Genomic DNA, 62,939 nt, shown 5'->3' with positions numbered 1-62,939 from the left:
ATGATAATGGGGTACTAATATAGAAAACAGTTCGCAATATAAAATCCAATGACAATCCTAGTCATGCAAGACAGGAGACAAATAATGCAAAGTGGTAGACCGTGCACCATAAAGTGCAATGAAAGTCAAGAAGAGCAAGTCAATAGGGTATAAATCGGCATATTAACCCACTCAGTAAAAGTATTTTGAGTGGATCAATGTATGCTACAGAGCATCCACATGAGTCTAACAGTCAAATGTACCTTGAATAGTGATGTTTAGGGGGGTGCGCCCGCCCCGACCTCAACAGGCCTCTGATGGCCACAGAGGGCCCGCCCTTTGCCCGGGCTTCGCTCGGCGTCCCGCGAGACGGGGTCTCTGGCGACTTTATGCGCCTCCTGACGCTCGAATTCCGTCACTGGTAGCGTGCCGCCGCAGAGGCTGCCGGGATTAGCAGTCCCGGGGCGGCAGCGCCAATGGCGATGGTGTGGCTGTGCTCCGACGCACTTATCCCGCTCAAAGTGACTCTTGGCGGTGGACTCGGCAAGCAGAGCCTCCCCTGGCAGCAGTTCTGGTGAGTTCCCCCCGCTCACCGGGTCTCTGGCGTCTTTATGCGCCTCCTGGCGCTCGCATTCCGTCACTGGTAGCGTGCCGCCGCAGAGGCTGCCGGGATTAGCAGTCCCGGGGCGGCAGCGCCAATGGCGATGGTGTGGCTGTGCTCCGACGCACTTATCCCGCTCAAAGTGACTCTTGGCGGTGGACTCGGCAAGCAGAGCCTCCCCTGGCAGCAGTTCTGGTGAGTTCCCCCCGCTCACCGGGTCTCTGGCGTCTTTATGCGCCTCCTGGCGCTCGAATTCCGTCACTGGTAGCGTGCCGCCGCAGAGGCTGCCGGGATTAGCAGTCCCGGGGCGGCAGCGCCAATGGCGATGGTGTGGCTGTGCTCCGACGCACTTATCCCGCTCAAAGTGACTCTTGGCGGTGGACTCGGCAAGCAGAGCCTCCCCTGGCAGCAGTTCTGGTGAGTTCCCCCCGCTCACCGGGTCTCTGGCGTCTTTATGCGCCTCCTGGCGCACGAATTCCGTCACTGGTAGCGCGCCGCCGCAGAGGCTGCCGGGATTAGCAGTCCCGGGGCGGCAGCGCCAATGGCGATGGTGTGGCTGTGCTCCGACGCACTTATCCCGCTCAAAGTGACTCTTGGCGGTGGACTCGGCAAGCAGAGCCTCCCCTGGCAGCAGTTCTGGTGAGTTCCCCCCGCTCACCGGGTCTCTGGCGTCTTTATGCGCCTCCTGGCGCACGAATTCCGTCACTGGTAGCGCGCCGCCGCAGAGGCTGCCGGGATTAGCAGTCCCGGGGCGGCAGCGCCAATGGCGATGGTGTGGCTGTGCTCCGACTCACTTATCCCGCTCAAAGTTCTGGTGAGTTCCTGATGTAAAAAGTACAAAATAATGAAGTAATACTATAAAAAAGTGCTGCATTACCTCGCATAATTTGCTTTCTCTCGCTGCATAATTTACTAAACCCTGCTGTATAATTTGGCCCTTCCCTGACTCATAATTCCAGTGGCCCTGCTTATAAGTACACTAAAACCATGATATTTTCCAAGCATTCTGAAAACTTGGCCACAATGTTTTGTATCTTAGACATGCGTAGGGTAACTAGAGTTGACACTTTTTCAAGAGAAAAGTACTGGCCCAGCCTTGCCAAGTGCCACGCAGATCACATTCGAATAACGCCTTTGCAGTAATTTTCCCACATTACCGCAATGCTTGACTTATTGCCAGAGCTGCCTGCTTAGAGCTGGGGAGCCAGTGGTCAATCTCAGCGTCGGCTCAACATCCTGTGATTGTGGGCAAATCACTTAATCTCCCGGTGCCTACCAAAAAATGATTGTGTCCTTGTGTAATGTAACTGGTGCTTGTGTCAAGCACTCCAATACCTTCAGTTTGAGTTCGCACTATATAAACTACCAAAAAAAAAGTGTGATAAAACCGTGTAGTTCCAGTTTCTCCCTTTGTTAGGCGGACACATAAAAGCTGAGCATGTTTTTCGAAGGCCACAAGATGGTGATAGTGTTCAAGGGAGGAATAGGAATCTCAATATATCATGACGTGGAAATATCCTGATTTCATAGAAACTCATTTGCAAGCAAAATGAACTTCAGAGATACAAAGACCGAAACACAAACTCCCCCCCCCCACCCTAATTAATGTAAAAAAGCACCCCCCTGCTCGAACCATAGTATCAAACAGCTGTGGATGCCCAGCCACAAAACGATTATTTATGTACATGCCAAAAACTGGGTCCGTCTATACAACAGTAAAAGAGAGGCCTGTTGCAGAACAGTACAGGGAGGAGAGATCCCTGCTGGGGCCCCTTTCACATCCTGTAGTCGGCCTCGGGTCCCACGTGGCAGAGAGTCTGGACAGACTCTGTAAATTGTTCATGATCTGATCATAATCATGCCATTAATTTGATTGGTTGGCAGCCAGGGAGACGCAGGCTGGCTAAGGCAGGGAATCTCTATTTCATTTTTTTCTCTACATCCCGCCAACAGGTGTTTAACCTAAGCTGTGGGCTGTGCCATGCTACTACTAAGTGTACTAACATTATACTGTTAGCGAGAAAGTGTCACGCATAGTCGTTGCATGTCACTCATAATTTCACTTAATTTATGAAAATGTCACACATAAGTAATATTAAAACTTGCCAGCTATGCTGGCCATGTGTTGTTCCTGCAAGAATCTGCAAAGTACTTGCCGTGAAACTACATAGTAATGTAAACAAAATCGTATGTATTAATTTGTAACATTACTTTTCTGTCTTTCATTACATTAAATATTAATCATGGATCATTAACGCAGCTTCGGAACACATTTTAAAGTGCTTTCAATTACTTTTTTTGCTTTTTGAAGTACATAAAGGTAAGACTAAAAATACCAGCTTCGGGTGAATTTGCTTATTTTTGTACCGGCCGAGACATTAAAATGCTGGTGGTGGCGGTAGAAAACTGGCCTGATGGTGACCCGACGGTAACAACAATTTGATTATTTTTGTACCAGAATTATTTCATGTCATGTAGAAAGGTTTATTAGGGGGCGTTGGGACTTAGCAGTCTTGAATTAACGTGAAGTCTTGCCTTGACCACAAACTCCCAGTGCAGCCCATGGTGGTATTACTGGCTCACTCAGGGAGGTATGAATGAACTACAAATCCCGTCAGGCAGAGGGATAATGGCGTCTCTGGGTCGCGATGACGCGAACTACATCTCCCAGCGAGCTGCGTGATAATGGCGACTCCGATCGTGAACTACGACTCCCAGAGGAGAGAGGGACATCAGCATCTGCGTCCCTAGCAACGAGAAGTGCACTCGGAGATGGGCCACCGGGGCTGCACCGAAGGCTGAGCCGTGAGCTGCGCATCCCGCACGGTTCGTCTCTCCGTCCTACTCGCCAGTCGTCGTCCCCCACATTCACTCACCACGCCACATATTTGAGCCTTTCACCCAGACTGTAATCTACTAAAACCAAAATCCATTTCCACCGCCGAGCATCTTCTGGCTCGGGCTCCCCCGCCAGGATCAATCAGCTCCAGTCGCCATGGGCCAGGACTACTATGCCGTCCTGGAAATCACAAGAAGTGCCACCGACTGCGCGATAAAGAAGGCGTGAGTACCCCTCCACCTATTGCCTTATTATTTTTATGTCATTTAGGTGTGTGTGGCGCCCCGTAGAGCAGCGCCGAAGCTCTTTACGTAGTCTTAAATTGCGCACGTAGACTTTTGACATGTGACTATAGGTATTGCGGTGGACAGTCTATTATTGGTAGACAAGAACTAGCCCAATTTCAGAGTCTGTGGCATCAGATCACGAACGAGTTAAATTCTAGATTTGAAATATATACCAAATATATAATGCTCTGGAATTGGCGTGAGAGGGCTGATCTCAACTTTAATAGGAATATACAACTAGGACATTTAGTTCAAGAAACGGTGCAACGCGAATAGGGACTACAAATAAGTAAACAACTTCAGATACTGCTAAAGCAATGACAAGCTGCTCAAGGCTGTCAGATTACTGTAGGCAAACGCTTCAGTGCCTCACACAGGGACGGGAAGTGCTATATACATGTTGCATTACGCTACAATACTCGTGTGGTGTGAGAGGCGTTGTCTAAGAGCTATTCCATGGGGGTCGTGCCTCAAAAGAAAAGCGCAGTTCGCTGTCTCCACTTTATTTTTTAATTTCAATACTTTTATTGAGGTATTTACAAAGTACAGTTTACAGGTAAAGAGTCACGGTCCCCCAGGGGGGAAAGGCAGTTGTCAAAAATATTTATGTGCCGGTGGGGTTACATACGGCTTTTGTAGCATGCGTATTACAGTCGTATGTCGTATGCAGCGCTGTCCGTGGTACGCGGATGCTTCCTGGGAGGGTGAAAGGAAAGGTAAGAAGGGGAGAGAGGAGAGAGTGGGAGATGGAGGAAGGAATGCTAGTGCATCACTGTCTCCATAAGACTCACACACAAACTAACAGACATCGAGCTCTACAACTTCCTCAAGATAAAGGTGGCAATAACAAGAGCAGAACTCAACAAAGCTACTCTCGATAATACAATATGCAGCGAACCTAAACAAAATAGGTCACCAAACCTCACACCTCTACAAACTGCTAAGCCCAGGGAAAACCAACCTAAACAACAAAGCCCTAGAATACTGGAAATGTATCACCGGCGAGCATCTCACAGAAAAAAAAAAAAATAGGGACATCAGCTACACACAAGAAAGTCACCACCACCCTAGCCCAAACCAAATTCTGGCTCCTGCACAGGACATACTGGACCCCGGCCAAATTAGCCGTCAACATGGCCCCCTGGTACAGACACGGCATCTCCATCGCCATCCAGTTGGGAGACCAAGACACACACATCACCTTCGTCTCTGTCTCCACTTTAGAGTTGCCACCTTCACCCATGGCCATGTCTCCAGGCTTGAGCTGTTATTTGACAACGCATTACATCCTAAGTAAATTATAAATGTAATACAAATGTGTCTGGGGTTGTTAATCTTGGTTTGATACTAGTGCACCAGTTTAACTCACAGATCTGAAAGGGAATTTATTTGGAACATACAGCACCAAACTGGCAACAATGGGTCTGATTCTCAAAGGTACTTTCTTGCGTAAGTTCAATTTTACCAATAAATTGTATTGTATTGTAATTGCATTTATATAGCGCTTACTACCCCTGATGAGGCGTCAAACCGCTTTTTCAGCGAGTAGCACGCTACTCCGGGACCCATAGAGGATTAGTGTTGAATTAGTATAGTGAAACATGCAAGTACATTTTAAGTGGTGGATAGGTTAGTCAGTTATTTGGATTTGGAATGATAGCAGAAGGATAGAGGAGGAAAAATGTTTATATTTATTTAGCGCTCGTTACCCCTGATGGGGTGTTGACGCATGCTATTCAGGAAGCCCATAAAGGATAAGTGGTGAAATATGAAGTAATTTCAGTGGTGGATATTAGTCATCTATTTGGAGTGAGAAGGATAGCGGAGGGATAAAAGGGAAGAAAGGTTTGTATTCATATAGCACTTGTTACTCCTGATGGGTGTTGAAGCGCTTTTCTGGTGTGTAGCACGCTACTCCAGAACCCATAAAGGATTAGTGTTAAAAATTAGTATAGTAAAATATGAAGTCATTTGAGTAGTGGATATTAGTCAGTTATTTGTGTAGAGAAGGGTAGGTGGCGGGATAGAAGAGGGAAAGAGGTTTGTATTTATATAGCGCCTGCTACCCCGATGGGGTTTTGAAGCGCAAGTAGCACGCTACTCTGGAACCCATCAGGATTATTGTTGAGTTAGTATGGTGAAACATGAAAGTTATTTTAGTGGTGGATATGTTATTCTGTCAGTTATTTGGATTGAGAAGGGTAGGGGAGGGGTAGAAAAGAGGGAAGAGTTTAGAAATGTCTGTTTTAGGGGACCGGTATAGTAAAAGAGGTGTCAGATGATGCAAGGAGGGGTAGAGTAGTAGAGAGTCTAGAAAGGGTTATTTTGGGGATCATAGTAGTGGTATGGGGTTTGGGATAAATGAGAGAGTGGATGTAGAGGATATATTGATAGATGTATAGGCTGAGAAATAGGGTAGTGCATTTGAAATGCTAAATTAGAAGAAAGTGATAAATATATAGATCCATAAGAACATTGAAAGTATATAGATGCATAAAGGAGGTATGTATATTGGGCAGCATTTCTGGCCCTGGCCAGTCTCGAACAGGCTCAAACAGGCAATTGCCCTTATCCTCTCCGCCCTTAACAGGCTCAAACAGGCAACTGGCCTTGTCCTCTCTGCCCTTAACAGGCTCAAACAGGCAACTGCTCTTGTCGTCTCAACGCCCGGGCTGAGACGCCCTAACCCCGGCCTTTTATAGCCCTAGTAATCGTGTGACCCCTTCAGCTAATGTGAACCCTAGCCCTAACACTATCCAATCACAACACTAGCCCTGAAATCTAGAACCAATAGGAGACCAGGACATTACAGCCAATCTTAGCCCTAGTCCAAGCACCCCATCAGTTCAAAAACCCTGATCTCTACGTCCAATAGAGGCCTTAGCCCTACCAGTAGTCCCAAACCAAATAACCAATGGCACAGGAAGCCCTAGTCCATACTTTCAATTGAAAGCCTAACCCTACTCTTAGTCTCACAACTAGTCCAGCAACCAATCACACCAGAAGCCCTAATCGCTACTTCCAATTTAAGGTCTAACCCTAGCCCTAGTCCCACCCTATTCCCAACAACCAATAACATAGGAAGCCCTAGTCCCTACTCCCAATAGAAATCATAACCCTAGTCCCAACCCTACATTGATTGAATCACAGACCCAGAAACCAATCAGAGCCCTCAAATACCCAACCAATGAGGACACTAACCCTAATCCAATAGAAACACCAGATACAACCACCAATCAGTCTACACATGTACAACCACTAGCAGACCATATAAGGTCGTAGCCACCTCAGACATGTTTTGCTGGCCAGGGAGTTAAAAGCTGTTTTTCCTGTTCATAGCCTCCTCGGAGACAGACAGGCTCAATCCACACTTTGGACTTCTGCAGGTAAAGGCCAGTCTAACTTGAAATCTAACAATACTGTTTGAATAAAACTTTACTCCCTCTCCTGGCCAATAAACAAAGTGCACAGTCCCTAGTGCACACAGTTTAAACAGCTCACAGAAGAACCCTCTGATGTAGAATATCCCTGTTGCTGGGGAGGGGGGGCAGGAGGGCTGGATTCACTGGCATGTGAACACAAAGTGGTGGCTGGGGTTGCACTGTTTTAACATACAGGTCTTAGCACAGAGCAAAGGAGAAATTTGGAGGGAAAACTGAACTGTCACCACGAATGAGAGGGATAAACTGCAGGATGTATGACGTGACAACGCATACTGTTACCACGCATACCTTTACAACGCGGTATTTACAACGAATACTGTTACAACGCATAGCGCTTAGAGGTGCTGGATAGTGGTAAGTATAATTTTATATTCCAACTCCAGTCCCCGTGGACACTAGGGAAGGTGTTGGATATAAAATTATACTTATTCCCTATCCTAGAGCGCCCCCCAGCGCAATGCGTTGTAATGGTATGCATGGTAATGCCTGCGTTCTAATGGTAGTGCGTTGTAAAACTTCCGTTGTAAACGTTGTATACCAAACTGCAGAGTTTGGACTGAAAATCCCCCAATTCAACACATTAAATGGAAGCAATCATGGCCAGGGAAAACCAGAAGTGTAAAACACAAAACAACCAAACAGGTGATAAAATATGCCAGTGGTTCCCAAACTTTTTTGACCCATGGCTCCCTTGACCTAATTGGCAGTTGGCCGTGGCTCCCCACCATTTTTTTACCGGTGGGCGGGTGGGTGAGATGTAAGTCCAACTTCATGAGTACTTCCTGTTGTCTTCCTTAAATTAATTGGGATGCAATGAAGGTATTATAATCCTATTTATATCAAAATAAAAAGATAACAGTTGTTTGATAAAAACGGCGTCTGCACTGATGGCGACACCGCGTTGAGGAGGATATCACGTAGAACCTAGAGAGCAACAGATCTCTCCTTGAAAAACAATTGTGACAAGGAAACCACTTTTGAATCTGCCGATCGTCTCAAAATACACCAAGATACGGGTAACATCACAAGACAACTCAGATTGTGTCTGTTCGGTCCTGAAGAGAATCCCCCAAACCCTTGGGATTCGAAACGCGTCGACCACCCCTGGAGTTTTTGATTCATTTCCTCTTTTGCGACCAACCCATTTCACAAAATGCTTGAATCATAACAATGTTGGATGGTCGTTTTTTGTAATAAGATTTGTACTAGCTCACCTCTCCATTTAGTGGAACAGTCCTACCTGTTATATTCAGAGCAGGACTCTTTTATAGGCCCCTCATAGGAAGTGATGATACCGTGAAAGAGAAAAGGTTCCCTCTTGTCCCTTTATATTTGTTTGTCTGTCGTCAAATTGTTGTCTATGAGTGATATATGTTATGTGTACCACCGTTTGAATTTTACCCTTGGCATTCGTGCCTTTGTGTCCAACTGTTAGTCTAAATACCCTTCAGTTATCCTCCTGGATTAGATTGATATGTATCAGATGTGATTTACATATTCTTGCTTTTATGAACCCCCAAAAAAAGTGTGATCTTGAAAGTTTCTCGTAAAAAACTAAAAGTAAAAGAAGAAAAAATTCCAAAAATAAATGAATTTACTTTTCAAACTAATTGACTGAAAGAGTGGTCCTTGGGCTGAGCGATAGTGAGTTCAACCCTTGTTTAAACGTTTAAACTATTGCACAGTATTGGCATCTCTCTTTGTTTCTTCCCTTGACCTAATTGGCAGTTGGCCGTGGCTCCCCACCATTTTTTTACCGGTGGGTGAGATGTAAGCCCAACTTCATGAGTACTTCCTGTTACCTTCATTGCATCCCAATTAATTAAAGGAAGACATTATAATCCTATTTATATCAAAATAAAAAGATAACAGTTGTTTGATAAAAACTCGTTAAGTGAGAAACGATACAATGAGGAAGACGAAAGCACATTCCCTTGGAGGAATCTCTGGCTGACATTTGGATCAGAAGACCAAAACAGAACTGAAAGAGTTCATTACAGCAAAAGAACCAAGCAGTTGGCAGTTCTAGAAAGGTACCTTTGCAGCCCGAAATACATGTCAGCAGGGAATATGCTGCTATGAGAAACTGTGTTCATGTAGCTTAATAAAGAACATGACTTTTATAAATTCTTTAAAATAAAAGTGTCTTAAAGTGTGTCACTGACGCAAATAACTTTTTGGGGTGCTCTTTCAGGTCTGTTTTGGATGCTTATTAACATAATGATAATAATGATAAGCCTATCATGCCAGCACCACAGACAAATTTAGCCTTTGTGTTTTGAGTTGGGTGGCAATGAGCAGCAACCTGGAAGTAGTTTTGCCTGGGTTTAGCAGAACTGATGGACGGTCCAGGGAATACATGGTTTGGCAGTTCGGTCTGGACTGTTCCCATGAGGCTCAGTGTCAAGACTGAATTGCATATGGCCATGTCTGAACTGGGGTGGCGAGGGGACAAAATAACGATGGATTAAACCTATATCTGTGACTGGGGTGAATGTTTTGCCAATGTGCAACATTCCGTCCATCACTTGGCGTGTTTTTCTTTAGAAGAACAGACACCACTTTGTTGTTTCAAAGTATTGCTTGAGGTTTCGTTTGAAAGGAAGTCTGTTTCTAAACGTATAATCATAGCCTAGGTCCTGCTCCTGCTTAGAAAGACAGTGTCGGTTTTAACTCATGTAAATTGGGTAAAATATGTACAGAGTAGACTATCTTGGGAATTCAATTACAGCATAAGGATTGTATACTCAATTATAGCATAAGGATTGTATGCTCAAATACAGCATAAGGATTGCATGCTCAATTACAGCATAAGGATTACATGCTCAATTACAGCATAAGGATTGTATGCTCAATTACAGCATAAGGATTCCATGCTCAATTACAGCATAAGGATTGTATGCTCAATTACAGCATAAGGATTCCATGCTCAATTACAGCATAAGGATTGTATGCTCAAATCGATGTATGCTCAATTGGAGCATAAGGATTGCATCCTCAATTACAGCATAAGGATTGCATGCTCAATTACAGCATAATGAGTGTATACTCAATTACAGCATAAGGACCGTATGCCTAATTGCAGCATAAGGCTTGTATACATTAAAACAGTGTAAATATCCTAGCTTTCATTTTCAAGGTAGTTGGATAATAGAGCCCTAAGAGTCACAACTCTGATATCCTTCAATTTCTGCTTTCCATGGTACCTACTAAAGGTGTAAGAAGTTGTAATATTTTTTGTGTAAACATCACGCAATATGATCCAAAACAATAAACATGATGCAAAGGTTCCAAAGTCCTCCTGGAGCAGAGCTTTGTTGGGACCAAAATGTCCCCTGCATGGTAGCACAGATGTGCGCCTGCTCTGAGTGATGCCATCTGTAGATTATCTGGTATCCAGACATTTTCACCCCAGCACACATGGTGATATAGCCATAGCCTTGTAGCCAACATTGAGATTCATGGCTTGGCTTAGAGGTCTGGAAGGGTGCCCCAAGTGCTCTCTCTGGTCACCATGGAACTACCATCCAAGTACTGGGACATATACATTAAGGGGTGGTGGCATTGTCCCATTTTTCTGATAGATAATACTAAAATAAAACAAAATCCAGTTCAGATATTAATGCGGTGCCTACAGGCCCAATTTGAATAAACTTCTGCTTGAATGTAATGCCCAGACCTTCTGTGGGTATGTCCGATGTGTTTGTCATTTGTGCTGGGTTTATAATTACTGGTAATAGGACCCCACAGTTATTATGAGCATGTGGTTGCAGAGGTCAGTGGGACCCATTTTGGATGCCGCTGGTAAGACACAGCACAAGATGGTGCTTGTGGTACAGTTCCTCAGATGGTGATATTGTACCGCTCGCGTTCTAGAGAAGAAGAGAGTAGCCGCAGATATCGTAGTGTGGGACGATAGAGACTTACTTCAGAAATGCAGCAGTTACCTTATTTTAATTTGTTTACTGTCCAGAACCACATTTTGTGTTATTTGGTTATTTTGAAATCTTCTTGTGACAAGTTGCTAGCCCACAGGAATGTCAAGCTTCAAGACTAGGAGAACAATGTACTAGGGACAGTTCACAAACCAGGATGTGCAAATTACACAACAACTAGTTTGCTAACTAACCTTTATATTGCAATGTGTACAATGTAATAATAATTTGCATTGCAAATTGAATATATTCATAGAGTGTCGCAAACCTTCTGCCTCATGAATATTAATGAGTCCGACTACAGGGATTGAGGCTTGTGAGGATCTGCGTCCATTTTCCCTGATGGTAGCATTTTTTTAAATTAGCCTGTGTCCCTTAAAGAGATGGGTGTTGCTTAGTTAAAAATATATTGACATGCTGAGAAGACATCCGCAAGCGCCTGCAGTGGATCCTGGTCCACAATCCGATCCCCTCGGATCACCAGGCATGATTCTTTCTTTGAAATGTTTTTATTGAAATTATATTATAAAAAACAGTAATAAACATAAAAAGGAGGGGAGAAAGAGAGAAGGCAAATCAAATAAGTTCAATCGATCGCTGCATCGCTATCCAGAATTTACATTTCTTCTGTGTCTGGTCAATTTGACAATACCACATTCCCCACTGTTGGTAAGTAATAAGCATACTGTATGTGGTCTAAAACTTTTAAACCATATGGGTAAATTGATCGGTTTCATACAGGAGCTATATTCTGATCTATAAAGACAAAAAGGCCCCTAGAGCAGGGGAGAGGAAAGGAAGGAGGAAGGAATGGGAACACGCTTCGATGGGAGTGTTTGTAGCTCTATACCAAGCCGGTTGAGTGTCCTCTTTTCTAGCCCCAGAGTTCTTCCACACTTGAGGGGAGGAGGGCATCCTCAAAGAGGTGTAAGGCCCGAAGTTTTGGCGGATGGAAGCAGGTATACTCTAGTTTAGGAAAGTAGTCTATCAATGGCTGCTTGTAAACTTGTTTTTACAGGGGCTATCGGAGCTGTGAGAAGTTCCATTGCCATAGTGTGCCACAACCGGTGAACCATAAAACTACTGCAGGAGTATTTGCCCTCTTCCAATGCACCGCTATTATCTGTTTGGCTGCGCTGAGCATGTGTGATGTTATACACCAGTCTGTTTGTGTCATGGCAAGAAGAGTCATAGGTTTAAGACCCAAAATGGTTACAGTTGGGGTCTCAGGTATAGGGTAGCCAATCACTTTTTTAATATGGCTAAGGATTTCCTTCCAACAGGTGGAAAACACCTGACAAAGCCATCAAATGTTGAGGAAATCCCCAATTGCACTCTTGCAACGTCAGAAAATGGGTGCGGTGTTAGGAAACATTTTGTGGAGGTTTTGAGGAGTGTAATACCATTGTGTCTTGACCTTGTAATAAGTCTCTCTCTGGGACATGCTTTTCAAGACTTTCAGTATGTCCCGCCAAAGCTGTTCCCATTGCTTAGGGTTGATTTCATCTGTATTAGTGGATTGCCAATGCAACTGGTAGGTATGGGGTGTGACCTGGGAGTAGTGTTGGAGTACTTGGTATGTAAGGGATATCACTCCTCTAGATCCATCATATGAGCGGACTAATGACTCAAATGGTGTGAAAGGTCGAGTTGCCCCTTGGATAGTAGAAGGTGTCTGTAGCAAGTCCCTGAGTCGAAGATATTGCCATCTTGCGACTACCAGTAGGTGGAATTCCTGTCTGCACTGCTCAATAGTCTTGAAGAGATCTTTTATTATCCAGCACTCGCCCTCTGCCCATGCTGAAAAACGCAAAAAGAACTATTGCTGGACAGAATACAGAACAATGTCATACATTCACCCCAGTACATAGATCTGGGACTAAATCCATAGTTTTTTTGCTCACCATGCCATTCCAGTTTGAACCCAGCCATATGCAAATCAGTCTTGACCCTGCGCCCAATGGGAACAGTCCAGCCTGAACTGCCAAGCCAGGTCCTCCCTGGACTGGAAACAAGCATCCTCGGACCAGTTTCGGGGTTTCACCCCTCTTCAGCCACGATAGCTTGATTCCAGTGGCATGGAGACACGGTCCTCACGTCTGAGCATACCCATCCCACTTGGGGTGACAAATGCAAAAAGAACTATTGATGGACAGAATGCAGAACAATGTCATACATTCACCCCAGTACAGAGATCTGGGCCTAAATCCATTGTTTTTTTGCTCACAATGCCATTCCAGTTTGGACCAAGCCATATGGAAATCAGTCTTGACCCTGCGCCCAATGGGAACAGTCCAGCCCGAAATGCCAGCCAGGTCCTCCCTGGACTGGAAACAAGCATCCTAGGACCGGTTGTGGGGTTTCACCGCTCTTCAGCCAGGTTAGCTTGATTCCAGTGGCATGGAGAGCACGGGACTCACGTCTGAGCATACCCGTCCCACTCTGGGTGACAAATGCAAAAAGAACTGTTGATGGACAGAATGCAGAACAATGTCATACATTCACCCCAGTACAGAGATCTGGGCCTAAATCCATCTTTTTTTTGCTCACCATGCCATTCCAGTTTGGACCCAGCCATATGCAAATCAGTCTTGACTCTGCGCCCAATGGGAATAGTCCAGCCCGAACTGCCAGGCCAGGTCCTCCATGGACTGGAAACAAGCCAGGATAGCTTACCAGTGGCATGGAGAGCACGGGACTCACGTCTGAGCATACCCATCCCTCTCGGGTGACAAATGCAAAAAGAACTATTGATGGACAGAATGCAGAACAATGTCATACATTCACTCCAGTACAGAGATCAGGGCCTAAATCCATAGTTTTTTGGCTCACCATGCCATTCCAGTTTGGACCCAACCATATGCAAATCAGTCTTGACCCTGCTCCCAATGGGAACAGTCCAGCCGAACTGCCAGGCCAGGTCCTCCCTTGACTGGAAACAAGCATCCTAGGACCGGTTTCGGGGTTTCAGCCCTCTTCAGTCAGTATAGCTTGATTCCAGTGGCATGGCGAGCACGGGACTCAGGTCTGAGCTATTAATGGACAGAATTCAGAACAATGTCATACATTCACCCCAGTACAGAAAAGGAATGGGGCTGCAGTGCTGGTGGGAAGTTTGGATTACGTGCAATAGGAGTATTAGGGGAAGGGAAAGAAGTTGAGTCCTTTAGAAGGAGCAATTTTATCCCCAATTTCCAACACCATTTTTGTAGGTGTTGCGAAATATGTGCTGCGTGGCCAGGCCCCTCTTGGAAGCCACGAAGATCCCACAGGGGTCTGCATGCTACAGCTCTGTCCATATCGAACCATATTTTCTCACTTTCTCACACCACCCATTCTGATATATAGCGTAGGTGTGATTCCCAATAATATTCCAGCAGATTGGGACATGCTAACCCTCCCCTATCGCACGGAAGCATAAGTAATTTATTAGAGAATCGTGGTCTTCCCCCTCCCCAAATGAAGGTGGTGAGTTCACGTTGTAAATGCATAATTTGGGTTGTGGTATTGATATGGATAGTGTTTGAAATAAATATAATATTTTTGGCTGTACCGACATCTTAACTGCATTAAGACGCCCCGGCCATGATATCTGCAAGAACTTCCATGTTCTCAAATCTTCCATGACAGCTTTTTTGTAGTCTTGCCAGTTTGTCCATGTGTGCACTGTGGAAGTTAGGTTGAGCCCAAGGTATCTGATTGAGTGTTTAGCCCATTGATTCGGGACCAGGGATTGAAGTGCCAGGATCTCTGTTGCGGTAATTGTAAGGTTTAGGGCCCAAGATTTAGTATGATTAATTTTAAGGCCTGATGCTATTTCAAAGGTTCATAGTAGAGTGTGGAGGGCTGGAAGTGAGGTGTGTGGTTTCGATAGGGTAATGAGAAGATCATCAGCAAATAGCGCTATTTTGTACTCCACTCCTCCAAGAGTGATGTCTCTGATAGCATCCGACTGGCGTATTGCTATGGCAAAAGGCTACACCAAGAGCACAAAAAGCTAGGTGGACAGTGGGCCCACTGCCTAGTACCCCTATGTATGTGAATGGGGTTTGTGAGTTGGCCATTGACTCTAACTTGAGTTTGGGGAGAAGTATATGGTGCCATTACCTTAGAGATCTTTATAGGTCCCAATCCTATTTTCTGTAATACTACCTTCAAGAATTCCCAGCCCATTCAATCAAATGCCTTCTTCCGAGGCTAGTGACAACAGGCAGGCAGGGATGTCCCAGTGATGCACCTTTTCTACCAGGTGTGCTATCCGTCGCACATTGTCAGCGCCCTGGCAATGCCGAATAAAGCCAACTTGGTCAGGCTCGATGAGCCCCGGCATATGTGGCTCCAAAGGTTTAGCTTGGATTTTAGTCTATATCTTTATATCTGTATTAAGAAGTGCAATAGGACGATACGAGGAGCATAATCTAACGTCTTTACCTGGCTTAGGAAGGAGTGCTATTTCGGCCATGGCCATAGACGCTGATGGACTGGTAGTATCCGTGAATGAATTGAAAAGGCAAAGCAAGTGGTCTTGTACTTGTAGGATAAAAGTGCGGTAAAAATAAATCGGTAGGCCATCAGTGCCCGGAATTTTTCCTAGTGGTAGGTCTTTCAGTGCATGAGTCACTTCGTCCGGTGCGAAGGGCTCCTCGAGGAGCTGTGCAGGTTGCCCGTCTATTGGAGTCTACTTGCAGTCATCCAGCACTGCATGTATCTAGTGTGGGTGGGGGTTCTCATGTGTGTAGAGAGGAGTGTAATAATCATGGAAGGCTGCTACTTTAGCTGTTTCAGTTGTGGCCCATTTGTCGTCCGCCATTTTAATTTTTGCAAGGTGTGCCTTCGCTGTCCTCTTCCGTAGTCAGCATGCTAATACTGTTCCCACCTTGTCCCTCCATCATACTACTTCTGCTTCAATGTCATTAATGCTCGCTCTGCCTTGTTGATTCTGTGTGCTCTTAACTGGCCCCGAAGCATGGCCAAGCGTTGTTTATTAATGGATAGGGGCGTCTCTTGATGTAGTTTCTCAAGGGTCTTAATGTCCTTAGACAGTTTGTCTTCAATCAGGTGAGCTGCTTGAGTGCGCGCTATCGCTATCGATGTTATTAGACCCCTGATGGTGGCTTTAAAAGTATCCCATACGACTGGGAATGGGGTTTCCCGGGAGGTCATTAGTTGCAAAGTATGTCATAATTGCTTCTCTAATTTTGGCGGGGGAGGCGCCAGTGGGGTGTGCGTCATGTGGAATGTGTGTGGTTTTTGCAACAACAGTTCCAGATGTGCATGGTCTGAGATTTAAATATCAGACATAGATGCCAACAGTACAATCAACATGTAAACTTCACACACACATCACTTCCATTCAATACACAGTGGGTCAAAATATACAGTTGCCAGAAAGATTATTTCCAATTAAGTTGTACAAAAAATATTTCCCAAAGGATTTTATTAAATTGGTTGATATCAAAAGCAATTATATAATTAAAAAACCTTTTCATAACACATAAACACGTTAAAAACAAGCAGCATAAAATTATACAAAATCAATCCATGTAGCTGGAACAGCAATGCATTAATTTTTCATCAATAACGAAAAATATATGACAAAACATTTCACAATAAATTTCATAGGAACATATTAAATAAATGTAGGCCAAAGAGCGACGCGTTTCGGAGGATTAACACTTCTTCAGGCTTGCTTATAGACGAGTTCCAATAATCAGGGTTATATGCAGGTCAAAAACCTCACATAGGAAGTATCAGATTCTTCTTGATGCTAAAGCGCATGGACCACTTGTGACGCAGGGATTATGATGATAACACAGTTTGAATTATTGCATTTGGTATTATTTGTGGCAATAAATAGTATAGCCGGGATTCAAAAACCTCCTGCTCGATATGCCGCATTCATGAAAGGATTTTCATGAATGCGGCATATCGAGCAGGAATACCAATATAAATACAAACAAAAAAGGAGAACAAAAGATTTGTGAACTATATCAATAACAATAACAAACAAGAAAACATTTTTTAACTGTGTCTGTGGGAGGACTGAGAAACCTGTTGGGACACTTTTAGACATATAAACTGTCATGGAAATGCAATAATGCAAACTGTGTTCTCATCATAATCCCTGCGTCACAAGTGGTCCAAGCGATTTAGCATCAAGAAGAATCTGCGTACAACTTAATTGAAAATAATCTATCTGGCAACTGTATAGTTTGACTCACTTTGTATTGAATGGAAGTGATGTGTGTGTGAAGTTTACATGTTGATTGTATAGTTTGTATGCAATAAGAGGAAAAAAACCCCAAAGGGAATTATTTCTAGGCTTTAATGTCTTGTGCGGTGTCCTGTCCTTTTGATGTGTTGGACCCCTCTCTTTATATTTGAGATATATGCCAACAGTACATTTCGCGTAAAGAAGCTCAATGCCATCTCAAGAGGCTGTATCAGGAGCATAATACAGTCACGTATCCCAGCACGACATGTCTATCATTCTGATAGCGCTTGAGAAGGGGTGGGCGACTTGTCATAGTCCATGGAGCGGCGATGTTGGATAATATCTTGCTTGAACTGGGAGGAGGATTGCCCCCTGTTTCTAGTCCTTTGTCGCTGTCTGAGTGCTTTGGTCCACTGCAGCCATAAAGGTTCTCTGTCTGGTGGTGTTGAAAGAGAGGAGCTGGCTAATGTGGAGGGTACTGAGAGTTGTAGCAGTTGTTTGGCCATCTGAAGAGAGTGCAACACCCGTCTTTTTGCCTCCCATGTGAAAATAAACGTAAAAAGATGTCCCCATTGGTATTGGATGCCCAGTTTGAGAAGCATATCAGTGACTGGTTTAAAGACTCTGCGACGCCAGAGCGTAGTTGGTGTGATATCCTGAAAGAGTTGAATAGTAAATCCCTTGTATGTCAATTCAGTTTTATTCGGGCTGCTTTTAATATTGCCTCTTTCTCTGTACAGAAATGGACCCTAGTTAGTATATCGGGGACTAGTTCCGAGCGTCCAGGGGGCGCAGCCACTCAGTATGCCCTATCAAGCGCTGGTGGGGAGGCATCCTTGTCTACTCCGATCTCATGAAGGAGCTCCTTTACAAATGTCATTATATCCAAACCCTCTGCACCTTTGGGTACGCCTCTAAGGCAGAGATTGTTGCGCCTAGTTCTATTCTCTAAATCCTCCTGCTTTATGTGAAGTTCAGTGTTTTGTTCCTCGAGGAGAGCTAGTCATTGCCAAAGGTGTTCCTGGTCTTCCATGAAGTGTCTATTGTTTTTTCAAGATCGTCCACCCTCTCTCCAATTTGTGTTATGTCTTTTTTGAGTTCCTTAATGCATGATTTAAATTCAGTTTTAAGAGAACTAATTTCTGATTTGATCTTGTGCAAGAAGATGGTCATAAAGGCTTGGGTAAAAGGTCAGCAGATGTTTCTGATGAGGACGCCATGGTCACGGTAGCCGAAGGACCAGATTTGTTCCACAGGGATACTACAGGATTATCTTTCAGATTTGCTGCGGCATCTTTCCCTGTCTTGGAGTGTGGCATGTCAGTAATGCTCCCACTATGTACCCGGGTCAAGAAGACAGAACAGGAGATTCAGGGTGCTCAACGGCCCAATGTGGGATCATTTGCAGTGGGGCAGGCAGTTCAGTTAGGACAGGAGTTGAGTGTCCTTGTGTTAAAAGTGTCTCTGTGAGGTAGTTTAGATCGGTGACCGTGTCGGTGGCCCTGTCAGCCTCTTTGCTGTGGACTATGAGAAGAGATGTGTGATCTATATAGCAGCCATGCAAGGGGATTTCACCTCCTACCTAGGCTTTGTCTGATGTAGTATTTCCTTGTTTCTTTACTGACCCCGGTTAGTGATATTGAGGCGAGGACAGGGAGCACACACTGTAGCATGAGGTATTTAATGACCCTCCAAAGAACCATGTAATATGCTGGAATGTCAGGCCCACATGCTAGCAAGGTGCACCCAAGTACTCACATAGTCGAGTGGGTCAGCTGATGGTGTGCTCCGTCCTCCCACTCCATAAATGGCCGGGCTGTGGGCCCGTCCGAGTTAGCCACTATATCGCCTGGATCCCCAGGTGGCGTACGGCCCAGCAGTGGACAAGGCCTCCTAAATCTCCCTCCTCAGGTTCGCCGCTCCGTCGATCAACCCTTCTCCGCTGATCGGGTCTATGCCTGCCTTGGAATTTCTCCTCCTCCTCCGGTGCCACGATCAGCCTAGCTTCTGCCAGGGGATGGGTAAGCCAGAGCACAGTCGGGCTCCTCACTATAGCTCTTGAGAGACTGCCACGCAGTGCCAGATGTGTATATTGCCTCAAATATGGCAGGGTACGTGGCTTCTTCAGCCCAGCAGGCCCCAACATGGCGGTCATGAGCTTTACCCCAGAGAGGCGAGCGCTTTCACATCTTTAGGGGACGACCCGACCCCGCTCCTCAGCCTTCATGATTGTGCAGGCCAGCAGATGAACTTGTTCGAGGTCACACAACTCCCGATGGATCGGGGAATCTGGAGTAGCGGCTGTGCATGTAGACCCCAAGCCCGCTGCAACATCAATGGCCCCTGCTTTGCCGACCCCACAAATGCCTCCTGTTCGTTCTCCTGTTCCTCCGATAGGTTCTCTGGTAACAGGGAGGACCCTCTAATACCCCAGTGCCGGTTTGAGAACCCAGAGAGGGGTGCAGTGTGCCGTCTTTCCAGCTCTACCAGTCCCCAAGATGGCGGTTTCAGGCCTTCTCCCCGCAGTGCGTCGTACCTTCGTGACTCCAGGCGTCGGTCTCAAGCCTCCTCTCCTCCGCCTCGGAAGTTGCCCCGAGCGCCACCCGGCACAGTATGTGGCTCACTCAAGGCCACGGATCTCCCGGCGGAGGAGGGCACACACTCAGCCTGCAGCCCCTGGGGATACAGGCAATCGAAGATTTAGACCACAACCCAGGCCCCGGGGCCACTCGATCGCGACCGCAGCGCTCAGGTCCGCCGATTCAAAGAACGCGGACAGGCTGCTCTCGGACCCTTCTGGGGTTCTGCACACCGTCGGGGGGGGGAGCCCTCCGTTGCCGTGATATTAGCTTTGAATGGCAGTGGCGGTTCGCAGCTCCCTAGGCGCACGTCTCACTCCATGCGCTGCAAGACCACTCCCCCTCAGACATGATTCTTAAAGGGGGCAGCTGTTCCAAGGGGACAGCTTCCACTTAGTGAATCAGTTACCACCCCTACTCGAGGGTCTGTAACTGATCAATGGATTACAACTTCAATTGTGTTTACACATCATTGATTGCAAATAGTCAGGGAATGCCCCTTTCACACCCCACCTATTTGCGATTCTGAAGAGTTGCGAAACCCTTATTGTGAGCCGGAATGACTTTTCTGATTTAAAAAAGGAGTTTGGTATATTTCAAAGGGTATTTTGTGTTTGCATTCCCTATGCTTTCGTATTTGCGGACTTTGCAATCGCAAAATACCTCCTTTGTGCATCATGCTGTACACTGCTACACTGCTGCTGGGAAAATTCTACTGAAAGAAAGCAGCTACTTGTAAGGTTTTGATTTTCAGAAAAATCTGACAAGTTTATGTGGAATGTGAACGGCACTAACTTTGTGGATGTGGTGGATATGAATAGCATGTCATTTACTTTGGTTATGAACAGCACATTATTTTCTTTGACATCCTGCTAATATGGAATGGGAACAATATTACTTGAGGAGGAAAGCACTTCTAGATGGGTATTGGCTGGTTGAGTGAAGTTAGATGGCCAAGGTGAAACTGAAGCCCCTAATCCACCATTTTTCAGTGACTGTGTGTGAAGACTTTTATTGCATGCCCAATAAAGACTTAAATGATTGTAGGTGCTCGGGCTTTTGCTCAGAGTAGTGGGAAACCTCCCTAAATAATATTGCTATTGTAAATCAGAACCATATACAGTGGGGTTTGATTCACAATGGCTTTTGCGAGGTGTTTCCTTGTGAGGTACTCGTTTAAATGGAAGCTTACATGAAAGGTCACCATGATGCATTCTTTTTGTGATATGAAATATGTTCTTCTGCCGCTCCTTTGACAGTTTTTGAGGCTCAAACCATCAAATAAGGAGGTCAGATAGAGGATTGCAGTAGAGGGACATATGGCAAAAATTACAGCTGTCCCGTCTGCCCACCGCTCTGAGCTGCCACCCTATTTGGAGTGCAATTGATTACTAGGTTCCCGAAGGCAAGGCAAGCACCAGAACTACCTCCAGAAACACCACTTTGACGTAGCAGGCCGTGATGGTATTGTTGCCCGCCCGATTAAAGGTGGCCTATCTGACGTCATTTCCACCTGCGTACCTTTTCTACAATGGTTTCTGGCAGACAAAGGTCCCAGGGCATGAGAGGGGTAATAGTTATGTTTTTCCTGCAACTGAGTTCGGGGCGGCCTTTACACACTGCAGAATTTGTATTGAGAGGGGCATATCGTAGCCCTTCGCCTGCGCTCTTCAATATGGGCTTATATGGAATCATGATGAAACAAGATATGCTCAGAAGACAATTATTGAAATCACTGAAAGTGTATGGTTCCATTATCGTTCCGGGCATAAACACACAAAGTAACTGAATAGAAATTGATCATCTCAACTGGAAGATCGTGAATGCTTACAGAATACGCATCTCCTATCTATTATATAGTTCAGCCTTGAAAAAGTTACTTTGTAACAAAACACGTGTTGGCTGCAGGTCCAACGCCATACAGGAGGATCATTGCATTATGTTTTCCATCTTTGAAAAATAATGTTATTGTAATTCTCTACTTCCAAAATCATTGCCAACATTTGAATATTCTAAATATGTATTAAGTTGAACAGCAAGCTAAACACAGTTTTTTGTCTAAACTGATTTGAGTTGAAATAGAAAAACTATTGATGAATCAATATTGAACTAATTAGGGTGCCAAGGTTTACTCTCATGCGAAACATTCACACTGGGTTCTCCTGAACCACAGTAGGCTGACACCCGAGGTAGTGGGGTGTATGTTTTTTACCTTGAGGGGTACCAATACGATATTTCAATTTTGGATGCATACAAAGAGTCATGTGCTACCATCAATACCACCACTGCCGTTTGTAAATTATTATAGGCTCATGGGCCTTCCTGAGCTAGATGAGAGGGAGGAGCTGACGCTTGCACCTGAATAGGGTTGTGCCTGTCCCCACATAAAGAGCTGCTTACCCTCCTGTAGTGAGTCTGGAGCCAGGGAAGGAAGGGTAGGGACCTTGAGAACTTCAAATGCCTCTCTTTGAAGTCTTCCCCACTTCACAGGCACACCTGGGTATAAGTACTGGACCCCTAATACCACCAACTCATACACTCCGGACCTGAGGGCAGCTGTGCTGCTGAAAGGATTGATTCTCTGCTAGACTCAGCTGAAATCCTGCTCTGCTGTGCCAGGCAGCTACCCCTGATGGTGAGAAGGACTAAATTTAATTTGAATCGCTACATCCCCAGAATCAAGTGACTTCAAGGGCTTGCTGGCCTGCCTCCTGTTCTGAAGTCTTAGAGACATCAAAGACTTCCTTCAACTCTGCTTCAACTGCTGGACTCTCCCAACTGTGAGTCCTGCCCTGCCAAGAGGTGCCTATCCAGCCCTGGGCCATGAAAGGGGGGTCTGCGGCTGTTCTTCTTCAGAGACTCACTAATCGTCTGCTTTGCACCAGTCGGAACTGATGCATTTTCCTTCGACACAGTGCCACTATGAGGACAGCCTTGCACGGTTTGACAACAACATGGAACCCGATTGCAAGGCTGCATTGATGCATCGCCTGCAATGTAAGAGGTTCGACGCTGATGTGGGACCCCGGCTTGACGATGACACATCACCTTCATCAAAAAGTGTTTGACAATAACGTGGAGCCCGTCTGTGAGACCTGACAATGGCACATCTACCCGACTTCGTGACTTAAAACCCATGCATCTTGCTCATGCCGTCAAAGCATCCTCCGGAAAGGTACTGTTTTCAGCAGGCCTGTGTAGCTTCTGTATCCGACCCACGCACTATCGCACTTGGCTTGACTTTTCAGATTCGACCCGCTCCAGTGCTACTAAATAGCCCTGTTGGTGCTTTGTGACTCTAAGCACTATGTTTCAAGATATTCTTTAAAAATTCATGACTCCAGTTCTACTTATAGGATTTTTTTCGTTTTAGTCTTGTTTTGTTCATTAAATTAAGCTCTATTATTCTAACCTGGTGTGGATTATTTTTGTGTGATGGTTTTCATTGTTTTACTGTAATAAGTGTTGCATATATACTTTACACATTGCCTCTTAAGTTAAGCCTAACTGCTCTGTGCCAAGCCACCATAGGGTGAGCACAGGAAAATATAGGTGTGTATCTGACTTACCCTGATTAAGGTAGGGGTCCTTACTTGGACATGGTGCATACCTCTGCCAACTAGAGAACCCATTTCTAACAGAAATCAAATATGCAACAAGAGTGAAGTTAGGGTTGACTATGATGTCACTTAGAACCCCGAGGTGAAAAACATTCCCGTAACCTTTTACCCATCTATAATTTTATGTTATGTATGGCCCCCAAAGTCATCTGTCCCGCTATGCAGTGGTAGAAGAGTACTGGGTGAGCCATGTATAACATAGCCTCTGTTGTGCATCCCTGTCCCACAGGTTACATTTTTTTACTTGCCATCTTTGACCAACCCCACCACTTTCCCTGCATTCCCGCTGCATTTTCTGTTTTCAGTCAAAGCAGACCAGCAGCCCTGCGCTGACAGACTCCCAGGGAATCCTGTCAGCCTGGCCGGGAAGGCCTTTATGACATCGCAACAGTGGGTTACCCGTTTAGTTATCGTCTGTTGCTATGTCACAGCAGTGGGTTATGAGATTTAGAAACTGAAATAAACGATGGAAGCTCTCTATGAGAGCCATACGTAACATAACCAAAACAGTCTCTCTTCTGCATCTATTAGTAATGTTCATGTATTTCATTTATAAACGTAACATCAGTTATTTCAGGTTAGGCCAAATAAATTATTTTAAGGCAACAATGAGGAGCATTTTACGTGCTACTCTTCCAGACTGGCAGAATAATGCAGAGTTTTACATGGATTATGGAGATTTTCTCAATTGATTTGCGATAGATGAAAAAATTAAGCAAGACTGACACCTATTGGTGATGGATGCTTAGTTCAGGTTTTCAATAGCTTGTAATAACAGTATAGACTAATTAATCCCAAACTGATTTCTGTATTAACTACTTAAATAGTAACAAGAATTTATTTTCATTATAGGGCTGTGTATCACAGTATTCCATTATCATCACTCTTTAAATGACATTTTTTTATAACAAAATTTAAAGGCGTTTAAAAACTGTTTAAACAGAATTGTGTCCCAGTAGGAAGCTGGGTCGCTATATAGTACATTAAAATGAAGTACACTGTGCAGAGAGTCCAGTGAGCCCAGATTGGTATACAGAGGCAAGAGCAGATAATACTAACACTCTTTTTGTGGTAGTGAGCGTGAGCAGTTAGGCTTATCAGAGGGTAGTGCTAAACATTTGTTATACTCACAGAGGCAATAAATGATACACACACTCATAAGTATGTGTCTGTGTGTGTGAGAGTCAGTGGCAGTGACAGGTAGTAAGTGAGAATAAGTGAGCTTAATTGTCAGTGAGAATGAATGAGATAGAATGAGTATCAATTAGAGTGGGTGCATGTAAATGAAAAAGTATGAGTGAGTGAATGTGAGTGTTAATGAAGGAGAGAAGCTGAGTGAGCGTGTGTGAAAATGATGCAGTTAGTGCAAGTGAGTATGTATGATTGATCCAAGTTAGAATGAGTGAGAATAAGTTCAATATAGTGGGTGAGAATAAATGAGTGCTAGTGAGAATGAACAATGGAGTGTGAGTGAGAATGAGGGTGAGTAATTGGCTGTAAGTGAGTGTGAGTGACAATGTGGTACTGTGCTTGCTAGTCTACCATTGGCCCTGGCATACTGAAGGAAATGTTGGCGTATAGAGGTACCCATGGGAAAATACCACTGCTGGCATACTGGAGACAAGTGTTTGCTTGACAATCAACTGTGACAAAATAGGGACACTGGGATAATGCTGGTAATTTTTGGGATATGAGGGGCACTCCTGACAAAGTTCTTGGCCTGACGCAATGGAGGTGCTTTTTGACATAATGGGGCATCCATAGCACATTCTGAAAAAAATGGGGTGAACTGAAGAGCGTCCGGTTTCATAGGTTAGTCACACCTTGAAAGGACTTGAATAGGAATGAGTGCCCTTTCAGAGACTAAGACTTTTTAGCAAATGTAGGTGAACATCATGCTTTTTAATACACTATTTGCCTCTATTTTGAAACATTTTTCTCAGTCTGCCCCAAACCCACTGAGAAGAGGTCTGGCTCACTACAATTTAGCATAAGTATTACAATCCACCACTTTCAAAGATCATGTCAGTGCCCTAATATAGGTGCTTTCTAAAATAGCAATTTTTCTGTGTTGTGTTATACTAATAATGCAGTTATTACAGAACATCTGCAATGTCAATGTGATCTTCAGGGTTAAGGTACTGTGATACCACTTCAAGGGACATTTACGGTCAAAGGTCATATGATGTCACTTCCTGTGATGTTATTGAGGTCCAAGGGTGTGAGTTGTCACTTCCGCTACCCCAGACATTTTGGTGAATCGACGTCAATGTTTATTGTGTTTGGATCTAGATTTATTTTTGACTTGCAACAATAACATAGATAGAGTGGTGCAGAAAAGGTTGAAAAATCTGGGGTGAGCATGCAAAAAGGCGCGTTTCCTATTGAGGTGAAGGCAGTGAGAGGTAGAGGTAGAGGTAGACAGAGAGACTTGAGGGAGAACAAATATATGTAAGTTAGAAGAGGTATAGAAAATGGTTCCGGTAAAGAGTGGAGGTGGAGAAGTAGGAAGAGGTGTGGAGAAGTAGGAAGAGGAATATAGTGTGGAGTGAAAAGAGGGAGTTGAGAGATAGAGAAGAGGGGTAATGTTTAGAGGTAGAGATTCGTGAAAGTAAGATATGGTGAGGTAGAGATCTAAAGAGAAAGAGGCTGCGAGAGATTCCTGAGGTGGAGAGGTGAGTTGAAATGGAGACGGGAGAGAAAGAGAGAGATAGAGAGAGAGTGAGTGTGTGTATGTGGTTGTGTGTAACGGGAAAGGAATACGATATTTCTAAAGGTACATGAAAGAGTTCAAAGGTAGAATGAGAGAAAGGGGAGGTGAGATAGTAAACTGTGGGTGAGGTAAATGGAGATATTAGGTAGTGAGAGAGTAGTTACGTACAAAGATGTAAGGAACAGAGGGAAATGTGACGAGGCAAAGAGAGGGCTCAGAGAGCAGTAGGTTACAAAATGCTAAGCCCTCACAAAATTGAATAACTATTAGATGGCCAGTGGTATTTGCCAGAGATAATGTTCATTCAAGACTTAACTTTTTTTCAAAATGATTTTGAGGGATTCATGTAATAAACTCTAACAATTCCTGAGCACTCTATAACTATTGATTTGTAAAGTGTATCTAAGCCACCTAAAGCGCAGGCTGTCAAGGTCTTGGCAGAACAGATCAAGGCCCTTCCAGCAAACAGTAGAGAATCCTTACTATGTTCCTATGATTCTGTACGTCGAATACAAAAACAAATTATACCAGGCGTGTCAATGCAGAGGAAGTAGTGATGAGGTGGGCCCTGAAATTGACCCCTTAAATGCACTTTTATGTGTCTGTCAAAACATAAGCTGCATCGGGTAAATGGGCCTTACACCAGCAAGAATCAGCTTACCCTTACATATTCACTCTTTTGTATGCGCATATATTTATGTGATGGTATTACAATCAGAGAACAACCACAACACACCGTACCTGTACTATTTCCTTTAGTGACTGCAAATTCACTCTTTTGTATGCGCATATATTTATGTGATGGTATTACAATCAGAGAACAACCACAACACACCGTACCTGTACTATTTCCCTTAGTGACTACAAAAAGTGCAATCAGTAGCTGCTGACTAGGAGGTTCATAGTAACCAATTTGTCCCTAATACAAAATAAAGCCCATATTTATATTCAAGTTAACTAACAACCCCTGTCCTAACCACCCTTCAATAATCACATCTAATTGCCTCTGACTCACCACAAACAAACTGGGGTAAACTAAAGCATGGGAGTGTTTCTACTGGGAAGACTAGACTAAACCACATAACCAAAACCCACTGAATTAACCACTAACCTTTGGTTCCTAAGCAATGTGCTACTCCCCATAAAGTAATTTACTGCCTCACCAGGTAAGCGTAGTTCGCGGCTCAGAAATACAATTGCGATACAATACAATAACATTGATTCCTTTCTTCCCTCTAAACTTCTTAAAGGCTAGCAGATAACATCATGTTGGTTTTCTGGTTTCTAATTCTGTAGCGGATCCTGCTATCTATTCATTCGTTCACAGAGGCACCCCTTCTGCAAATCAAAAAATAGTTCCATGAAACTGACAACCCCACCTGGTCTGGGTTGGCGAGGACGGCCACTTGATAAGAGCAGAATGTAATCATATGGTTCTTTACAGCACCAGAAACTACAATTGACTAGTAACTTTTGCTCACTATGATGTGGTTATAAAGATGAAGGAGTCATGTAATGGGAACCATAATGTTAAATGTTAAATGTTACCGGATTTCTAAAGCGCATGGTTGCCCGTGAGCGTCCCCGCGCTGAACAAGTACAGGTGGAATCAAGAGGGGAAGCTTACGGGAACAGCCAGGTCTTCAGAGATTTACGGAATGCCAGAAGGTTGGGTTGTGCGCGGAGGTCAGTGGGGAGGGAGTTCCACAGTTTGGAAGCGTTGTATGAAAAACGTCGACCTCCTGAACGTGCTCTCTTGATCTTAGGCGGCAGAGTAAGGTGGGCATTAGAGGATCAGAGGGGTCTGTAGGTGGTGTAGGGAGTCACCAGGTCTTTGAGGATAGGGGGTGCTTTTCCATTGAGAATTTTGTGCGTTAGACAGAGTGCCTTAAACTGCACTCTTTCTACAACGGGAAGCCAGTGCAGCGCTCTGATGGCTGGTTTGGCCGAACAGCGACTCTGAGTATTGGTCAGAATCCTAGCGGCCGCATTCTGCACTACCTGTAATTTAGTTGTAACTTTCCGCGGTGCGCCCAGGTACAGTGCGTTTCCGTAATCCAGCCTTGACAAAATGAGGCCCTGGATCAGAAGTTTCCTTGATTGGAAAGGGAGCAGTGGTAGGATTTTCCGGGTGGAGCGCAGGAGACCAAAGCAGACTCCAGCCGTTTTCCTAGCTTGGGTATGCATGGTGAGATTTTGGTCTAGCCATAGAGCGAGGCTTTTAATCTCGGATTTGGGAGTTGGGGGCTTGCCCATGCATGGGGGCCAGAGAGATTCTGGATGAAAGTGGGCCTGATTCCCCATCACCAGAATCTCCGTCTTGTCGCTATTAACCTTCAAGTGAGATCTGTCCATCCAGCTGACTATGTCTCTCAAGCAGGAGTAGAGGTTGATGGTGGGATTTTCCTGCTGAGTAAGAGAGACAACCAGCTGCGTGTCATCTGCGTACGTCAGGAGTTTGATCCCATGTGGGGTGACTATCTTTTCCAGGGGGGACATATATACGTTGAAGAGCGTGGGGCTCAAAGAAGAGCCCTGTGGCACTCCACAGCGTATAGGGGTCTCTTTAGATGTGTAATTGCCCTCTATCACCTGGAATGAGCGGTCCTGAAGGAACGATTTCAGCCAAGACAGGGCAGTGCCTGTGATCCCAAGATCTTTAAGTCGCTGGGCCAGGATCTGGTGGTTGACCGTGTCGAAGGCCGCGCTCAGGTTCCAGGAGGATCACTGCCACTGATCCTCCTGCATCCATGATCTTCCTGGCCTTCTCGACCACCGTCACCATCACTGTTTCAGTGCCCTGGCCCGGGCGAAAGCCTGTCTGTGAAGATTTGAGTAGTTCATTAGTCTCGAGGTAGTTAGACAGCTGGGAATTGATGAATTTTTCTGTTATCTTGCTGATACACGGGAGGAGAGGCTTTGATATTGATATGTACCGATGCAACTTTGTTGAAAATAAAAACTGTTTAAAAGAAACTACAATTGACTAAGAGGTTAAACTGCCTTCTCCATTCAAAGTAGAAGGATGGCACCCTTAAAAATATGGACCTCTACCTGAAATTAATCATGGTAACAATAGAAATGCAAAAGTGATACTATTTTTTTTGTTTGAATAAGTAAATGACAATTAATTTAATTTGAAAATGCATATTTTATACTGAGAATTAAAAAAAGCCAGAAGCTTGAAAATTAAACTAAGTAAATTATGTTTATGTTTTATGTATACACGTTTTTGAGAAACCGAGGGGTAGTAACTTTTACCAGTGGAACATTTTTTCCCTTTTGAGCACAGTACCAAAGCTCTTTGAAATGCCTTTTTGTTTGAATACAGAGTTGATTACAGAGGAGTGAGTAGCTGTCCATCTTTAAAAAGAAAACTCCCGCTCCCCCTGTATCCTCAACGTAAAATCAGACAACTTTTTACTTTGTTTCGTGCTAAATTGGAGTAGGGAGGGGGGTTAACACCCTGGTACCCTCAAACACTTCTCACCGCCTTTGCTAGTCACGCTAAAATATATCTTTTTTTACACAGGTGTAAAGGTGGAATTGGTGGCCTTGTGCTAACACTACTTGCTGTACGTACATATAAAACATATGAACATGTATTTAATAATATTTCCACCTTGCAGGTATCGTAAGCTTGCCATGAAGTACCATCCATTCAAAAATAAAGAGCCGGGAGCACCGCAGAAATTTAAGCACATTGCGGAAGCCTACGACGTACTCAGCGATCGTAAGTCAGACCGCCTTCTTTTTTAGACTTGTGGTAGTTTTGTTTACACAAATGCTGGAGGTGTGCTACAGTATCAGACACTACCCTGACTGCGACGTTACCATGCATTACTTTACCACGCACGTCGTTACAACGACTTACTTTAGGGGGTGCTGGACTGTGGAATAGTATAAATTACTGTTTCAAATCCAGTCGATGCAACAGTAGGGAAGGTGCCCAAGAAGTGGGAACAAATCTGGAGCAAGTGGAATATACACAAGGGACTGATATGTGCCCCAATTGCACCTGAGAATTATAAGATCTCTAGGCAGAGAAACAAGTAGGAGGGAATAACAAATTGTAATTCCCCAAATGCAAGAACTGTATCGGCAGAGGATATCGGTGCACTGGATGTGATGTTGTGATGTAATGATGATGATTGCTGTAATAATCAAGTGTGTGCAAATTCTACCAATAAAAAGAGTTTAAATAAAGCAATAAGGAGGTGTTGAACTTAAAAATCCAACACCAGTCCCTCAACGCACCCCCTACAGGAAGTCTTTGTAACGACTTGCGTGGTAAAGTAGCGCGTTGTAACGTCGCAGTTGGGGAAGGGACTGCGTTGTAAAGGCAAGTCGTTGTTGTGACTGCGGAGTAAAGAATATTTCCTGTAGGTAACACTTACGTCAGGAGAACATTTTACTCACAGAAAAGGTTACGTGAATTGGGTTATAATCCCACCACTGGTCCCAACTTCTGTTACACCACTTGTTTACTTAGCCAAAGACATCAAGCACCTACTGCTACACGGCCAATTACTGTTTAGTTGTAGCCCCCCAAAAGTACAGTTCCCTGCTGCACAAAGAGCTTATTTGAATAAGCGGTGCAGGTATCCCTCCGTGCTGCATGACTTTGCTTGACTGACCTCCAGCTTTACATCCGCTTCCCACGATGCTCTCTGGTACGGGCAAAGACTCTCAACCGGACACGCTAACAGAGCACTGTGCACACGTCCAGTCCAGCACCGCACTGAAGGACCTACAGTCTGGTGTCACTGCTCACAGCATCATTCTCCACCTTAACACATCACTGACTATCAAACAACAGAACAGCCCTGCTGTCATCAGTTGTCTTAAGCACACATATTTGCTAGGGGCATGCACATTCTCCTAAAATATGTGCATGCAACTGGTACACCCCTCCGGTCTCACACATCAAACACCAAGAACATTCACCCACAACTCATTGAAAGCGGCTCATTCACCAGAGATTGAAACATGTCCCTTTACACGACAAATAGAATATGTTCTCTTGCCACTTAAACCACCATCTGTGATCCGAACCTCAGAACCATTTAGAAAGTTACCCATAGACTACAAATACAATGCTGAAAAGCTGTACCAGCAGCAAATTGTGCACTCTACAAATACCAGTACGATAGCTTCAGAAATTAGTCTGTTGGTCAAAGATGGTGGACCTGTTGCTAGTGGTACATCTGACCGTGGGCTCAGATAACCCACCCAAAAGCCTAGTATTTGACTGGATGACATTAACAAAAAGTATCCTATGAAATATTCCTTACACTTCTACACCTTTCACACAATATTTAACAGATGCATATTCACAGAATCTGGCTGTGTTCGTACGAATATAAGCAGAACTGTGGAAAGTAGTGAAATTGTGTTGATTCTGTCCCACTCTGTGCAATGGCAGTAGTACAAAAAACATTTATTGAGGAGACAGACCTCTCAGTCCTATTGTGTCTGAACCAAAGTCTGAAGTTGTTGACAAAAAAGAGAGTCATTCTGTAAATTAAATATTACTAAAAGCCAAGAACCTTGCAGCAACCTTTGGATATGGATTGGAAGCCACATTTTTAAAAGGGACGTGGAAGCAAGAGTGGGAAAGCCTACAAAGGTTCCTTGGGGCTTTAATAAAGCAGCCATAGGGTCATCCTCCCCATACAAATGGCAGGCTGTGCATGCAAACTGTCACAGAAGAATCTGAAGAACAGCATTTGTGGACTCCCTGGGACAGGAAGCATCAGAGGTGTTATCACTTGCACTGTGGGTCCTTTCTGCTGGAGGATCTTCAACTGGCAAAGACTGCTTCCTGATAATCACAGGCACAGTGGGCAACTGTGCCCGCCTCTGCTGTTCTTTTGCGCCTCTCTGTTTGGAGTCAGCAGTGCTTAGAAATTAGGGAGTCAAGAAAAAGGAGCCCGCAGGATACCCGGTGTAGCTGTTCGATGCTTACGGCGTTCATGCTCACGGTCTTTTTCTATCTTGGTATGTGAGGAGTAATGGACCTAGGCCAACATTTGCTGGTTCCCGGCAAGCATATTGTATGGAGACCTGGTCATAAGGAGACTACTCTACATATTACTGGATTGTGGGAATTCCTACTCTACCATGCTGTTTAACTGGTTTGCGGGCTTTAACCCTGGATGATTTCATTGCCCATTTCTGGGAATCAGTGTTACCAGCAGTGTCCTGATGCCGGCGCACTCCAAGGTATGCATTCTGAATTCTTGCTTCACTAGCTGGTGTTCCACCCAACCTTGGTTCTCTGCGGTTTTCTAGGCATAATGCCATATGGACGCTTTACTATTCAGAAAGTAATGCACCCAATGCTGTCTATTACCGCTCTTCCAACCAAGAAACATGGATTGCATAATCAGGTGTTCCTGGAGGGTGGCACCTTATCATGAACATATACCAAGGATACAAAGTGACGGGACATGAGCAGTTTATGTTCAAGAGTTGCCCTTACAGCGGCATCTTTTGAGCCACGTGAGAAGCTCACTAGTTGTGAGAAATGAAATGCCACAAAATATGATGCCACGTGAGGTAGTCTAAGCCCACTAGAGCAGTATGCGGCCTACAGCTTTGCTGATTTTAGTCTTGGTTTCTTCCCACTCCACACATTGGACCTAATGTCAGAGTTGACTGGGGACAATGATTTTTTAGGGATTCCGGCTTGCAACATTGCTGAAATATAACTTAACTTGTGGGCAGTAACTGCCATTTAGATCATTCATACCCTCCAACAATGGGAAAAATCAAGATGTGAGCAGATTATCTTTCACTTTTTTCTCCAAGTGTTTGAGCCGCATTGGCATTAATCACATGTTGAAACCATAAACGCGAGCCTTGGTGTTAGATTGTGTGATAGACAGTGCCTCCCACTTAGTAATATCACCTCAGGTATGGAGAAGCCAGAGTTGGATAACGTTTGTATCATCAGCATATAAAACCGCTTTAATGTGACCCACCGGCTTGTCTTTCTCAGGGATAGCTACTGGCTGATGGATCAACGCCAACAGCGGTAGAAAGAGCCAGAAGAAATAGCAGAGGGGACAGTGGGCATCCTTGACGAGTGCTCAGTTTTATCCTAGATAGGAGCCCCCCAGTCATTTCCATGAAGCATACAACACACAAATTTGGCGAAAAGTATGTTTCATCGATTGCATCCAAGGGTCATAAGTAGTGGGTTTATCCCTGAAGCACGATTCACCCTGAATATAAGATTGAACCAAGAAGAACGTGTACTTTAGATTCACATCGGGTGTGCAGGTTATAATGCTTCCTGGCTTTAGAAAGGGTATCTGCTGCCACTTCCTAGATCATAATATGTAGCTTCAGTATTTTGTTAGAGACTTTTTACCACTCAGCATGTAGGCACAGTGTGACCACCATGCAGATGTATAATCTGTGTTTTTGCTACCAATCTAAATGAAGAGAAATGGTTTCATCCCCGATTCTTTTTCCGCAGCCAGAAAAAAAGCAACTTATGATAAATTTGCAGAGGAAGGTCTCAAGGGAGGAATCCCCCCTGAATTTGGTGGAGAAGGTGCCTGGGTTTCTGGATACGTGTTTCATGGAAATGCAGACAAAGTCTTCCAGGAGTTCTTTGGAGGAGATAATCCATTTGCTGGTAAGAAATAGCAGTGAATTGCTGAAGATGTATATTATCTTCTACTTTGCTTTTGTGTTTGCAAACATGAAACCTTTCAACCCAATTTACAGGGCAACCAAGAGGAAAAATCAGTCAATAACCGTTATTAGTCAAATCAATCCAATATAAATCTATACCCTCCGGTGAACATAAAGGATTGTGAGAAGTCAGTTTAAGGAGGTATCAGGGTTCTGTATTATAGGGAAATATTGGGCCTCTGTCCAATCAGCAATATGTAGGGTACCAAGAGGTCTCATAAAACCACCTACCTTGATTCCAGTAATTACTCCCTCCCTTGGCAATGTTTGCTAGCTAATCTGCCTTTCTTTATTCTGGCTGCTAAATGTTTGAGAAGAAACTTGAGGTGCATGACCCAAGGATCTGCATCATACGTACCCATGTATGAACACAGGCATACACACATGTACGCGCAAACACACACAATGTTTCACATCCACACTCAATACTGTTCATTATGCAATTCCCATGTAATATAAATACTTACCTACTCTGATAAAGCATTGACCCCCATACCTATTTGTCACTCCCCATGTTCCTGCCTGTCTTTAAGATGAGGTCTAGACGTTGTTCCCTTCCACCCATAGGAACCATAGAGAGAGTAAAACTTACAAATGTATCCGTGGAGGGTTAGTGTTCCCAATTGTGACAGACCTACTGGGATAATGGTGAACCTGTAGTCTGGTGTTTTGTGCTGTTCCTACTCCCAAACAGTATTGAGTTCATGTATGATTCTACCCGGGGCAAACATGTCCTTGTTGATTATGCGTATTCTCTCAGGTAACGTAAATGCTCAACAAAATATTGGAGTATCATAATAGCCATTATGTGAATTAATCCCCGGCTGACATTAAAGAATGACCATGAGAGACATAGTGAGCAAGACCTCTGCAGCCCCAGATGCACACAGGGGGTAGTTAGACACACTGGACCCTCACGTGCACTTCATCCAGTCATAGCTCTAGTGGCTTACACTCAACTCCCCTACCTGCACATCAGTACAACTGCTCTACCACTATAGTACTGTGAGTCCAACTTACCACTACCTTCATAATCAGCACACCCCCTCCTTTTCTTTTTTTCAAGGATCCCTTACAAAGGAACAACACCACACAGAGAGAATGATCCAACACAAAAGGGTCACATAACTGTAACACCAGTACCAAGCAAAAACCTATATATCTCTGAAAAAACTCAAAGTATCGGGTATAGTAAATATGTACAAATGGGACTGTCCGCCTTGTCAGTGCTCTTAGTGCTCCTCTCGCATCAGGTCCATTGACGAAAGGGGACGTGGAGCTCAAAGGGGTTTCAGATCGATCCGCTCAAAGGGGTTTCAGATCTAAGCAATAAGCTCTGTGGCTCACCTTCAAGTCATATATATTAACAATGCTCCATACATTAGGCCCAACTTTGGCTTAGTCACCGAAATGAAAGGTTAAGTCAGGTGGGGCTCAACCTTAAGACACAAGCATCATCTGCCTGCTCAGGACCTACATCATCTCTGCCACGAACATCTGGCCAGCATGTGTAACATTATGGGGCTTGGTTCACAAAGCTTACAAAGGAACAACACCACACAGAGAGAATGACCCAACACAAAAGGGTCACATAGCCATCAGCCATACAAAGTTCATTTATGCCAATGCAGTAGTTCGCAAAAGGATTTCTTGGATGGCATGAATGGGTGTACTAATGTGTGCTGCATAATGCACAGAAGTAACTCCCAGGCAAGGGATGGAAAGTGGACGGAACAAAGCATGGTTAAAAGACTCACCATGAGAAGGCCCTGTGTTCTTTTCAACCCTGCAACACAGCTACCTTAAGGCCTGGGAGAGGTCAGCTCAGTACATTTACACATGAAGTACCCTCACCAATCCACAACATATGGGATCAGCACTGCCCAGGTGGCCCGGTGGGGTCCAAGGCGTCTGAAATCCACACAGTGCCATCTTGGATCTCCTTCACACATCCTTTCTGGGTGATCATGCAGCAAAACAGAGAATCAGCTAACATGGCGTCTAAGCTGTTACAGCTACCCCACATGGCTTCTCTAAAATATTACTAGTCAGCAAAGAAGTCATGGAGATCCATACCCTGCCAGCTTCTACCGCTAGCCCCTGCCCCCTTCCTTTTAAGGGGTGTCATTGAGAACTATGATCCCCAATTCTAGAGACAACAGGTGAAGAGCGCTAGCCACTAAACGCACGTATGCTGGTGCAGAAAAAGTGCCTACTGAGCCTTATGGTCACTTGAAGCAGAAGTGCCAAGGATGAGAGGTTTGTATCTTGGATGGTGATGTACCTCAGTGCATAGTTCATCCCTAGGTAAACCTAACCAAGGGGGAATCCTTTTGTCCTTCAAACCTGTGAGTTATCAAAGGACTGTAGTGGTCCAGGCACAGTACCCACTCAGCTTCTCAAATAGAGGCTTCCAGCTCCTTCAAACTGGACTTCCTGCTGCACAATGTCCATGCCAGCTGAATGTTTTCACCTCGACTCGGTCTCCTATTCTGAGGAGTGGGTGTCCGGGCTTCACGACCTAGTATGAGTGATTTCAGAGGCTCAGGAAATACCTAGTGTAAGCCTGTAAATCTCATGGACCGCCTATGAAGTTTGCCTATGCTGTGACCCCAGAGTGATATATCCATTTATACCGTACAGCCTAGGTCCTAGCACAATATGCAGAGGGCATTCAGCATTAACATACACCCCACATTCACATACTTGGCATACATCAGACTCTGTAGAATGAAGGACTTAAGCCATAGTATATGATAGTACATGTGGATCTCCTCCATACCTAAATATACTAACATTCATCTCCACTCCGAGGGTCATTCAAGTTACCTAAATATTTCAGAGTGAAGAACATATCCGTTCATGAACCTTGGTATACCAAAAGAGATTACCACCAGGGAGCCACACCTCCTGCAATATAATGCTGAACATCACGCGTACCCCTCACCTTTGTGCCCATTTGTTTATTTATTTATTGGAAGTATTAATCGAGAGTACGGTTACCTGAAGCTGTTCTGGTGCTACTGACTGACATAAATCCTCTACTGCTTGAAGAGCCAGGTCCCTCTTTCTTGAACACCAGAAAATTAGAAAGACGTCTCATTTGCACGAAGAGACCGACCCTGGCCTTCTCTACCGGGAATGTTGATATCAACAGCGGTTCTGTCGGGTTTGAACCTGATTGCTTCAGAGCATGTACACATGTTTCAACATATATTCAGGCATAATTGTATTACTTATTATGACTGTTAGACCAAGTTATAGAGTGCAAATCCAAACAAAAGAGAGGGTCAATAAACGTTTTAATCATTGAATTGTTTTTTCATTCAAGACTTGGTTTCCACTGAATTTTCATTGAGACCCTCCAACTATGCATAAGAATTAATCACAAAATATGGCGCATTCAGTTAAGTGAAAAAGTGACATATCTTGAAAACATTGTGACTGAGTGACATAATGATACGTGAATTATATACACATAAGTGAAGGATATGGGAAAGGAAGGAATTTTGGGAAATCACGGGGGCCAGTCTATAACTTAATGATTATTGAATCCAGCGTGCCATATTAATTGGCTGTGGCGTTGGATTCTGTTGGCTGGTCCTCTGTTTTTCGTCGACGTTTCGATCCTGTTGACGCCTTAATTATGGGACTCTGGCGGGTCTTCTACAGGACAGGGGAAGGATGGTGATGTTGCGCCTATGTTCCCTTTGTTTGAACACCACGGAACTACGTTGGTCACATCTAGGACGACGAATCACCGTAGCATTTTTAAATTGCGCCTCCGGTGGTCGGTCTGAATTGAAGTTTCTTATTCCATGCGTTTTAAATAGTGGTACCCAGACCATCTATCAATTTCCAGTCTGTGATCATAAAAAACTGGTATTTCTCAATAAATGATTCCCTCTGTTATATCCAGATCGTCCTTCAATTAATTACGGCGATCCGTGGTCAGCGATCATGCTTGCCATACCAGGATTCTGTTCGGGTACTCGTCCGTGACTGTGCAGCTTGCGAACGCGGAACCACCGTGGTGGCTTGGCTAATCCCTCGAGGACGTTGTCTCTACCGGGAAGGCAAATGATCTGCCTCCATGATAGATTTTCCTTATCATAGGAGTCCTGGGAGTACGGCAGAAGTGGAGCGCGGCGGCTTCTTGGGAGAATACCACTATCCATATCCCCATATCTTGTGATCTGTACACTGGGACAGAAAAAGTGGCTACTGAGCCCCTTGTTCCGAAGGACTCCGCACTTGCACACGTCCCACGCATGCACAGAACTAGATAAGGGGGAGAGGTGTTCTCTTACTTCGTTCCTAAAGCGTTCCACGCCTCCCACTGCACATCAGAGCCTCCTCCTCTCTTCTTGAATTCTGCAAGAAGTTAAAGACCTGGCTTTTCAATTAACCAACCCACCATAGGCAGTGCTAGTCGCACACAGACACCTGCTTCTCGTCAGTATACCTTCGCGGGCGATAGTGCGCTTTACAAATACACTTAACATAACATGTTAATCTGAAGCCAAAATGCTAAGGAAGTGATGTCTGTATACTGGGTGTAGGTGGACTTTGCCGCCACTTATGCTTCTAATACTCCCTGCTGAGAAGCATGTCCGCAGATAGTCAGACAGATGGACAGTGCCTGATCTCCTAAGCGGCCATGTCTACTCGTGTCACCTCATTGGCTGCTTCACAGGTTACCCTCTACTGCCATCACTCATATTTTATGCCAAAAGGTAGAATTATTATCGCACGAAGGAAGAGAGCTGTATTTCACACCATGTTTATATGTCATCCTTCTTCACTTTTACACTGTTGTCTTCTAAATCCCAACCTTTTCCATCTTTCTATCTGTGTTTTGTGGAAAAATGAGTCATTTGCTGTGCATTTTTAAGTAGTTGGTTGACATTTGTATGCCTGGCCAATGAGAAATGAAGGGTGTGCCACATATTTATATCTGCTATTGAAGTTACACAAACATAAAAAAATAAAAATGTCAATACATGCTAAGTTGTGCTCTGTTGTTTTTAGCATGCTTAATGCCACTTCCAAGATATTGTTGATGTGGGCCATGTAAGAACAAAATAGTTTGTTAATGTGATAATTACACATAGGAACAATGTCAAGGGAAAGCAGAAACAAACACATAATGAAATTAAAAACATACAAATAGCAGCCTGAGACACTTACAAATGGCCGCAAAGATCACAGTTGCCAATAAAAATCCAAACCTCTCAATATTTCATTACAGGTGCCCACGTTTAAAAGGTATCAACCACCCCAATCCCCTATTCGGAGGGAACCAAAGGTTGACTCCCAACTACACATTTTACAATAAGACTCTGTACTGTTCTTGGCCACTTAAATTGAAAAGTAGGCAAATCCAACAGGAAAAATCCAAGTTATTTGTGTAATAATCAAGTCCTTCTAATTGTAGACAAAACAGAATACATGATGGTCCGATGTTGGTATGAGACAGTTCCTTTATTTATAGTTAATTTGTAATAAAACTTGTGTGTGGCCTGTAGAGTTATCATTTTCCATATCCAACGTGTTTCGTTTGATCAGAACTTCTTCAGGGCTTTTAACTGTCCATGTTCTCTTTGTCCATATTTATGTGAGTGATCTGATTCACAGTGTTCACTGTGTGTGCATAATGGTCATTAATAAACCTCTTATATCTCAACTCCCTGTAGGAGGAAAATAAGAAATAATGATGTTGGAATTTGGAATAACATGCAGGTTTTCCCCTTTTCAAAGGTGCTCACACTGGAAATTCACACTGTTTTCTGTGAAAGATTTTCGGCTAGGTTTTACCTGCGCCCAACTTGGAGTTCCTATTTGTGGGAAAACTCCAGTGTGGCTCAAAATGGGAATAATTGGAAAGAGGGCCATCATATTTCGTTACAGTGCTCTTGAAGCTTTGCCTGTAGTTCAAAAATTCTACCATCTGTAGCTCATCCATTGGCTCCATGCAAGTCAGAGCTGCTAGCGAGTGCAAGGTTCAGTGGAATTGGTCTATTACATGGAGGAGAATATGGGAATAATAGATGTTGGGGTTCAGATCCCCTATATAATGTTGTGAAGTCCTCACAGATGACAGAAGTATTTATGGGGCCCACTGAGAGAGATGTAGTGGGCAGGGTAAGTGGTGTTGTGGTACTAGTGAGTGAGATCCCTAAATCGTGCACACTGGGGTTACATTTTAATTTGAGAGACAGATGAACAAATTGCTATTTTGCTTCAAACCGGTCTTCTTGGCAGCAGAGGCTGTTCTATCTATCAGAAGGATGTGATCATAACACTTAAAGAAAATAGTATTTGAATGATGCTTATACTTTCAATGATGGTGTCACTTTGTTACAATTATTCTAAATCTTTTCATTCTTAAGAGTTTTACAATAAAGATGGCTCTGAAGTCAACAAGGGATTTGGCGGACTCCGAGGCAGAGGAGTGAAGAAGCAAGACCCACCCATTGAACGAGACCTCTATCTGTCCCTGGAAGACTTGTTTTATGGTTGCACGAAAAAGATCAAAATCTCTCGCAGGGTAAGCATATATGGTTGGTAAGACAGCACAACACCTGTGCATGCCAATGCGCAACACCTGTACATGCCAATGCGCAATGGGACACAGGACACTGATTCACATCCAGAGACCTGTGAACCATCCTTCTGAATTAGAGGAAAGGCACACCTTGAGTACCAAGGAGGTGAAAGATAAGGATGCCATTTATACACAACCCTGTGAAACTTTAACACTGCACTGATAAAAGTGCCATTTATTATTCTGATCATTTAATAAATGTTCTAAATGGATTTAATAATAAGGTAATGGAGGGTTAAGATGGACCTCATTGATATAAAACATGCTGTGGGCTTTAGTAATCCAGCTACTTGATTCCCAGAGTCACAATGGAACTGTGACCACAAAACAGGTATATTTTAGGTGTATATGATGTGAGATGTGCATAGCTCAAGTGTCAAGGAAATGTCTAACCATTAATAAAAACACTATCTGTCCTTATAATAAAGGCAGCAGATTGGGACTGACTCATCAGAAGTGTTATCTTCTGTAAACCAAAAGATGTACATTGAGAACCTGTACAGCATTGTGAGCAAAGTGTAACAGATGTGGTCAAATTTCAGGTGATGAACGAGGACAGACACACATCTGGCATCCGAGACAAAATCTTATCCATTGATGTACATCCTGGTTGGAAGCAAGGAACCAGAATTACTTTCCCAGAAGAAGGGGACCAGGTAAAGTCTTATGAGGCCAGCAAAGGTATTGCTGCTAGCACAGATCCATCATTTTGGGGAGAGGATGTGGCCTTACGGCTAGAGTGGTTGAGCTCGACGCTGGGAACCGGGTTCGAGTCTGGGCAGGGACACTCAACATCCTGTGATTCTGGGCAAATCACTTAATCTCCCTGTGCCTAACAAAAAAAATGAATGTGTCCTCATGTAATGCTACTGGTGCTATGTAAAGCGCATTGATACTTTATGGTCAAGTTTGCGCTATATAAAACTCCAGAATTTTTTATTTTTTTAAAAATTGCATTTAAAGTAATATTGAGAAATGATGGGCAGTGCAATCAACAACACACATCACAGGTCTTTTTGTGGCCTTTCAGTGCCACAAATAACCGGAGCCTTCTATAATGAAAATGTTTTTCACAATTATTCTAGAAAATTGCCAATGTTTAAATATGTCTAAACATATTTAATTATTGCAGTTAAGTTCTGTAATCCGTTTTATAAATGCAATTGAATACATGATTGCCAAACATCCTATTCTGGTCAGCCAGGTCTTCCTAAAGGGTAAACTTATCCACAGTGTGACTATCAGAAATTTAGGGGGGGAGGTTTGAGGAATATTTTGAGTCTCACCCCCTTTGACACCTACTCCCAGCCAGGATATGAATGTTAGTGAACGCCCATTTCAGAGCAGCTTACTGTTGCACGTTTGTTTTCATTAATTCTTCCATGCTGATGACGGCCCCCGGCCGTCATGCATCACGGTGCTCGTGTGATGATGACGGCTGGGGCCCGTCATGAACCCGCCCACTCAATAAAAGTGCTGCACAGGCGCAGAGTCTCGGCCGCGCCCAATGGGTTAAATCAAAGCACTGTTATCAGCATGATGCTTGTCTTTGCTACAGCCTGGCACCTCCCCCATGGATCATTTAAGGCTCTCCAAGGGATGCCTGCCCCCCCCCCAGTTTGAAGACCTTAGATCTAGCTGTTAGGGCTTTCGGTAGGGTAGGGTAGGGTAGGTTTAGGTTTAGAGTTTGAATTAGGTATATGCTAAGGTTAGGTTTTAGGGTTAGACATAGGTTAGTATTTAACTTATACTCAGTAGCGTTATTCTCAGTAGAGGTACTTTTGAAGTAATGGTAACTTGACGTAGCTGCATGCAGTGACATAATACCATGAAGCAGGTTCTTACAACACATTACACTACGTGGTTGTCATATCATAGATACAAATGTTACATTACAACTGCAAGAGTTTAGATCGGTGAGTGGTAAATGAAAACAAATGTAAAAGGTGCAGAAAAAGATTGGTAAGTGAGGTTCATTCTTGTTGAGGACTTAAGAGCAGTAATTAGTACTAACCGATCTTGTCACACAGACGCATCTTAGTGGTAGATAGCCAGGTTGGTAGGACAAGTCCCAGACCATTCTAAGGTCAGGTAATATTGGAGAGGTTGTTAGGGACAAGGACATTTTGGAGGAGGGATTGTAGCATAGCCTGAAAGAGTAAGGACTGAATGGGACTGAAGACTAGAGTAGACTGAAGACGAATTGGTTAGTTCTGAGGGCTGGATTTGACTGGGATCTCAAGACTGGACAAGAATTGGGTAAAATATGCAGTGGCAAACCTAGAGAGAAGGAACCAATAAAACATTGAACAGCAAAAACAGTATGAAGGAACAAAACAGAACATTGATAGAAATAGACTAACTATCTCACTGACAGTGTGTGTGATCCTCAGAAACTACAGAAACAGGGATAGTCGGAAAAGGATGTAAGAAACAAAAAAGGGACAGAACAAGAGTAAAAATACACAACGGGGTATTTGCAGGACTGGATTCCAAGAAACAGGAAACTGACTGAGTAAAGGAAAACAGAAAGAGTAAACCATGTCTAACTAAGTAAATAGAAACGAAAGAGTCTAGGGTGGCCGTCTTACACCAAGTCATCAGGGGAGGATGATCATTATATGAGGGTTTTAGACCTCTACCAATTTGCTCTGGTTGGGATTGAGGTGGGGCCAGGAGTGTACCAAAGATGAGGGGTTTTACAAGAGGGTTTGAAAACCAAGTGTTGAGCTGAATCACTACAGATAGTAATTGAGAATTGAAGGAAAATGTGGTAAAAATGTAAAGACAGGAAAAAAACAATGACAAGGAGGCAGAGGAGACGAGGCAAGGGATGAAAAATCAGTGGAAGGTAAATCCTAACCAAAAGGGAGAGTTAGAGAAAGTCAGATGGAGAAAAAGGTGGGCACCAGAATAGAGATTAGGAGAAGGCTAGGAATAGCTGCTTAGTGAAATGTACTGGAAGCGAGGAGATGGGACTAGGCAAAGAAGCAGGGTAGAAGATAAGGTAAGGGAGAGGCATTGCTCAAAGGAGGCAGAGGATGATCATCAAAATGGGATTCAAGAATAGGGACAGAAATCCATGGGAAGAAGGATGGAAGTTGAAGCCATTAGGCAGCAGTTACAAGCACGTGGTAGGGAGGAGTGCATTCAGGCCATCTGCAGGTCACTGTAGGCGAGGGTCCTTATGGCCATACATAATGAGGGAGAAGTGTGTGTAGCAGATGCTTGATACCCTTCCTCCTCTTCCCAGTGATCTCCTTAAGCTAGTTCTTTTTGGAAATGCAACTGACACTTGTTTTCACATTGTTCACATTGCTCAAGAAGGTGGTCGATCCACAGTGAATTCATACCAAGCTTTATAACTCGGCATTCAGTATAGTTTGTGACCACCCAGCCATTGCAATGATCTTTAATGATTTTTTTCCACAAATCTGAATTTTCCATTTAAAAAAATGTATGCTTTGTGATATTGATTCACAACAATGTGAAAACATGTAAAATATTTCCAAGATACGTCTGTAATTCTTGTAGTAAGGTGCTGTTTTTAATTGAATTGTTGAATCTGCAGCATTCTCTTTTTGACTCTCAGAGCAAAGTTTAAAGATTCAAGACAGGACTGTTCAGCCAGTGGTGTAGAGGAGGAACATCCAACAAATTTAAACTTTTCTACCACAGCACCAGCCCCCCCCCCCCCCCATTGATACTTCTGCCAGCATTACAGAAAGCTCCTTGGAGGAATGGGCAAGCAAACTCTGGCAGCAGTTCCATCAAGCCTTTGTGGCATGGTGGAATTGTCCTCCACAAATGTGGTTATTGGAAAAGTACCCCTCAAGGTGTGAGTAGTTTTCCAAAATCCCCAATTGCAGTGACCTTGATCTGTTAGTACCTTTTCCACAGCACATTAGGGACACCATGTGTGTCTTCATACATAACCATTTTGATTGTCACTGCAGTTTTGCATGGAGGTGGCACCAATGACAAATGTTGAGGACTGACATGTCTACAATTTTGTGACCATTACCTCACCATTTGTGGTAGTCATGGCTGCCAGATATCAGAAATGTTGTCATCCCCAAAATAAGAAGACACAGGTAGAGATGACCTGAAAAAACTCCTGCCGTTTTGTCAGAAGTTCCATTACTGTCAGCCTCTGAATCAGGTCCTTGGCAAGTAAGTTGAATAGAATTTCCTGTAAAGAGGAAATAGTGGGACTTCGGCCCAGGTGTTAAGGTCCACACTTTCCTCTTTAGAAAAGCGTGCTGAGAAGGGCAGGATCTGGCATACAGTTTAGCCAAAATCTAAACAAGAACTGAAAGTTTTTATGGTAAAATGTTAGATATAGATATGGTTGTATTAGCAATATAACTTTGAGTAGAACCTTCCTTCAGAGAGTACTTTCATTGTCATCTTTTCCAGGGACCAAACATTATCCCTGCCGACATCATCTTCATTGTAAAAGAAAAGCCACATCCAAGGTTCACACGACAAGGGAACGACCTGGTGTGCACAACCTGCATTCCCTTGGGAAAGGTAGGAACCTACATTTCTTCCACTACAGAGTGACTGGTGCTGTTGATAACATGGTGACTCTCCATGAAGTACTGAACAAGGAAGACATCCTGTTTCCTGGTCCAAGTCATCGCCTGCTCTTAAATCTTATCCCCTTTCATATATGGAAGTTCCCATTATCTTTCTTAACTGTGCTCATTCCCTTGGCTTTCAAGAGGAGCTTCTTTTTTTCTAATCTCATTATATTGGAATCCCCCCTTCACTTTGTTTTGTTCAGCTGTGTAAATTGTGCCCATACTTTGCTTGTTCGAGCTTACTCATTGGCCTTCATCTTCTCTGTATGGGCGGAAGCGGGCTGATTTCGAGGCATCTTCTGAAAGGTAAATTGAGCTTGGCAATCCTTGGCTTCTCCACGTCCGAAGCACACTCAGATGAAATTGTAAGAACTCATTAGTGTCACATGTATTTTAGAAACATTAATTTTCATCATTATCCAACACCTCTCCTACATTAGAGCATTCTTCTCCCTTCAGCAGGGGACATTTCTTGTAGCCTGATTTAATAAACAAAAAAACTTGAAATGCACAAATCTCATTTCTCCATTATGACTTATTACTTTAGGTATACATATACAATTGTAGATGGGTAACAGTGAATAACAGGGATATTTTTCACCGAGGCGTTCTGACTGACATCAAATAGACAGCGAGAGTTGCCTATGATGTCACTCAGAACCCCAAGGTTATGGTCTCCAAAATCATCTGCCCCTGTTTTCAACTGCTATGCAGGGCAAAAGGTAATATGGAAGCCATACTTAACATGACCTCTCATCCCTGACCCAAATGTCAAAACAAAATACCTTAACTGCAGTCCTTAAGAGCCGCCCCCCCCGCCACCTTGCTTGCTTTCCTTCCCTCTTCTGCAGCTATGATTTCTGCTTTCAGTCAAATCAGACAAGCAGCTCTCCGCTGACAGTCTCTCTGAGAGCCCTGCTAAGAAATGGGGAAACAGATCCTTTATTCCAATGGAACGAGGGTATATAAGCCATTAATGCAACAGATGTTCCAAAGGAAATTTAAGAAATACAGAATAAGCAGGGGAGCCAAGTACAAAAGATCCTGCTGCCACAGTAACAATTATGAAAAATGATTACATTTTAATGATTGGATTACTCATATTCATCAGATGACAATTTCAAACAATGGTGAGGTGCTACATGTAAACGGTGCAGTGCAAGTGAAAATAAGTGACAAAAACATTTGTTCAAGAATATTTACAGTGGGCATAACACAAAGTTGTCTCAACCAACAGGACAACATTTAGATATGGAGGAACAGCAAATTCCATCAAATCAAAGATTTTTCTCAAAAATGTCCTAGGTCCCAAGGTCAATAAGTGGTTAAGACATCAGTCGATGTTTCAACCCCAAAAGGAATGATTTAACGAGGTCTTCCTCAGGACAGATGTAGCAGGCTGGCCAAACATGAAGTTATGTCTCACAAATGAGACCATAAAAGGGGTTGCCGCATATGAATATGAGGTTGCCGCATATGAATATAAAGAATATGAGTAATCCAATCATTAAAATTCAATATTTCTTCATATTTGTTATTGTGACAGTAGGATGTTTTGTAATTCGTTCCCGTTATTTATGAACTATTTCTTAAATAATTGGCTTTCGAACATCTGTTGTATAATTAGCTCAGAGAGCCCAGTCAGAATGGCCTAGGCCTTTGTGATGTAGCAACTGTAACGTGTTTTGCTGTCAACTGTTGTTGCGTTATCGGATTTAGAATCTGGTATAAACATTTGAGGCTTCCTATGGGAGTCATGCATAACAATAGCATAACAATGTTGCTGATGCTTTAAATCATTTGTGAATGGTGTGGGGCAAACCAAAAATGGGCCAATCCAGTACACGAAAACAATTTAGGATAGATCAATGTTGATGGTGTTGCTATTTTAAGAGTGTTTAACCCATACTTGGATTTAACAATCTGATGCATTTTTTGGTTGCAGGCTTTAATAGGCTGTACTGTGGATATTGAAACTCTAGATGAACGGCTACTCAACATCCCCATCAACGACATTGTTCAGTAAGTAGTCATTGTTAAAACTCACAAAAACGAGTGAACTTCACATCCTTTACTCTATAAACTGTTCTATGCCAGCATAACAAACAATTAATGTATACATTGAGTGTATGTAGTGCTGCATTTAGTAGTGTGTGTCAGAGCCCAATATACTGGAAAAGTCAGGACTCGCAGACAGTCCAGATGGTTTGTGACCACTACCACCCCACTGACAGCTTGTAGTAGGGAAGGCAATGTGAAAAAATTGCCAGATTGTAGGCACAGTTCTACTTTATACTCTTCTTGCTTATGTATGCCAATGAGCCATTTGTGCTTGTCTCTCATTGTCGCCAAAGTTGTCCCTCTTATGTACTCTCCGGGTTGGTAGAGTTGTTTGTGCCTTTGGAAAGGGCTGCGTTCATGGTGGCCATCTCAAGCAGTGGACGTGGGCCCTGTCGAGCACTCAGCTCTACTTCCAGTGCCGTCTTATGTATCACTCATTTGGTTCAAGAGGTCTCATAAATTCCAGTGTACCGTAGGTTTTACTCAAAAGGCTCATAGAATGTAAACCACTTTGGTTCAGTAGACAGAATGACGGGCACTCTCCTTCCACCCATTACGCCAGTCTTGATCAGGTGGAGCTTGAAGAAAACCTGCCCGAAGGGCTGGATCAGATACCTGTAAGCACAGGCTCAATCACCAGGGCCTCTGCTGAGTTCAAGTATGAGGTGCTCACTCCCTTTAAAGGACTCAAGCAGTGTGGTCGAAGGAGGATATTCAGTTTCATCTCAGCATCATAGAGATTAATATTATCGCTTAGCTCCGATGTTGTTGTCCTCACTGCATTTTGTACTAAACCAAGTAAAAAGACACTTTGGGGATATTTGCAACAAAAGGTTGGAGCCCGGTCTTCCTCCAAAATGGGTGACGCCATGCTCCGACATTTTTAAAGACGCAAGGATGCACCGTATTTGCCAAAATACGTCGCACCTCTGTGTTCCCCTAACGCTGTCGTTAATAAAGCTGTCTAGCGCCAGCGCAGGCACTCTTGCGCCATGTTGCAAGGGTGCTTGCGCTGCAGGGGCGATTGTTTATGTGCAGGAAGGGACACCTCTCTGCACATAAACAATCTTAAAAGGCGGTTTGCTCTTTCCATGGGTCCTGCAAAATGCAGCACACATGGAAAGAGCAAGAAATGAGGAGAAACTAATAATTTATCCTTGTATCGCCAGTTTGAGACCAGGTATTCCTTGGTCTGAGTTTTTGGTGCTACCCCAGCCTTGTAAATATGGGGCAGCGTCAAAAAGCAATGGGTGTTGCAGCGGAACACCCACTGCAACACCCATTCCATGCCCCTTTCAAGCTAAGTGATGCGTGAAAAGGGGCCTTATTTACAAGGTGACGTTAAGCTATGTTAAGTGGCTTAAAGCGGCTTTGTAAATAAAGAGAAGGGGATATTGCCACCAGAACATCGCTAAAGGTGATGTTCTGGTGGCGATAAAATATCCCCTTGTAAATATGCCCTCTTGTCGGATCATCTATACCTGATTTTCACAAACCTAAGGGCTTAGCCAAAGGTAGAACTCAACCTTTGTCAACATCCATCTGGGGGTGTCAAGAAGAATGAGGTATTCTAGCAAAGCTTGTTGCACTCTGGTCAACCTAAATAGGAGGTGACGTAGTAGATGACAAATTGTATCTTCAACACACGGGGGACTGAAAAAGATGAAATCTTCCCTCTCAACACAAATCCAAGCCATATGCCTTGGATGCAAAGGGTTCTGAGATTTGAAAGAGATGCAGCCCATCTTATATCTTATTACTATTATAAAAGGTAAGAAAGAGGTATTATTTACATAATATTATAATTCAATCTCAGGGTTTTATTCCTAGAGGGAATTTTACATGTGTTGAGTTACTATGACTACATTTACTTTTACACTTTTAAGTTACTTTACTGCTTGTAGCTATTCACCATTTGAGTAAAGTTACTCGAGACTTATATGTCTCTAACCACTGAAAAGAGGGGGGTGAAACAAAGCGTGTATACTGGTAGTAACTTTATAAGTGCAAATTTACTACTGGTATCTTTGACACATCGGCAGAGATTTCTGCCACTATGGCAGAAATCGCTGATCAAAAACAAGACAGCATTTAATGAATTCGTAACACAGAGAAAGCCTTCCTGGGTCTTTATAACAGAGACCTGGGGCTCGGTTTCATCTGGCCCTGATCTGGTCGAGGCTATCCCTGATGGCTATGCCCTGACTAGATTGGACCGCACTAGGTGCAGGGGCGGAGGACTGGGAATCAGGTGTAGGGATGGCTTTTCTTGTCGTATCGACCCCCTCTCACCCTCCACAGAGAATTATGAGGCAATGCAACGTACCATACAGTTAGATCCCTCTGCTTCCTTTGTTGGTATTCTTTGCTATAGGCCCCCTGGCCCAAGGATTAATTTTTGCCATAATCTATTTACATTATTAGAACCCTTTATTAGCAGGTCTAATCTTACTCTCCTCGGTGACTTCAACTTTTACTAGGAATCACTCGAGGATAAAAACACCAAAGCTCTTCTCGAGGGACTTACCTCTTGTGGGCTTAATCAACTTGTCGAAGGCCCCACTCACACTGCTGGACATACCTTAGATGGCGTCTTTTCAAATGACACCAGACTGACGATCGGAACTCCGATCCCTCTGTCCTGGTCCGACCATAGGGCAATTCCTCTTTTTCTCAATATGACTTCCCTTGGTCCCGATCATGCCAACAGGAAAGGTTGGGAGAACAGAAGAAACTATAATAATATATCTAATACTACACTCTCCCCCTTCTTGACTAACTTTCACCCCCTCTCTCTGCCTGATGTTAATGAAGCTGCCCTAGGCCTGTCGGCTGCTCTCTCGAACGCTGTGGACTTGCTAGCACCCCCTAAAAAGCATTATTCGGCTCGAAAACGTCCCTCGTCACCCTGGTTCTCGGAACATCTTAGATTATTATGGCAGAAATGTAGACAGAAGGAGAGAGCCTGGTATGCCTGTCCTGACCCTCAGGGGAAAAATCCACATAAGTTAGCCCTGAGAGAATATAAAAAGGCCATAGCTGTAGAAAAAAAGAACTATTTTAGCAAGATTACCACCTCACTGAAATCATCCAGAGAGCTTTTTAAAGTCATTGACACTCTATCAACACCTAAAGCTATCGAATCAGTGAACGAGTCCCAGGAGCTTTGCAACGACATTGCAAGCTTCTTCCAAACTAAAATTTCTGACATCTATGTCTCTTTAAAATCCCTTAATATTAAACTGGATGCCAATAGGGTACGTCTGTCCCCTTCCTCCTCCTTAGGGTACTTCTGTCCCCTTCCTCCTCCTTTCCACACAATGAAACCCCTGAATTGGGCCCCTCGCCTAATTTCTCTAAATTTCCACATCTGACACAGGACGATTTAAATCGCCTCCTTGATTCCATCAAGTCATGTTCGCCTCTTGATCCATGTCCTTTAAAGATCATGAAGTCCTGCAGAGAGACTGTTCTTCCTTTTCTCCTGCAGGTTATGAACATGGCTATAGATGAGGGGTCTTTCCCAACCCCCTGGAAATCAGCGGTTGTCAAGCCCCTTCTAAAGAAACCTTCGCTAAACCTGAAGTTTTAAAAAACTTCTGGCCAATGTCTCTTCTTCCAGCCCCGGCAAAGATACTCGAGGCCCATCTTAATTATCATCTTACTACCCACTTAGAGACGACGGGTCTTCTTGACATTTCCCAGCATGGGTTTCGTGCTGCCCATAGCACAGAGTCTGCCCTCACTGTCGTAGTTAACAACATCCGCTCCGAAGTGGACAGAGGGCAGACCGCATTATTGGTGCTACTTGATCTTACAGCAGCATTTGATACCCTATCCCCTTCAATCCTGGTGGACCGGCTGAAGGGGATAAGGGTAGGGGGAACTGCCTTGAGTCTCCTATCTTCTTTCCTCTCTCAGAGACAACAAAGGGTCCAGCTTGGTAGTTTCTTGTCCCCCTCCCAGGCCGTGCAATGTGGGGTCCCTCAGGGCTCCTCCCTGAGCCCTCTGTTATTTAACATCTATGTAACCCCACTTGCTGAGGTAATAAGATCTTTTGGGTATCAAATACTGTCTTATGCAGACGATACCCAAATTATAATTTCCACCACCTCACCGGCCAAAGAGGCTGCTTCCAAATTTCGAACCTTTATGGAGGCAGTCTCGGAATGGATGGTGCTTAACTACTTAAAGCTTAATGGGGAGAAGACGGAGGTCCTAGTCTTTGGAGGAAACCACGATATCTGGTCCGAAGACTGATGGCCCCCTTCTCTGGGAGATTGCCCTAAACCTTCCAACTTGGCCAGAAACCTTGGTGTCCTCATAGACTCAGCCCTCTCCTTTGACCTTCAGGTCAACAGAACAGTATCCACCTGCTGCAATACCATCTGCATGCTGAAAAAGATCGCCCCCTACCTGTCATTTGAAGCCTGCAAGCAGGCAACAGTCGCCCTGGTATTTTCCAGGCTCAACTACTGTAATGCGTTGTATGGGGGCATTAATAAAAAATCCCTCCATCGGCTTCAGATGGTCCAAAATTCTGCTGCTAGGATGGTCCTAAAGCTGCCCAGGCTTACATCCGCAACTCAGGCCAGGAAGGATCTCCATTGGCTTCCCATGCATGCCAGGATTTCCTGCAAGCTCATTTGTTTGACCCACAGGGCTGTGTTTGGCTCAGCCCCCGAAGGTATAAAAACTCTTGTTAGTCCTTACTCTCCTAAAAGATCCCTTTGTTCATCCTCACGAAATCTGCTCGTCGTCCCCAGATTCAAAAAGGTGAGATGGGGTGGCAGAGCCTTCTCTACTCTGGCTCCCAAACTGTGGAACAGTCTCCCCCACGAACTCTCCAACCAACCCTCTTTGGCCATTTTCCGGAAGCTTCTGAAGACTTGGCTTTTCTCTCAGGCTTATTATTAATTTTTTTCTGTATTAGTATAAATGTCTATGTGTGGACTGCGCCTTGATGCCCGCCGGGCTAAGTTCGCGCAATACAAATCAACTTTCATTCATTCATTCATTCATGTGACAATCACTCTATGGTAAAGTATAGGGCAATTAGTAAAGTATGTATTTGTCACAAATTAATATATATTCATTTCATATATTTAATGTAAGCATATAGCAAAATCTCTAAAAATGCTACAGAACCAGTAAACTTAATATTTAATCAAATATTTAATTAATTATAAATATATCCTAAATTAAATAGTTTAAAAAAAGTTTTATTAAAAACATATCAAGTTAATCATTAACATTTATGTATTTCATATTAGAAATCATGACAAGTTATAAATAGAAGTAATTTAGATGAATGTATTTATTAACAACATTAAGTTACCTTTATTTTATAATTTAAAAAGGTTTAAAAAATAAATATATTATAATAGGGACAGTGTGCGTGGGTGAAGTAGACATCTCTCTCTATCGTATTGTGTAAGTGACTTTGCAAATGCTGCATAGCACAACTAGATCATGGAAATAAACAAACGATTTTAATTAGCAATATAAATTGGCAAGACAGAAATCTCAATTAAACATTTTAAAGGGACATGGGATTCGAGAGAATTGAGAAGTACATAACAATTAAAATCGAAGAAAGAGGTGTTTGTCTGTGCAGAAAGTCTTAAACATAAATCTCTAGGTAATTACTCTACATTTCAATAAAAGCTGGATTGTCATCTGACAAACTATAGGTTTCCCTTTTAAATGATGCCCGTGGCGTTAAGTTGTCTAACCAGTCTTCTGTTTTCAGCTTGAGATCATTTTTTCAATTCTTCAACACAATGAGCTTAATCAAAACAAAGCTTTTTGAAATCCATAGAGTAATTTCTTCATTTTTATAAAGAATAAAGCATGTACAATTAACAACTCCAACATTAATGCTGCAGGCCACTGTCTACTCTGTAACATCTATGGGTGTTCCCACATAATGTTCAGGGCGAGGAAATTCAAATTCTAAATCGCAAAAAGTGTCATAGATGAAGGCAATTGATCTTCATACTGTGACATAAAATAAATCCAAAGATGGGATGGGTTCTGATGAAATCGTGATTGTTAGCATGAGGGCTGCAGTAAATCCTAAAGGAGGCGATTTGTCAAAAAGAAGTCCTCAGTGGAAAACAGCGAGTTTGGCAGTTCCAGGACTTGAGTCCAGCGATGCTGCTCAATAAAGACACCTTCTGTCCTACCAAAGTGACTTCGTTCTGAAGAGCTTCAGGGCTGGGATCAGCTTTTCCACTAAGTTGAATTATGTCCACCAGGACTTGAAGGATGTGTTTTTTCGAAGAGGAGACAGGTTGGACTTTCAGAGAGGGTCTGAACAGGACAAAGCTCAAAAATGTTCTTATTACCTGCCATTGCAGTGGTTTTGATTGCTTTGTACGACTTGGAAAAATGGTCTTTATGCTCCTGAGCAAAGTTGCAAGTCCTCTTGGGAGAGAGGAGCTGGCATTTGGGTTTTGTGGAGCATGAGTCAGTGCTGGAAATCTTGTAAGGGGTGGTTTCTTGTTTCTTGCTTTGCTTTCCTGCCTTGCCTCCTTTTCCCCTGTTGGCCTGCCAGGACTAAATGGTTTTTCTATTTTTTATATACCGTATTGTTTCCTTACTGTCTAGAGGAATGTTTAATCACTTATGTATGTCTGTAGGTAGCATTTATGGCACGTCTTCAGGCTGCTGTTTCATTACTTCATATTCATCTGTCAATTTTATTCGTGATTTATACCATAAAAGGTGTATATTAACATAACACTTAAGCTCCACGTTCGCAAACATATATCCCTAGCACTGGCACGACAATTCAATGGTAATAAATGCACTTTTGGAGAAAATGACGTATGCAGGTGCCACTTAATAATTTACCTACAATAATATTTTCCTGCACTTGTGCTGCCCATCACCCTCCTATTTTGCTTTATAATTTCAGCTCAGAATCCACCTTTTCCCGTAAGCAAATAAAAATGTCAACAAATAGGATTTTTTTCGGCAAACAACTTTAGTGAACAGACTGTATGACTTCTTCAGGATAAATATGTTCGTTTCAATCATTAATTTAGTAGCACAAACAATCTTTGCTATTCATAGTGTGAAAGGCTCTGATGCTTTTCATTTTTTTAATTTGTTTCCCCAGTTCTCTGTAACATGCTTACAAGTACAAACTAGTTTGCTTTTTGGTCAAACTCGCTTCCCCCTCTCCATTCAAAATTATGAGCAGGGATCAGCTCGCCCGTGGATGCTCAACATGATTCATTATGATGAAAAAAAGGTGTCCTGTTGACTAGATTTGAAGTTTATGAGATGGGAACTGACAATGCCTTCATAGTTTGGAATAGAGGTTCTTCAATTTGGAACTCCTTTCTACATTCTGAGCTAAACAATATCTTACCCATGTTCTTAAACACCATGCACTCATCCCCATGCCCCTAAGAGAGGCTTATTTACAAGTCCCTTGCGCCGCCAATGTGTCACTTTTTCTTAAATAAAAAGTGACGCACTGGTGGCACAACAGGCTTGTAAATGAGCCGGAGAGTTCGGCAGCACCTTGGGGCATATTTACAAGCCCCTAACGCCACTCGAGCGTCACTTTTTCTGCTGCTCTGGTGGTGTTGCTCCATACCTCATATTTACAAGGTGGCATTAAGCCAATTAACGTGGCTTAACGCCACCTTGCAAATATGCCCCTTTCCGCAGCAGTCCACTGCAGCAAAGGGGCAGGCAATGTGTGTTGCAGTGGGTGTTCCACCGCAACACCCATTGCTTTTTGATGCTGCCCCATATTTACAGGGATGGGGCAGTGCTAAAAACTAAGGCCAGGTAAAACCTGGCCTTAGGATGGCGATAGGAGGAGAAAATTAATTTTGCCTCTTATTTTGCTATTTTCATGCATACTGCAGCACACAAGGAAGCAGCAAATCGCCTGTAAAGATAGTTTATGTGCAGAAAGGTGTCCCTTCCTGCAAATAAACAATCACCCCTGCAGCACAGGCACCCTTGCAGCATGGCGCGAGGGTGCGTGCACTGGAGCTAGGCAGCTTTTTTAGCACCAGTGCTAGGGGAAACGCAGGGGTACTCCATATTTTTGTAAATACGGCGCATCCCTGCATTTTGAAAATGTCAGAGCGCAGCGTTACCAAATTTAGCATTACACTGTGCTCTGATAATTTTCTTGTACATATCCCCAATGTCTGTAAACACTATACACTCCAACATCATATTCGACAACAACATTCTCTTCAATGGCAACTTTCCAACATCCTTATCAACCATACATACACTCCCAACACCACATGCTAAAACACTGTACTCTCCAACACCATAAGGCAGAATTACCACACTCTACAATGCTGTTACCTACAACAGCAGACACTCCAACATCTAGAACACCATCCTCTCCAGCACCAGACTCTTCAACACCATTTGTATCAGGAATATGGAGCATCTCCTTGAATTGTAATGTATGTTGTTATCTTTCAGCCCGACATACAGCAAAGTGGTGCCAGGGGAAGGCATGCCTCTTTCCAAGGACCCCAACCAGAGGGGAAACCTCATCATCAAGTTTGACATTCAGTTCCCTGAGAAGCTGACCCCAGAGAAGAAGCAGCTGATACAACACGCCCTCCTGATGTGAGGGCAGCTGAACCCAGGACATGGGAGTCCCTCATTAAAATTCAAACATCCTCTGGACTACATAATTGCAACTGTCATGTCACATGACTTTCTACTGTTAATATTACGATTCATTTTTACTTTGAAAACAGGATTTTATATTTATACATTGTAAATGGTATAAGCCATATTCTAATATGGGTGTCCGCTCACAATAAAAGGCTTATCTCTTCCTCAATTCATTGTTTGTATTTCGCATTACGTTAAAATAGGAATTCTTGTCATTCATATAGTAACTGATGTATAGGCAAAGAAACATACAGTGGAGTACTTTTTGTATGGTTATTCCTGCACTCCTTTTCCAGGTTAAGTAAGTAAGTATTGGATTTGTAGAGCGCGAACTTAGCTCAAGGGCGTCAAGGCGCTTTTGCAGACTGAGGGGGATGTGGACCAAATAGCATACTCATACTGAAATCTGTGAAAAGAGCCAGGTTTTTAAGGTTTTACGGAGGAGAGAATGAGACACCTGACTAGAAAGCTCTTCGGGGAGGGAATTCCACAGCCTGGCCGCAACCGTGGAAAAGGCTCTGCCTCCCCACCTTGCCTTCTTAAACCTCGGTAATATTAACAGGTTTTTATCTGAGGACCGGAGCAGTCTTCTAGGAACATACCGCTGGAACATTGCCTTGATTCACTCTGGGCCTAAGCCATAATAGGCATCATGGGTCAGGCACAGTGTTTTAAAAAGGATCCTATGGTCCAAAGGGAACCAATGCAATGACCTGATGGAGGCTGTGACTCAATGGAATTTTGGAAGATTCAGCACCAGCCTAGCCGCAGCGTTTTGCACCAGCTGCAAACGTCACACTAGGCCTTCATTAATGCCCAAATAAAGGGCATTACAGTAGTCCAATCTGGACGTTACCAAGGCAGTAACAGCCTGCTTGCGTGCTTCAAAGGAGAGAAAATGGGCAATTTGTCTAAGGATCCTAATGATCCCAAAACAAGTGGATACTGTCCTGCTGACCTGAAGATTAGGGAAAAGTGAGTTATCAACAATCACCCCTAGATTCTTTCCGTGTACACCAAGAATGTCTGGCCACCAGTCAGCGGACCAGATCTCTAATTTACTGCCAAAAATCAGGACCTCAGTCTTTTCTCCGTTTAGTTTCATAAAGTTTTCCACCATCCAGGAGGAGACTGCCTGCATACAATTCCTGAAATTAAGGGCAGAGTCCCTAATGTTATAAGTAATGGAAACCATCATTTGGGTGTCGTCTACATAAGACAGCACCTCTAACCCAAAGGATCTCACAACCTTAGCCAGTGGGGCAACATAGATGTTAAAAAGTGTTGGACTCACGGAGGAGCCCTGAGGAACACCACATCAGAGGCCGAATAGAATTGGCCAAATTTCACAGTCTGTGCCCTTTCACTGAGAAAGGCGAGACGCCGATCCCTATCTCCCTGAGGCATTCAGCCATCCTCACGGGAGACAGGGTATCAAAGGGAGCGGTAAGGTCAAGTAGAACAAGCAGAGTGGTATGCCCAGCATCCACTTGAGTACGATAGTGTTAAAAACATTGGTTAATGTTGTTTCCGTACTATGGTGACTCCTAAATCCGTGTTGTGAGACATCAAGTAATAGGTGATCCTTTAGGTAAGTACTGAGATGGGAGTATAGGTAGGTCTCCATAATCTTCGCTGGAACCGGCAGTAAGGAGATCGGTCGATAGTTCTTCAATTCTCCCAGATCCAGAGAGGGCTTCTTTAAAAGTGGCTTCACCACTGCCGTCAGGTAATGTAGTAGGTTTGGGAGAAAGCTACCACTGGGAACACTACTAGATGGATTTCTGCAGCCAGTTGGAATGTATTCTTTTTTTATGACTCTAGTATCTTTTCCAGACTCTTGTGCAAGTTTGGGTGGAGCTGTAGCACTTTATAAGTAATGTGGGACTGAATTGAAGGCAGCGCTGGGGATTGGATGGAATTGGATTGAATGGATAGTCATGAATGGATGGGATGACCCATTCAGCTTCCACAAAAGCTTTTAAAAACTGGTTGTAACAAAGCACTATCTCTGTACTTGACACAGGAAACATAAAACCACTCGACTCACTGTTAATAAAGGGGACGTTATGCCTAGTGAATGATCAATATAATTGGCGTGTCAGGTTATCTGAAGCCTATTAAAGTGCAGTGCTTGATTATGTGGCTCTCTTCTGCAAGACTAAAGGAAATAGACTCAAGAGCAACTTGGCTCATGGTCCCTTAGCAGAAAGATAAGCAGCAACCTCTCATGGCCTTTTAGAAAAGGGTAAATATATCCTCCATCACAGGATGGGGGGATGCCAAAACATATTTTCAAAGATAGTATTTTCATTTTGAAAAATTATGATCTTGTATAGAAAACATGATTATAGGTGGCTATATTTTGAAGTCATTTACAATCACATTTTTGCAGTATAATACATTTTGCTTAACACGTTTTGCCTGAGTCTCCCTGTCACCCATTCCTCACTTATAGCTACCTTCAGATTCTTCAACTCTCGATTCGCACCAGATGCTAGATTAGATCTATAAGCGCTGAAATAGCTCTCAGGCGCCAGAAGGTGGCCACATGGTTCCTACTTGACTGCTGCCTCCTCTAGATATGACTTAATAGAGCCATGAACAACACCACTGAGGGCTCTGGCTTCAGTTGCTTGTTTCCTGTGCCCATCGACATTGATCCTGAGTTTCAATGGAGTTTTATTCAAAACTTTTTTTGCTTGTAGGGAATATGCCACCTCTGCAGTGGCGGGTGCCTCAAAATGGGAGGGATGAAGCGGAAGGGGGGTGAAAAATAAATAAAATAAACTTGTCTCCGCCGCACGCCTCTCCTCCGTTCTCACTCAGCACTGGTAGCACCAGAAGCACCCAGGCTCCCAGACTCTCCCAGCCAATCATGACGCTGCATCAGCAGCATCATGATTGGTCTGAGCGGCCTGTTTGGCCGCTCAGGCACTGCCTCGGAGCCTGGGCATGTTCTCTACCGGGACAGGTGGAGAGAATGCTAAATACGCATGGCGGTTCGGCCAGCCCTAGAGGGCTGGACAAACCTTCATGCGCACTTAGGGAGTGCAAACCACCACTCACTCTGCTCTGGCGAGCTCAGCCCGCCCTGCCCGACCTGGCTCAGAGTCCAGCACAAAAAATAAAATGATCATAACGTCTTGATATTATCATTTTTTTTCTTCATTTTTTGCACTGCTCGAACAGTAGCGGGGCAACACTCCTCCGCCTTAGCGGAGGAGCCGCTACTGCACCTCTGATAGGATCAGGTTCTCAGCAGGACCTCCATGGCTCAATCGGAAGTCTATTTTGGACTCCCAGGGCCCACGCTTTTAGATCCTTGAGCCTGTAACGAGGCAGTACCTTCTGGGCAGCCACGCTCGCTACATGAATGCTGGGGACCGGCCCCTCAAGATTTATGGCACTTTGTTATGCCGTTCTAACAGTTATTTTCTTAATTGTTCTAGATTTTTGTTCCCTCATTTGAACGGGGTTTCATGTTCCTTTCTGGGTCTTTACAACCTGAAGTCTGTTCTTGCTCAAGTTGTGTTTACAATGTGGCCCTCTGTGTAGGCTCTTATTCTGGAGCTTGAAGACTGTATGGTGGGAAACATCCTATACAACAAATTTCTAACAGCGACTTACTTTTATAACGAAGTCTTAACAAAGAACCACAACACTTCAATGAAGTCCGGAACACTGAAGTCTTGAACCACGATGTCCGAATCCATGCTGACGTCTTGTTTGTATCCGGAAAGAATGTTAGGCACGTCACTTCTTTCCGCCCCCACCAAACCCAATCTGCACTTTGATTCGCCAGTGTTGGAGTATAACGTCACTATTCTCCGCCCCCAACTCTTCTGAATTGAACAGTATAGTAACTGGAAATGCCTCACATTATTTGGATATGGCGCTTTTTTAGGGCTCGGCCTACGTCAACCCTGCGTCAGCAGGGGAGGCGGAGCTTCGAGCTCTTATGTTATAAAAAAAAAAAGTTTCTTTAGGGGTCCGGGCTGCAACATTCTTTAGTGCGCGCGCGTTGTTTATGTCATCTGCCTAGTGATTCGTCTTTGCTGTGCTGTCTATTTAGTATCCTTGACGTGATAGGCTATATTTACTTTTCGTCCGCCATTTTTTTCATTTTCATGGCATTTTCTGTGTGGTTACGCGCACAAGCGACTTATTAATCTTAATTACGAGCTGTCAGAGTGCCCGTGTAATGCAATCCAGATGGTCTGAGCGGTGCAAGTGCTTCCAGACTAGGAGCAGGGTAGATCCGCGAAGATGAGAAACACTGAGCGCGAGACGGGCGCGAGAGGTGCACCCCGGGCCGTCTCAGCAGGAGGCTTTCACAGGAGCGTGTTTTTGTGCGACGGGTTCGATTCCCCGCCTGGCACACCACAGCTCCTCGCGCCCCATGCGTGCACGCAACGTTGCACATCCTAATTAGCAGCGCTTGTGAGCAGAGCTCGCTCGCGTCCCAAGAAACTCGAAAGTCATCACTTTGGGATTTGGGATTTCCTGGCACGAAGCAAATTGCCACCGATGGATGCTGGGGGTTGCCAGCACCAAGGGGCCCTTTGTGCGCGGTAAGCAGCTCTCTGGTCTGCATGAATGGGCTCAGCCGAGCATGGCGCTGGCAGAACACCCCGGTGGTCGTCTCGTGGAGATAGGACCCGCAGGTGAAGGTGTTTTGGAGATTTACACATTTCACAGAGAAATGATTTACTTGTTGGTATTCTGCCCGTGTAGTTAGGAAATCGGTGCTTTCGCCATTGTGTCTCAGAAAGAGGGCCGCTCTTGAACTTTTGAACTCCTGATTCACAATTTCGTCGGGAACCTGATTGATTCCGAAGTGATTGCACATCTGAAACCTCAATTTCAGCTGTGTGTGAAATAGTTTCCCACCGTTTTCACCCCAACACAGTGGGTCCCTGAAAGCATCCCATTTTAAAAATAGATTTTCTCAGATTGACAGGGAACAAAGAGGTTCCTGGGATTTTGCCTTGCGTGGGTCAAGTCAAGACATTGTGTTGGAAAGCGCTGTTACTCGGTACCACACAACAATGTGAGTGCAGAGTGAGTGTGCAGAGTAGTGAGTAGTGAGTGCAGAGTGAGTGTGCAGAGTAGTGAGTAGTGAGTGCAGAGTGAGTGTGCAGAGTAGTGGATAGTGAGTGCAGAGTAGTGAGTGCAGAGTAGTGAGTAGTGAGTGCAGAGTAGTGAGTAGAGTAGAGAGTAGAATAGTGAGTAGTGAGTGCAGAGTAGTGAGTAGAGTAGTGAGGTGAGTAGTGAGTAGTGAGTGCAGAGTAGTGAGTTGAGTAGTGAGTAGAGTAGTGAGTTGAGTAGTGAGTTGAGTAGTGAGGTGAGTAGAGTAGTGAGTAAAGTAGTGAGTGCAGAGTAGTGAGTAGTGAGTAGAGTAGTGAGTAGAGTAGTGAGTAGAAAGTAGTGAGTAGAGTAGTGAGTAGAGTAGTGAGTGGAGAGTAGTGAGTAGTGAGTAGAGTAGTGAGTAGTGAGTGCAGAGTAGGGAGTAGTGAGTAGAGAGTAGTGAGTAGTGAGTAGAGTAGTGAGTGAGTAGTGAGTAGAGTAGTGAGTAGTGAGTAGGGTAGTGAGTAGAAAGTAGTGAGTAGAGTAGTGAGTGGAGTAGTGAGTAGAGTAGTGAGTAGTGAGTGCAGAGTAGTGAGTGCAGAGTAGTGAGTGCAGAGTAGTGAGTGCAGAGTAGTGAGTGCAGAGTAGTGAGTAGAGTAGTGAGTAGAGTAGTGAGTAGAGTAGTGAGTAGAGTAGTGAGTAGAGTAGTGAGTAGAGTAGTGAGTAGTGAGTAGAGTAGTGAGTAGTGAGTAGAGTAGTGAGGTGAGTAGAGTAGTGAGTGGAGAGTAGTGAGTAGTGAGTAGAGTAGTGAGTAGTGAGCAGAATAGTGAGTAGTGAGTGCAGAGTAGTGAGTAGAGTAGTGAGTAGAGTAGTGAGTAGTGAGTAGAGTAGTGAGGTGAGTAGTGAGTAGTGAGTGCAGAGTAGTGAGTAGTGAGTAGTGAGTAGAGTAGTGAGGTGAATAGAGTAGTGAGGTGATTAGAGTAGTGAGTAAAGTAGTGAGTGCAGAGTAGTGAGTAGTGAGTAGAGTAGTGAGTAGAGTAGTGAGTAGAAAGTAGTGAGTAGAGTAGTGAGTGGAGAGTAGTGAGTAGAGTAGTGAGTAGTGAGCAGAGTAGTGAGTGTAGAGTAGTGAGTAGTGAGTGCAGAGTAGTGAGTAGAGTAGTGAGTAGAGTAGTGAGTAGTGAGTAGAGTGGTGAGTAGAGTAGTAAGTAGAGTAGTGAGTAAAGTAGTGAGTAGTGAGTGCAGAGTAGTGAGTAGTGAGTAGAGTAGTGAGTAGTGAGTAGAGTAGTGAGTAGTGAGTGCAGAGTAGTGAGTAGAGTAGTGAGTAGAGTAGTGAGTAGAGTAGTGAGGTGAGTAGTGAGTGCAGAGTAGTGAGTAGAGTAGTGAGTAGTGAGTAGAGTAGTGAGTAGAATAGTGAGGTGAGTAGAGAGTAAAGTTGTGAGTGCAGAGTAGTGAGTAAAGTAGTGAGTGCATAGTAGTGAGTAGAGAAGTGAGTAGTGAGTAGTGAGTAGAGAAGTGAGTAGTGAGTAGTGAGTAGTGAGTAGAGTAGCGAGTAAACAATTAGTGAGTAGAGTAGTGAGTAGTGAGTGCAGAGTAGTCAGTAGTGAGTAGCGAGTAGAGTAGTGAGTGCAGAGTAGTGAGTAGAGTAGTGAGTAGTGAGTGCAGAGTAGTGAGTAGAGTAGTGAGTAGAGTAGTGAGTAGAGTAGTGAGTAGAGTAGTGAGTAAAGTAGTGAGGAGTGAGTGCAGAGTAGTGAGTAGTGAGTAGAGTAGTGAGTAGTGAGTAGAGTAGTGAGTAGTGAGTGCAGAGTAGTGAGTAGTGAGTAGAGTAGTGAGTAGAGTAGTGAGGTAAGTAGAGTAGTGAGTAAAGTAGTGAGTGCAGAGTAGTGAGTAGAGAAGTGAGTAGTGAGTTGAGTAGTGAGTAGTGAGTGCAGAGTAGTGAGTGCAGAGTAGTGAGTAGTGAGTGAGTAGTGAGTGCAGATTAGTGAGTAGTGAGTAGAGTAGTGAGTAGTGAGTAGAGTAGTGAGTGCAGAG

At 43.9% G+C, this 62,939-nt stretch overlaps 1 protein-coding gene across 1 annotated transcript; it reads left to right on the top strand.

Annotated features, from left to right (window-relative positions):
- Positions 1-3,289: 3,289 nt before the first annotated feature.
- On the top strand, positions 3,290-56,010 carry DNAJB13 (DnaJ heat shock protein family (Hsp40) member B13). The gene is made up of 8 exons (XM_086933832.1): positions 3,290-3,643; positions 29,840-29,943; positions 33,697-33,858; positions 40,310-40,467; positions 41,067-41,180; positions 44,944-45,057; positions 47,056-47,132; positions 55,641-56,010. The coding sequence occupies exons 1-8, from the start codon at positions 3,576-3,578 to the stop codon at positions 55,792-55,794; spliced, it is 951 nt and encodes a 316-aa protein (XP_086789958.1). The 5' UTR covers positions 3,290-3,575; the 3' UTR covers positions 55,795-56,010.
- The last annotated feature ends 6,929 nt before the right edge of the window (positions 56,011-62,939 follow it).

The sequence above is a fragment of the Lissotriton vulgaris genome, chromosome 8 (assembly GCF_964263255.1).
Source record: "Lissotriton vulgaris chromosome 8, aLisVul1.2, whole genome shotgun sequence".
Classification (NCBI taxonomy): domain Eukaryota; kingdom Metazoa; phylum Chordata; class Amphibia; order Caudata; family Salamandridae; genus Lissotriton; species Lissotriton vulgaris.
This window is presented reverse-complemented; position numbering and strand designations above follow the sequence as displayed.

Bases quoted from the DNA above. Each gene is read 5' to 3' on its own strand.
- DNAJB13 (XM_086933832.1), top strand. From the start codon at position 3,576: ATGGGCCAGGACTACTATGCCGTCCTGGAAATCACAAGAAGTGCCACC. The intron at 40,468-41,066 runs GTAAGCATATAT...GTCAAATTTCAG, and splicing joins AGATCAAAATCTCTCGCAGG to GTGATGAACGAGGACAGACA. The intron at 45,058-47,055 runs GTAGGAACCTAC...TTTTGGTTGCAG, and splicing joins CCTGCATTCCCTTGGGAAAG to GCTTTAATAGGCTGTACTGT.